The 72,089-nt window shown below is 46.1% G+C and overlaps 4 protein-coding genes across 5 annotated transcripts; 2 read left to right on the top strand and 2 right to left on the bottom strand.

Annotated features, from left to right (window-relative positions):
* Positions 1 to 2,495: 2,495 nt before the first annotated feature.
* On the top strand, positions 2,496 to 10,939 carry EMC8 (ER membrane protein complex subunit 8). Its single transcript, XM_078856803.1, has 7 exons — positions 2,496 to 2,638; positions 3,410 to 3,556; positions 4,681 to 4,884; positions 4,985 to 5,061; positions 6,022 to 6,091; positions 6,686 to 6,780; positions 7,272 to 10,939. Exons 2-7 carry the CDS (start codon positions 3,479 to 3,481, stop codon positions 7,423 to 7,425), a joined length of 678 nt encoding a protein of 225 aa, XP_078712929.1. The 5' UTR covers positions 2,496 to 2,638; positions 3,410 to 3,478; the 3' UTR covers positions 7,426 to 10,939.
* A 7,863-nt stretch (positions 10,940 to 18,802) lies between these two features.
* On the bottom strand, positions 18,803 to 30,326 carry LOC144932243 (uncharacterized). Its single transcript, XM_078856187.1, has 7 exons — positions 30,191 to 30,326; positions 27,473 to 27,799; positions 26,520 to 26,591; positions 24,516 to 24,614; positions 24,135 to 24,233; positions 21,995 to 22,078; positions 18,803 to 20,963 (listed from the first exon to the last, which is right to left on the bottom strand). Exons 1-7 carry the CDS (start codon positions 30,242 to 30,244, stop codon positions 20,853 to 20,855), a joined length of 846 nt encoding a protein of 281 aa, XP_078712313.1. The 5' UTR covers positions 30,245 to 30,326; the 3' UTR covers positions 18,803 to 20,852.
* An 18,445-nt stretch (positions 30,327 to 48,771) lies between these two features.
* Positions 48,772 to 64,286, top strand: LOC144932584 (uncharacterized). Of its 2 annotated transcripts, none has more exons than XM_078856801.1 (12): positions 48,772 to 49,811; positions 50,897 to 51,015; positions 51,157 to 51,279; positions 54,243 to 54,350; positions 55,272 to 55,371; positions 56,989 to 57,061; positions 57,517 to 57,631; positions 58,333 to 58,454; positions 58,768 to 58,917; positions 59,485 to 59,647; positions 60,675 to 60,818; positions 61,328 to 64,286. In XM_078856801.1, exons 1-12 carry the CDS (start codon positions 48,887 to 48,889, stop codon positions 63,140 to 63,142), a joined length of 3,957 nt encoding a protein of 1,318 aa, XP_078712927.1. In that variant the 5' UTR covers positions 48,772 to 48,886; the 3' UTR covers positions 63,143 to 64,286. The 2 variants fall into 2 exon arrangements, with proteins under 2 accessions (XP_078712927.1, XP_078712926.1); XM_078856800.1 differs by having other exon boundaries at positions 60,669 to 60,818.
* A 627-nt stretch (positions 64,287 to 64,913) lies between these two features.
* TMEM223 (transmembrane protein 223) lies at positions 64,914 to 69,048 on the bottom strand. The gene is made up of 3 exons (XM_078856802.1): positions 68,600 to 69,048; positions 66,915 to 67,092; positions 64,914 to 66,550 (listed from the first exon to the last, which is right to left on the bottom strand). The coding sequence occupies exons 1-3, from the start codon at positions 68,891 to 68,893 to the stop codon at positions 66,246 to 66,248; spliced, it is 777 nt and encodes a 258-aa protein (XP_078712928.1). The 5' UTR covers positions 68,894 to 69,048; the 3' UTR covers positions 64,914 to 66,245.
* Positions 69,049 to 72,089: the final 3,041 nt, after the last annotated feature.

The raw sequence follows: 72,089 nt of genomic DNA, 5'->3' as shown, positions 1-72,089 counted from the left end.
CACTAATCACCTCTCACAACCGTCACTCACCCTCACCACTCACTCTTACCACTCACCCTCACCACGCACCCTCACAACAACCACTCACCCTCACAACAACCACTCACCCTCACTACTCACCCTCACCACTCATCCTCACCAATCACCACTCACCCTCACTGCTCACCACTCAACCTCACCACTCACGCTCACCCTCACCACTTACCCCTCACTAATCACCACTAACAACCGCCAATCACCCTCCCCACTCACCCTCACCAATCACCACTCACCCTCACAACTCACCCTCACCACTCTCCCTCACCACTCTCCCTCACCACTCTCCCTCACCACTCTCCCTCACCACGCTCCCTCACCAGTCACGCTCACCACTCACGCTCACCACTCACCCTCACTACTCACCCTAACCACTCACCACTCACCCTCAACACTCACCCTCACCGCTCACCACTCACCCTCACCACTCACCCTGACCACTCACCCTCACCAATCACACCCTCACCAATCACCACTCACCCTCACTGCTCACCCTCACCACTCACCCTAACCACTCACGCTCACCCTCAACACTCACCCCTCACTAATCACCACTCACAACCGCCACTCACCCTCACCACTCACCCTCACCACTCACCCTCACTACTCACCACTCATCCTCACCAATCACACCCTCAACAATCACCACTCACCCTCACCACTCACGCTCAACACTCACCCTCACCACTCATGCTCACCACTAACCCTCACCACTCACCCCTCACTAATCACCACTAACAACCGCCACTCACCCTCCCCACTCACCCTCACCAATCACCACTCACCCTCACCACTCAACCTCACCCTCACCACTCACCCACACCACCACCACTCTCCCCCTCACCACTCTCCCCCTCACCACTCTCCCCCTCACCACTCTCCCCCTCACCACTCTCCCCCTCACCACATGTTAAGGGCGATCCTAAAGGAATCTACAACCTTCGATGATTCCTTTGCGCGATTCAAAGAATCGATTCCTGGCGCATAGGAGGTTTCCATTTTTAATTACAGAGTTTTATTTTAATTGTTATGTATGTTTTAAAGTTTTCAGGAGTTTTTAATCATATTTTAGCCCCGGTCAACGCCGGATATTTCCCATTCGTAGCAGTTTATATCAACTCTATAACCAACTAATATTAAACGGAAATAAGGCGATTCTAAATGAATCTACACCCTTAGATTCCTTTTCGCGATTTTCAGAAGAGACCCGGCCACAAATGACAGCTCAACGAAGTGGCTATTCGTGTGGAAATGTACAGCAGCCAAATACTCTAAATGTGCAGGGAAAACCCGGAGAGACACCGCAAACTCCAGCTGCAGGCGTCAGGGTCTGGATCGCATCCACGACCTCCTGTATACCTGGCGAAGTAGTTAACATCTCCTAGTCACCGTGGCGCCCCGACCTGACGCTGGAAACTCAACCAGGACACTTTGTACCAGAGGTGTGGACTCGAGTCATGTGACTTGGACTCGAGTCAGACTCGAGTCATGAATTTGATGACTTGCGACTCGACTTGGACTTGCATAACAATGACTTTGTCCCACCTCTGCTTTGTACAGTTTGTTAAACTTCTTTCACACCACCCAGCCCCACCCCTCCCATTTTTGGATGCACGACGGACACAATAATCCCCTGTGGCTGGTGGAACCAGGAGGTTCCTACCAGTATTAAAGTTATCAGTCGAACTCTGTACTACAACAAACAAACATGGCTCAAACAATAAACGGCAACGTCAACAAAGTCGCCACGATAACGGCCCCGCTTTTATAGCCGATTAAAGTTGTTGATAAGTTGTTGATAAGTAAATAACAACAACAACAAACCCCGCAGCACCTTTCGACCCTCAGAACCGTGAGCTCGGGTCAATGTTTTATTTCTGTTTGCGTCATCAATACAAAGGGGGCGGGTCCAGGAGGAGACGGAGGCCATGTTGGGTGGGGAGTCGCGCCGTCCTCGCGAGGGGGGTGGAGGTGGGGGGGTGAGGGGGGGTTGGTGGAGGGAGGGGGTTAGGGGGATTGGTGGGGGGAGGGGGGTTTGAAAGGGGTTGGTGGGGGGAGGGGGGTTGGAGGGGGGGGTCGGTGGGGGTCGGTGGGGGGAGGGGGGGTCGGTGGGGGGAGGGGGGGGTCGGTGGGGGGAGGGGGTTGGAGGGGGGGGTCGGTGGGGGGAGGGGGTTGGAGGGGGGGGTCGGTGGGGGGAGGGGGTTGGAGGGGGGGGTCGGTGGGGGGAGGGGGGGGTCGGTGGGGGGAGGGGGTGGGGGGAGGGGGTTGGAGGGGGGGGTCGGTGGGGGGAGGGGGGGGTCGGTGGGGGGAGGGGGGGGTCGGTGGGGGGAGGGGGGGGTCGGTGGGGGGAGGGGGGGGTCGGTGGGGGGAGGGGGGGGGTCGGTGGGGGGAGGGGGGGGTCGGTGGGGGGAGGGGGGGGTCGGTGGGGGGAGGGGGGGGTTGGCGCTCCCCCACCCAACATGGCCGCCGCGTGCACCTCGCGTGCGCCGTGGGAGTCGGGGCCGCCGCGCGAGCTGCACGCGGAGCTGTGGAGGAGGCCGCGGGTCGACGCCTTCGCCCCGGTGCTGCTTGGAGGAAGAGGAGGCGGAGGGGCTGAGGGAGGGTGAGAGAGACACGGCGCGTGTGTGAGGGGGTGATACTGTGAACGTGCGACAGCGTGAGGGAGTGCGACTGGCTGCGAGGGTGACTCCGTGAGACTGCGAGAGCAATGAGATTGTGCGGGGTGAGACGGCGTGAGGGTGGTAGAGTGTCCCGTGGGCGAGGTGGTGTGTAGTCAACATCGCCACTGGGGAGACAAAGGCGGTCGGGCGTGGTGCTGGCCACCGACCCCCTCGTGTACTGTCCCGGCCTTTATAGGTGCTCGCTAACAGCACTTGCCCCATCAGTCTGTGAAGGCTACACGGGGGATCTTTGTCTTTGTTACCAGCGATCTCGCTTCACTACGAAGCCGGTAACCAAAGTTCGATTCCCCGCTCACGGCCAACGCGAAGTGACAATTTATCTGAACCGGTCCTGGGTCTCCCCAAGGTCTACTCAGCCTGGTTTGCACATTAACCAATCCCCCCTCGTGTGCCGTAGAAGGTTAGCGACACAGCATCGAGTTGAGAGGGTGATTGAATGAGGGTGCATGAGTGAGCGGGTTTGGTCTATTAAACGCTATACTGGAGTTAAGCTCTAAGGTTAAGCTGACTATCTTTGTTTTTTTTTTACATTCGAGTGTATATATGTGTTGGGGAGAATGTTTGTGCATGTGTTTACACACAGTATGCAAGTGTGTGTACTTGTCACTGCATGGATGTGTGTGGTGTATGTGCATAATTATATTGACTTGTCTTTATTGACCTGATATGACTTTGTATTGCTCATTCTCCAGGCAAGACAGAACGGACATTTCACTAAAACTCAACTTTTTTAATGTTAAGTTAATTACGCAAAAGGGAAAATGCAGAACAACATTGGTGAAGCGGAGGTTGAGATTTCTGTGCAAGCTTACAGCAAAATGATCCTTCATGCCGCCAAGGTGAATAATCTCCACACTTTTCACTCTGGCCAACATTTTCTGAAGTTTTTCTACAGGCAGATGCTATGCCGATTAATCATGTTCATATTTTACTACTACTTACAGGTTTTTTCAAGTATTTTCATGATAAGCATATTCTGACAGGCCACGTGATGTAATTTGTCAAACATTCCAGTGTATAGCATAAATATGACTACCAATATTTACCTCTTAACTCCAGGTCTCTCATCTCAAGGTTTATTTATTTCACTCATCTCATTAAACTCCATCTCTGGTCTACAGTTCCCTCACCTCTATCTCTTTCTTCTCATTAATGTTTCTATTTATTCCTCAGCAAGCCATATCTATTGCTGAGCTATTGCTTGGCGGGCCACTTCAAAAGCCTTCGTATGCCAGATATGGCCACCTTTAGAATATCCAGTACTACTCTTGTCACATGCAAATAGTTTTCTAACACTAAATTATGTCTGACGTATTATGCTTGCACTGTTAGTGCATTGTAGTGCCCATTTCCAAGATGCTTTTAAAGTTATTTAAAAGAGAGGAAAACGTTACGATGGTTTAGAATAGTCTCGCTGTGTGGTTCCAAATGCACAGCGTGTGAGCTGGAAACGCTGTGAACCACGGGTGGTGAATCAATACTTTAACAAGTGGTGTTTTACATACCATTGCCTCATGTGCTCTGCAGGCCTTAATAGGCACTTGCAAACAGCTCCTGCGCATACCCAAAGCCAGTAACAATGCATCGATTCATATATTACAATTAGTTATTACACTTAAGATGCAGACATGAAATAATGCAATAATTTTAATTTACGCATGCTATGCGAATACTACATTTAGACTAACGGAGCAAACGAGACTACACTCGAGAGAAAGTATTATATGTACAAACTAAACTAAAATGTATTATAGTAATAGGTTTTTACCCTTTCAACTGGTACAAAAACTGACACCTTTATACAAGGCATCATGTTTGCAATAACCACAACACAAGCAGTCAAAATGCAAACAAAAAGAAACAACTCTGATGATGATAATGATATGCACTGTCCTTGAAGTTGATTGGTCCACACCCAAGACTCTTGAATCAAATTGAGTGGCATGTATCTGTGTGGTCACAGTACCCGTCGCGCGCCATCAGTGGGCTGCTGCTGGCTGAGCAGAATCCAGGTCGGGGGAGCTGTCGGCGGGGGAGTGAAGCCGGAGGAGGCGATGGTGGTGGAGGTGGCCTGGCCGGGAGTCGACGCGTAGTGCTCACGGACTGCGTGCCGCTGTTTCACCTGGCGCTGCCTCTCGCTCCCATGCTTGAGGTGGCCTTTGCCCAGGTGAGGGCCCTGTTTTTCCATCGGCAATAGAAATGGTGGTGTTGAAGACCTCACTTGGGGATGTTGCTGATGTTGATTTTTTTTTTATTTTGGTTCACAGTTGGACATGTGGGCCAAAGAGAAAGATCTTGTAATTGCTGGGTACTACCAAGCTAATGAGAGCTACTCCGACGTCAGGTAAGAACCCCCCAGCTCAGCTCTGAGGTTGATATTCTATACAAAAGATAGGGTCGCGGTGTTGCAGTGGTTTGCTTATTGTGCTTGGAACCCAACTGAGTTTTGATTCCCAGCCATCGCTAACATCAGTGGTCATTGACATCTGAACTCATCCTGGATAGCTCTGGGTCACCTTTTCACCAAGCCGCACTCACCCCCATGACCGAAGTTTGTAAAAAACCACTACGATCCAGCAGCGAGAGGCAGCTCTGGTTCAGCAGTGGATGAACAAAAGGGTTGTACGTGTACGTTATGCATTAGTGCTGCACTGTATTTGAAGGTGTCACCAATTTATAAATCTACTAGCTTTACTACCCGGCTTCGCCCGGGACTTGGATTTTTGTCTTGGATTAATACACGGCCTACGCGGAGGGTGGGGGGGGGGGTGCGTGACGTCAGCAGGCACACCGCGTAATGCTGCCGCATGCGAGTGACATCACAGATGGGACGTCACCGCTCACTTGCCGTTTGCATTGTGTACATTCTAGAAGCTATCCACAAGCCAAATTCCAAGTTTGTTGCATGTCGGCAAGTATGCTAAACATTTCGAACAGACACATTCACAAATTTCCCTTTTATATGTATAGATATGCAGGTGAAAACACAATCACTATCACCCAAGCCTCACTTGCGAGTACTGGTGTATTGATCTCTCAATACGTCGGTCAGAATCTTTCCTTAGTTTGCGATACATGCATCGAATAGCATGTGTAATATTTTTTGTTCTTCGTATCATATATGCTGTGTCTAATGGGTTTGTCACTCCTGCGGCCACAAGATGCATTACCATTCATCACAATGTTAACAGATGGACTGAGTTTTAAATTGAATTGGGATCCTGAATCGCAGTAATTCATGGAATCTAATAATATCCATCTGTGTGTCTATATGTGTTCTTCTCCCTGTCTGCCTCTATATCAGCCCTAACCAGGTCGCATACAAAATCTCTGACCTCATATCAGAGAATTATAGTGATGCCGTTTTAATCATGGTGAGAGGATTTTTTCATTTACACACAGGCTCATACTCTCACGTACATTCACAGTAGTCTACCATTTCGCTTTATGTCAATGAGCATCTCTTAACGTCAGGATGATGTGACCAGCAGCATATACAGGGCCATCTTTGTTTCTGCAATGTATATGTTAACCCACCACAGCAGATACTGTGTTTTGGCTGAGTCAACCTAAGAGAGGCGCAGGCTATTTTAATCTCATTAACAACATCATTTAATAAAGCTAAAACGTCAACGAGATGGCAAAGATGATACAAATGAGAGTAAAAGGTTATTGAATTGAATGATGACCCAAAATCATGAATATTAATAAAAATAATTTGGGAATCGAATTAAAGTCCTAAAATAACTTGGGAATTGAACATGCCTAGTATGCACGTAATTGTGATATTTTGCACAATTGTGCAAGCCATTGCCTGCTTCAGTGTTTAATAAATCGGTATAGGCACAATACAGTATATTCGTACAGTGCATGAGTATGTATGCTTACTCTTTGGTTCTTTCGGTATGCTTGTGATATTGTATGAGTTAAAAGTTGATAGACGTCATGACCAATATCTTTGTGTGCAGATTGAAAATCGTCGAATGAGCCGCGACTGTGCCAAGTCGGCACTGCACGTGTACCACAACTCGGGTGGACAGTGGCATAACAAGCAGCCAGGCCTGTGCGTGACAACTCTCTGCTCGACAACACTGCCCATATTCCACTTCTGCATCTCATTCACCTCACCTCAGACATCTCATAGTCCCAGCTTCTACTTCATACGATCCACATCCCACAATCCACATCATACAACCCACATGCCACCACCCACATTGCACATCATATGACCCATGTCCCACATTCCACATCTCACGTTATATCTATCAACTTCCACCTCACACATCTCACAATCCCAGCTCTCGCCTCATACATACCACCTCCTACCCCCCATGATTCACATCTCATCTATATTTACAAAAAATGGATCGTCAGCATTATTACACTTGTTGTACTGTTGCCTATTGGCAGCAAAGCATAATATTGTTTTTATGATTATTCTCTTTTCACTCCATGTCCCCTACTTCCTGTATCACCTTTGTCCCCTACGTTAATTTGTACTCAATGTGTCTCATCTCTCTGTGCTCCCCCCATCACCATGCTCTTCATACGCAGCGTGTGTCTGGAGCCCGATTGCCTGGCTGTGGCGTCGGGGCTGCTGATACAAAGAGCGCACGTGCAGCTCATGGATTTTGACAACCACCTGGACAACCCAACCCTCGACTGGGCCAACCCAGTGCTCAACCGCCTCATCCTCGACTCTTGCTGACCAGAGCTAACCTGACTTGTCCATAAACCTTTGCTTCCTCTAATCCAATTAATCAACCCACACCTGACCCACACTGGACAGTTGTTGGTCTGGTCTGACTTGACCTTCAACAACCTGAACTCTTCATGAACTGATCTGACCTCACTCACAACCACCTCTTCCTACATTCCCGCTGACTGTACAAGATGCAACCTGTAGGCATCGTATCAATTTTTCCCCATCACGATCGTGGTCTTGATGCCGTTAAAGACTCCGTTCTTCTTTTCAAAACATATGTTTTGCGGTAAATGTAGCACTTTGTATGGCTGCAGGAATTACACTAACCCATTACATACAACATCCACAAATTGTGAAACAATTGTTTGTTACACGCATGATTCGGTGCATGTAGCTAAAGAGTACGAATTGATTTTAATTGAGGAATTGAGACATTGTCACATGCTGAATGACTTGGCCCACATCAGGAAGGTACCAACCAACGCCTCTGGTCTGAAGTGTCCTGACATGATGACCCCTCCTCCCTGGTCCATGATGGATCCCAACCTGGCTTGATGACATGAACAATTGTGACTATAATATAGTTTTTTTTGGGGTTGAAACGCGTAAATCTAAATGTGTCATTAAACCCGCCACCACCCGACACAGCCAATTAGTAAGGTTTGTCACGGAAACAGAACATGCCAATTCGTTACTAGTACCGCACACCGATGTGTTGGGGAGAAAATGTTGCGGATTCGTGAATTTGTTCTCCAACACACCGGTTTGCTGTACTAGTAACGAATTGGCCACGTTCTGTTTACGTGACAAACCTTACTAATTGGCTGTGCCGGGTGGTAGCGGGTTAAACGACACATTTATATTTACGCAATCTAACCCAAAAAAACCTCTTATGGATGATATTGGTCGCGAAAGCCCTCCATGTTAAATTGTGACCATTTGCCATCTAACCTGGGTTGAACTGCCTGTCCAAAAGACTGAACAGTTCTAATCTCATTGACAGTGGTGACAATAAAGATGATTGTGATTGAGCATGTAATGTGTCGCTGCCTCTGGTAAATTGAAGAACTGCCACGATTTTGGTTATGATTCAATCAAAGAGTTGATTATTTTGTATTGATATGTTAATTCTGTATGTGCTCTTTTGTCTTTTTCATACAAATTTCTGCTATCTGACTCCAATGTTCTGTCTGTCTCAATATCGCTTCTCCCTTCCATTAGTCTAAATGTACATGCGCATACAATTGCGTAAAAATTGCAATAAGCGTAAATATTCGATGCACACATTTGATTCGGTCCTGGCATCATGAGCAACATAATCAGTTTTAATCAATGCATCTTGACGCGCCTAATTGTGGTTGTGATGGAGATCTTTACAAGGGGCCTCAGGCATCTAGGCAGATTATTCTGTCATTAATATCTTTAGATTGAAAGAATTGTTTTATAATTTAGTGCTAGCTTGGGTGATAATTTGATGTTTTCTTTGATTCCGTTAATGTATGTGTTTTATTTAAGCCAGTGAGAGTTCATTCACGTTTTTCATCTCAAAAAAGACTTGGATAATCGTTGTGGAGGGACATTTCCTGTATACTTTTATTCAGTTGCTTAGCTAATCGAATGTGCGGTTGGTGCAACTGCACCAGGGCCCGCAAGCTTTAGTGGCCCAGTTGCCAGGTGATGAAAAGGAGGAAAGATTGGGCAGTGTTCCCAGACCCGTTCATTCATTGTACAGGGCCAATGCCAACCGTGTTATGCCACTGTTTCTATTCATGTTAAGCTCAGATACATCATAGAGGTTTCAAAACTCTTCATCAAATTCCTGCAGGAGTGATTTGCCGCTTTCTTTTTGATGTTTTTTTGTGAGCATATACATTGTAGTGCCTGGAGAAATTTCACACGGAGAGAATACTCGCTGCAATCCATTTGTCATTTTCAATCGCCATCTCAGGATGATCCGTCAACCCCTCTTCGTATAAGTGGTGGTTCAGGGGTGTCTCTTGCTCCACACCATCTTTTCACCCGGCAACCTGGGGGAGGTTACTGTGGGGCTTTCATCCCGAAATAGAAAACTCAGAGATTAAACGATTCACTCCCGACCTCCAATCGGTGAGTCAATGAATGGTCATGATTTTGATCAAATCATCTTTTCCTTTTATTAACATTGTAGTGAATGGTAGCACTAGTGGATGTACCTCTAGTGGATACACCAGTGGCGTGAACCCATTGAACACACCAACCTAAGCACATTGGCTGAATTCAATGTATGCATTATTACACCTATCGTAGTATAGGAGCCAGTGGACTTAATCTGAATGTAATATATACTTATTCTGTACTTTTTACTGATAAAATCAAAAGTTCACAATGTAAAGAACTATACATAGTTCATGTAACAAAAGCAGATGAGAGTTGGATTAGTCAAGGGGTGAAACACCAAGGGTCGCACTTGACATGCCAAGAATACGAGTTTGATACCTGGCAGGAATAATGATGCATGGATTAATTGATTAAAATCGATTCTTATGCTTACGATGCATGCATAAAATTATGCATATGAGATCTCTTATTTTAACTTCTATGTTATTATTGGATCACAAACCCTGAAGCTGCTAACGGTTATGCATGCAACTGAATGTGAACTCATAAGAGATAATTTAATTGGATAACAACCACCGAATTATGAAAGGTGTTTGGAATCCTGAGGAAGGAATATCCATACATACCTAGCACCGAGTTACGATCCATTATTTTTTCCAATAAACCACTTTAAAAAAAAATTATTGTGAGTAAATTACTAACGAAAAGCACATTCTAATCAGATTAAAGTTATTTAACCTTCTCCTTGGCATGCAAAGTGTAGCTATCGAGTGTCCCACCCCTGGGATACAGTGTCAGCTTAGCCACAAACTTTTTTATTCAGAACACTAAGCAACACGTTGCAGTGCCATCTATACCCCCTGCCCTGAACCACGATCAGTCAGCCCCCACTCCCCTTCATTAAACCAGGGGTGTGGACCATACTACCTGCTCCACAACTTCATATCATGTGGCCAGCGGCTATGTGGCCTACCACTTCTAAATAGCCTTCAAATTATATTTATGTCACTGCAAGCATCTTAGCCTCATCGAGTACTAAAGGGGAATATTTTCGTTCTCGCAACAGTTTCTAATTAATGCACATTCATTCACTTCTAAGAAGTGTCTCTCGCAGTGACAGAAGTGTCTCTTGCAGTGACAAGGTGTGGTAATGCGTGGCCTGCCAAAGATAGATGAAATTCCTACATGGTCATTAAATGAAAGGTTCCCACCCCTACGTTAAATAGTGTCACTGCCAAAATCTAGTCACTGTGTTCCAGGTGAATCTGCCAACACACCTGACCAACAAGTCCTGTGTAGGGTAATACAATTTGTTATTTTCTATTCCATATAATTATTCTGCAAATGTTTGTAAAGGTTTATTGTTTGTGAATTGCTTCAATCAAATCTAGACTAATAAACTTGATCTATTTTGACTTGTCGGCTGCGTATGGTGTGGATGTCATCGCAGAAAGATGCACTTGGTTATGCCCTAAGGGGGGCAAAAATAGTAATAAAAAAAAGCGATGTTCATTATTTCCCTTCCTTGGTTTGATGAGCTGTTTGTTGACTTAATCGGGATTTGAACTGGGACCCTTATAGTGGGAGTGGAGTACTATTAACCTACCGGGTTTCAACCTTCCACGCCACCAATGGTCGATCATCAACCAAATCAGGACCGAGCATGGCCAATGCCGCCGCCTGATGCACAAACAACACATCAAAGACTGGGTAGCCTGCGGGTGCAGCCATGAATCCCAAACCATTGACCACATTGTAAACTTCAGCTGTCCTCACTCCTTTCAAGGAGGAATGGATGAGAACCGCTCTGCTTATAAACAAATAACTGAGAGGATAAATATAAAGTTACATCTTTAATCTGCTGTTGTTCATTCATACGAATGAAGAGCACAACCACAGCATCACCCAGTGGAATGCAGTGCAATTAATGTTTAGCTTTATAAAATAATGTATTTGGATGCAGGAGGTTGGCAGGAATGACGTTAGGGGGTGAGCAATAGGGCCCTGGGGATGTTTGTCTTTTAGAGACGTTAACTAAACAGGTTACTATTAATGGCAAGCATAAACCTCGTAATAAAAGGCAGAATCCCAATCTCTTACAAGACCGAACTCTCATCTGATAGAGAATCTCATTGAGGGAAACCGAGCTTCGCTCTACATTTCATGTCCAAATCATGAATACTGCATTGTGGAAGTCAACAGTGGTTGTGCTCTGAAAAATATTTTTTTTCCTCTGCTAAAAGGAATGTGTAATTTACTGATATTTTATTTACGCTAAATTGGTTATATAAACATTAATTAATTAACCTGGCCAACACACTTTATTCAAGGTACATTGCTGTGTGGAGACTCAGAGTTGAGTGGCGACCGACTCTTAATGCCTCATCCCCGATGTTATTGTGGAGGCGCTGCCACTCACAGTACCATCACCACTGCTCTCCGACTCTGAACCCCACTCGGTGGAGAGCTCTGAATATGGAACCTTTTGTTGCCAGTATCAAAACATAATAATTTGTTTTACCTTTCTGGCAACATCTTAACACTTTTTTTTATTGCCAGAAAGGGTAAAACCAATTCTTGTAACTCCATGATTGTAGGAGTGGATTCCTCAGATGCCAGGTTATATTAGCAGTTCCAGACCCCACTCCGACGAAATCTGCTTGCTCCCAGTAGCTGCACCCACAGCATTCCGAGCACTGCAAGTAAGCTGAAAGTGAACTAGGCTTCACTAGGGACGTGACATTATTTCTGGCTAGAGCCTCAGGGATTAACAACAAACTTGATTTGAAGCTTTCGTGACTGCAGGAATTACTCTTTGGTTCTTTCGGTAAAGTCACGTAGAAAGAAAATAAATAAAGTAATAGAGTACGACGTTTCGATTGCAACACAAGCAACCGTCATCAGGTAGAACTAAATTTGAGAGAGAAACAAAACACAGACACGGAGACACACAGACAGACACACAAGCAGAGAGAGAAACAACACAGACACAGAGAGAGACACAACATAGACACACAAAGTTCCTATGGGTGTCGGTCTGGCGCTCCGAGTCTCTGTTATTGCCAATTAACCAAAGTCTGCAACGTATGCAAACGCTCTCCAGTCACAATAAATATTGTTCATTCTGCACTCTCAAGTACTGGCAGCTGAGCAACATTTTTTGCCAGTGATTGAGCCCAGAAGCTGACAGTTGTGCACAACAAACGCCATCACGCAGTAAATAACACAGCGGCTGGTATGCTGTTATCAGCCAATGGATCATCATGCACCATCAGCTATTAATAATATAGTGTCGATTATACTCTCCGTTGTTGGTTACAATTTGCATTCATCAGTGATGTGCTGATGTTACCTTCTGTGTCAGGTATCTGGATGGAATGGCCAATGTGATCATGCCAGTTTGTCATGAAAAGCAGGCGCCCGAGGCCAAGATGTCAGATCTGCACATGATTTGCAGGCTAAGCTCAGTAAGCTGCATTTTTGAGGCAATGTACATCGTGCCAAACGACTACATTCCTAGCCACATACACGTGTGACCAAGTACGTGGCACTTGCTTGTTTTTTTATTTGTAAATTTGAAGTACGCAAAATGTTTATCCATAAAAAAGGTTTTTTTGGGGGTTAGATCGCATAATGAAGCTGGTTGTAATGGCCAGCGAAACGTTGTGCTCGAAATGTAAATGTGGGTTTACTCTCCAACACACCGGTGTGCTGAAGGAGTAACTAATTGGCATGTTTTGTTTACGTGAAAAACCTTACTAATTGGCTGTGTCGGGTGGTGGCGGTTTTAATGGCATTAATATTTACGCGATATAAACTAAAAAAAGTATTTACGTACACAAAATATAAAATACTACATGCAGTCATGAACAATATAGAATTCAACATCACAAAAAAATCCCCATGTTAATTCGTATACCAGCTGGACAGCGCGGTGTTAAAAGTGTTCAACTCACAACTCGAGATCTTTAAGTATTTTTTGCGATACTGGTTACAGAATAAAAACCTCGGTAAAAACCGGTTAACTGATAATTGGTTCTTTACCCTTCTATCTGGCAACAAAACTGACACCTTTTTACAAGGAGTCATGTTTGCATAGACCGCAATACCTGCAGTCATAAATACAAACAAAAGACATAACTCTGATAATGTGCACTGTCCTTGAAGTTGATTGGTCCACACCCGAGACAGCTTTCCTTAGAGCCTAGTCTCACATGGGTTGGACCAGAAGACGCCAAAAGGCGCACAACTCAAAGACAATGCACCATCAGAGTATGAGAGCTCGGGGCAAACATCTACACTATGGGGACCTCATTTGCCAGTAAAAATATGATAATTGGTTCTTTACCCTTCTATCTGGCAACAAAACTGACACCTTTTTACAAGGAGTCATGTTTGCATAGACCGCAATACCTGCAGTCATAAATACAAACAAAAGACATAACTCTGATAATGTGCACTGTCCTTGAAGTTGATTGGTCCACACCCGAGACAGCTTTCCTTAGAGCCTAGTCTCACATGGGTTGGACCAGAAGACGCCAAAAGGCGCACAACTCAAAGACAATGCACCATCAGAGTATGAGAGCTCGGGGCAAACATCTACACTATGGGGACCTCATTTGCCAGTAAAAATATGATAATTGGTTCTTTACCCTTCTATCTGGCAACAAAACTGACACCTTTTTACAAGGAGTCATGTTTGCATAGACCGCAATACCTGCAGTCATAAATACAAACAAAAGACATAACTCTGATAATGTGCACTGTCCTTGAAGTTGATTGGTCCACACCCGAGACAGCTTTCCTTAGAGCCTAGTCTCACATGGGTTGGACCAGAAGACGCCAAAAGGCGCACAACTCAAAGACAATGCACCATCAGAGTATGAGAGCTCGGGGCAAACATCTACACTATGGGGACCTCATTTGCCAGTAAAAATATGATAATTGGTTCTTTACCCTTCTATCTGGCAACAAAACTGACACCTTTTTACAAGGAGTCATGTTTGCATAGACCGCAATACCTGCAGTCATAAATACAAACAAAAGACATAACTCTGATAATGTGCACTGTCCTTGAAGTTGATTGGTCCACACCCGAGACAGCTTTCCTTAGAGCCTAGTCTCACATGGGTTGGACCAGAAGACGCCAAAAGGCGCACAACTCAAAGACAATGCACCATCAGAGTATGAGAGCTCGGGGCAAACATCTACACTATGGGGACCTCATTTGCCAGTAAAAATATGATAATTGGTTCTTTACCCTTCTATCTGGCAACAAAACTGACACCTTTTTACAAGGAGTCATGTTTGCATAGACCGCAATACCTGCAGTCATAAATACAAACAAAAGACATAACTCTGATAATGTGCACTGTCCTTGAAGTTGATTGGTCCACACCCGAGACAGCTTTCCTTAGAGCCTAGTCTCACATGGGTTGGACCAGAAGACGCCAAAAGGCGCACAACTCAAAGACAATGCACCATCAGAGTATGAGAGCTCGGGGCAAACATCTACACTATGGGGACCTCATTTGCCAGTAAAAATATGATAATTGGTTCTTTACCCTTCTATCTGGCAACAAAACTGACACCTTTTTACAAGGAGTCATGTTTGCATAGACCGCAATACCTGCAGTCATAAATACAAACAAAAGACATAACTCTGATAATGTGCACTGTCCTTGAAGTTGATTGGTCCACACCCGAGACAGCTTTCCTTAGAGCCTAGTCTCACATGGGTTGGACCAGAAGACGCCAAAAGGCGCACAACTCAAAGACAATGCACCATCAGAGTATGAGAGCTCGGGGCAAACATCTACACTATGGGGACCTCATTTGCCAGTAAAAATATGATAATTGGTTCTTTACCCTTCTATCTGGCAACAAAACTGACACCTTTTTACAAGGAGTCATGTTTGCATAGACCGCAATACCTGCAGTCATAAATACAAACAAAAGACATAACTCTGATAATGTGCACTGTCCTTGAAGTTGATTGGTCCACACCCGAGACAGCTTTCCTTAGAGCCTAGTCTCACATGGGTTGGACCAGAAGACGCCAAAAGGCGCACAACTCAAAGACAATGCACCATCAGAGTATGAGAGCTCGGGGCAAACATCTACACTATGGGGACCTCATTTGCCAGTAAAAATATGATAATTGGTTCTTTACCCTTCTATCTGGCAACAAAACTGACACCTTTTTACAAGGAGTCATGTTTGCATAGACCGCAATACCTGCAGTCATAAATACAAACAAAAGACATAACTCTGATAATGTGCACTGTCCTTGAAGTTGATTGGTCCACACCCGAGACAGCTTTCCTTAGAGCCTAGTCTCACATGGGTTGGACCAGAAGACGCCAAAAGGCGCACAACTCAAAGACAATGCACCATCAGAGTATGAGAGCTCGGGGCAAACATCTACACTATGGGGACCTCATTTGCCAGTAAAAATATGATAATTGGTTCTTTACCCTTCTATCTGGCAACAAAACTGACACCTTTTTACAAGGAGTCATGTTTGCATAGACCGCAATACCTGCAGTCATAAATACAAACAAAAGACATAACTCTGATAATGTGCACTGTCCTTGAAGTTGATTGGTCCACACCCGAGACAGCTTTCCTTAGAGCCTAGTCTCACATGGGTTGGACCAGAAGACGCCAAAAGGCGCACAACTCAAAGACAATGCACCATCAGAGTATGAGAGCTCGGGGCAAACATCTACACTATGGGGACCTCATTTGCCAGTAAAAATATGATAATTGGTTCTTTACCCTTCTATCTGGCAACAAAACTGACACCTTTTTACAACCAATCAACTTCAAGGACAGTGCACATTATCAGAGTTATGTCTTTTGTTTGTATTTATGACTGCAGGTATTGCGGTCTATGCAAACATGACTCCTTGTAAAAAGGTGTCAGTTTTGTTGCCAGATAGAAGGGTAAAGAACCAATTATCATATTTTTACTGGCAAATGAGGTCCCCATAGTGTAGATGTTTGCCCCGAGCTCTCATACTCTGATGGTGCATTGTCTTTGAGTTGTGCGCCTTTTGGCGTCTTCTGGTCCAACCCATGTGAGACTAGGCTCTAAGGAAAGCTGTCTCGGGTGTGGACCAATCAACTTCAAGGACAGTGCACATTATCAGAGTTATGTCTTTTGTTTGTATTTATGACTGCAGGTATTGCGGTCTATGCAAACATGACTCCTTGTAAAAAGGTGTCAGTTTTGTTGCCAGATAGAAGGGTAAAGAACCAATTATCATATTTTTACTGGCAAATGAGGTCCCCATAGTGTAGATGTTTGCCCCGAGCTCTCATACTCTGATGGTGCATTGTCTTTGAGTTGTGCGCCTTTTGGCGTCTTCTGGTCCAACCCATGTGAGACTAGGCTCTAAGGAAAGCTGTCTCGGGTGTGGACCAATCAACTTCAAGGACAGTGCACATTATCAGAGTTATGTCTTTTGTTTGTATTTATGACTGCAGGTATTGCGGTCTATGCAAACATGACTCCTTGTAAAAAGGTGTCAGTTTTGTTGCCAGATAGAAGGGTAAAGAACCAATTATCATATTTTTACTGGCAAATGAGGTCCCCATAGTGTAGATGTTTGCCCCGAGCTCTCATACTCTGATGGTGCATTGTCTTTGAGTTGTGCGCCTTTTGGCGTCTTCTGGTCCAACCCATGTGAGACTAGGCTCTAAGGAAAGCTGTCTCGGGTGTGGACCAATCAACTTCAAGGACAGTGCACATTATCAGAGTTATGTCTTTTGTTTGTATTTATGACTGCAGGTATTGCGGTCTATGCAAACATGACTCCTTGTAAAAAGGTGTCAGTTTTGTTGCCAGATAGAAGGGTAAAGAACCAATTATCATATTTTTACTGGCAAATGAGGTCCCCATAGTGTAGATGTTTGCCCCGAGCTCTCATACTCTGATGGTGCATTGTCTTTGAGTTGTGCGCCTTTTGGCGTCTTCTGGTCCAACCCATGTGAGACTAGGCTCTAAGGAAAGCTGTCTCGGGTGTGGACCAATCAACTTCAAGGACAGTGCACATTATCAGAGTTATGTCTTTTGTTTGTATTTATGACTGCAGGTATTGCGGTCTATGCAAACATGACTCCTTGTAAAAAGGTGTCAGTTTTGTTGCCAGATAGAAGGGTAAAGAACCAATTATCATATTTTTACTGGCAAATGAGGTCCCCATAGTGTAGATGTTTGCCCCGAGCTCTCATACTCTGATGGTGCATTGTCTTTGAGTTGTGCGCCTTTTGGCGTCTTCTGGTCCAACCCATGTGAGACTAGGCTCTAAGGAAAGCTGTCTCGGGTGTGGACCAATCAACTTCAAGGACAGTGCACATTATCAGAGTTATGTCTTTTGTTTGTATTTATGACTGCAGGTATTGCGGTCTATGCAAACATGACTCCTTGTAAAAAGGTGTCAGTTTTGTTGCCAGATAGAAGGGTAAAGAACCAATTATCATATTTTTACTGGCAAATGAGGTCCCCATAGTGTGAACCGGTTAACTGTTTGCTGCACGCATATGTCTGATTTGTTCTCTTGATGAAAATACCCCCGCATCTGTCCACTCGGCAGTAGAAATGAGTACACCACAGTAAGGCATTCGGGAGGTCACGTGTAGTGGAACAAAGTATTTGGACATTCCACTTCTTCCAAGACATCTTGTGGAAGAGCAGACAAAATACCACCTAAATCTTGACTTAAAACTTTCGTGACTGCAGGAATTCATATTCTTGGGTCTTTCGGTAAAGTCACGTAGATAGGTTCAAATAAAATAACAAAACATAACAAAAAACTACGACATTGCGATCGCAACACAAGCGGTCGTCTTCAGGAAAAGGGAACTTAGCTTCCAAAGCAAATTGTTTATAAGGGTTTGAAATGGGTGTAGCCCAAATGTCAACAGCCAATGATAATGTAAGTGGCGGGCAGCCACCCCGACGGTGGTTGGTTTTCCACGAATCAAAGAGCTGCCAGGTGAAAATTAGCATGTTAAAGATAAATTAGCATTATATGTTAATAACAGCTGATGGGGTGAGAATATCACAACATGACCTATTGATAAGGTATTGGTAATAATGAGATAAGGAGATGCACTGATGAGATTGAGTTTGAGAATACATTTTTTGATCATCAGTTATATAGAACGGACATAACACAACCCCTCGCCATGAGATGAGACGATGAATGAGATAGGATAATGTGTCGATGTGATGTGATCTGAAACAAAGACTCTCTTCGAAAGTAAATTTTCGGTAAGAAACCATATATTTGAAGTCGTTTCATCACGGTAAAAAAAATATATCAAAAATTGCCAAGTCATAATACACACTCGTGATTATTTTCAACATAAATACAGTTCATATGCAAAACAATCAAAGGAATAAAAAAAACACATCCTGAAAGGTAGAGCTCTGATTCAGGCTTTCCTGAATAAAAAGGGCATCGTGGTTTAACATTTGTTTAAAGTTAACATTACAAATGTTACAAAATACACGTTTTAAGAACACTTTTACATGTTTGCATTTCTAGGCAATTAAAACATATACAAGGACTGCATTCATATTTACAAAGAGGAACTAAGCAGCTCTATTGTTCAGTAATACTCCGGTTTACTTCGGGAATGTTCGTGAAAGGTACGAGGACGAATATCAAAACGACATCAATCAAAGTAATGTACAGGGTAGGTGCAAGCGAAGGCCGAGGCGACGGATACAAGGACGGATGCTGTCAGCGACGTAAGTGTGGGTTGAGGCGACGCAAATCAGGTAGTGGTATTAAGGTAAAAAGGGGAAGACGGTAAAGTCACGTAGATAGAAACTTAATAGTAACAAACACAGAAGGAGAACTGATGACGTAGCAGTTCTCCTGCTGTGTTTGTTTCACCTGATGACGGTTGCTTGTGTTGCGGTCGAAACGTCGTGATCTATTAAATTTCTATCTACGTGACTTTACCGAAAGAACCAAAGAGTATGGATTCCTGCAGTCACGAAAGCTTCAAATCAAGATCGGGGTATTATTGTACATACACGCAAATATATTACAGTCCTATTAGGCTGAGGACATTGTCAAATTCATCTCAATACACTGATGATTAAACTACACCTCCTGGAGACAGAGCCTCAGGATAGTAATTCCAAAACCTCGTGTCGTGGAATCAACGTTAAGTTAAATAGTCTTGACTGCTTCTTGCAGTCGAGTCTCTGGACACGAATCATAACACAGTGACCCACGCACCACAGGCAGCATCACGGGAGGTGGAGGCCGAAGTGCTATCAACCTCCCCCCACGAACTTGGCAGAACAGGGTGGGGGCATGATTGTTGTGGATAGTCCCAATTGAGTAGTTTGCGGCGTCAATTTTTAATTGTTGGTAAATGTTTACCCTTATGTCGGCACACAAGCGCCTCGTCTTTATGTTGCCGCTCCTCACTTTTGGAATAAGCTCACTTTGTGGTTTCAGCTTAAATCCCTCCCTTCTCTAACCTTTAAAAATTCTTTCCTTGATTTAAGATTTCCCTTTTCCTGTAAATTTGGGTAGCGAACCCCGTGCGTGTTGGTGTTATTTTTAGGTGTTGGCCGTGTTTCTTGAGTGTGTTTGCTACTCACTGTGTGCAATGTTATGCTTTATACACTGCTGTAACTTAATTTTTCACCAAGCTACTCTGCGGGACATTATTGTAGAATAGTTAGTTTTTTACCCGCGTAAACAAATACAAATCAATCAATTCACTTGCAAATTACATCAGGGGTTCTTTAACATCCACTGTGAAGTAGATGGAGCATACTTTTGGTTAATAGACCTGCAGTATTAATCAGGGTGGCCACTGGATTAGAACTGTGAACATCTGCAACAAGCCAACGCGCTACTACTAGCCCATGTCACCGGCCCATATCGCCCTTAATAGAGCGTACAAACCAAATGGCATGTTTTAACTGTCTGTGTATGTTTTAGGAAACAACTTGTGTATTATCGAAATAAAAAAAATCGAACTCAAGTTGCCGGGTTCATATCACAGTATACTAACCACTGTGCAACATAGGGAACGTAAAACTATTGATTGTTACAAACAATATTCGATTCACTATATCATGATTACCACTACAGTCACGCACTCAGATAATGCATTTCAGTGGACACATTGTTAATCGGTGATTTTGGGAAACAATTGATTAGAAATAAATTATGTTTCAATCATATAATACGACACATATCTAATTGCGAAAAACCTTAAATGGTCTTTGACCATGACATACAAACAATCGCCATCTAAAACTGTTTTTGTGAGCGTAGGGACAGGCAATCCCGTTAGAGCAATGGAGCTACGTCTTCTGAGGACACATAAACGTCTCGCGTAGACTTCGTCATCTCCTTGCTGAGTTTGTAGAGTTGAAGGCTGCACATTACCACTGCAACAGCCTGCAGGAACAACATCATAGACATCAATAGTGGATAATGGGCATTGTGTTAAAGTATAGAGCGCAGGGTTATGATCATTTAAGGTGATGTTTTAAAGTTACCAAATGTCTTGGCAACCATAGTCACGGTTTCAGAAAGGCTGCTGCAACATCCTTAAGAATTTCTGAAAATAAGAATGTTTTCCAAGGTTGCTTGACTCATAATACAAAGGACAGAGCAACCTGTGTAGTGGGTGGGGTTGGCAGAAAAGTGGGCAGTGCCTGTGACCAGTAGGTGGCTCAATCTCAGAAAGAGTGAGGCCACTGACTGTGTGGGCGGGACTAGCGGTGCAGTGGGCGTGGTTATTGAAAAGTGGATGGGGCTTACATCGGGAGGAGCTGCCAGTTCACCATGTCCCTGGTGAACCTCCAAAAAGTAAAAGCTTTCAGAGTTGGTGATGAGGGTTTGAGATGTTTGTGAAGTGAGAGAGATGTTTGTGACATGGATGGAGTATTTGTCATGACAACGATAATGCCGTGTATTTATTTAGAAAAGCCTCATTGACTCTGAAGACTATTTTTCAAGAAGGTCCTGTATTGGATTGTTTGGCCAATTCCATTAGTGAGTGTTTTGCATGTGGGAAGACACCAGCATGACCGGAGAAAACCCACCACACAAACAATGGAATAAACCTCAAAGTTCCAAACAGAAGGATTTAAGAACTCATCTACCCCGCTTCCATCTGCTGGCCACCTCGCAGGGCAGCAGATTTTAGAGTTTCACAAATTCCTACATGATCCACCAACCCTTTCTTCCAAAGCACTGGATCACAGACCTGTACCATCACGCCTGCCCCATGATGTATGTGTTCAGCAGTGGCCCAGCTATCGAGTGTGCAGGCAGTAGAACTGCACAGAGATGCCCATGGGTCGGATGGCCATTGGTACTGGGTTAGAAAGACAGGGGTTCGCATTTCTTTCCTTTTACCAGGGCCCATGCCAGCCATGCCACACCCCGGGGAGGCAAGTGTGCGTCATCGTATCTGTGCCCACCAGCATGAGTGTAGAGATTATTGCGACTTGGATGAAGACTCTTTTGTGGTCCTGCAGGATGTCAATGTATTTGTCCAGGCAGCCCTAGTAGAGTTGAAACAAGATACATGCCAGGGGGGGATGGGTGAGGGGGGGGGGGAAAGATTAGGCATTGAAATGAGACTTCACCCTAAACTTGTACATGCATATTGACCATACTTGACCACGCTGATTAGTACAGGTTGGTGAAGACGGAGCATAGACGTGGGGGCATAGAAGTACAGTGCAATAATTGATTTTGCTGCACTGCCCTAATCTTCCCAACGCAACCAAGTTTTATGCAAGGTGGTCACCTATCCAAGAACTCAATCCAGCTTAACGTCTGAGCTTTGACAAGGTCGGGCACATTCCGGGTAATTTGGGCAATATGCATGAACAGTAGCGATGGTGGTGGACACTGGCTATCATGACCCCACACACCTGAGAACTTTGTGGCCCCCTCCCCCCCCCCCCGTTCAGACAGGCATGGCACACAAAGGCATGGCATGGCGACCATATCCATCTGCCTTTGTCTCCCTAGTTCTGATGTTTACACATCACATTAGGATGCCACTCAATGTCACTTTTCCTGGTTGTAACCAGTTGCCTATTAAGCTGAAGCCCTGTAAGTTTAAAGACAATCCTCAATATTTACAAGTTGCTCAACCCGAAGTTGCTCAACCGAAAGACCCAAATAATATGAATTTGCTCAATGGAGTTGAAAAACGCATTAGTCAGTGCTGCAAAGAAGACGAGGGGATTCTAAGCAACCTGTAAATGTGAACAAATTAAAATGACATTTTCAGCACTTAACATCAACACCGAAACATTGAGAGGGTTTGATCCAATAGACTGAAACGTCGCTCTTTCATATGCATATTGGATGACACTCTAAAACACCACATACATATTTCAGACTCAATCAACAAGCGATATAAAGACTCTACAGTGGTGGTATTGGAATATGTAAATATAGATATAAATTGTATCGTTGATTCCCGTGGAGTGTAATAGCGCCGTCTGGTGGACAGCAGCGGCAACTGTGGTGGACAGATAGACATTTATTCTCGATTTGAAGCTTTCGTGACTGCAAGGATTCATATTCTTAGGTTTTTTCGGTAAAGTCACGTAGGTAAAAAAATTCAAATTAATAAAAGTAAAATAAAATAAAAATCACGACGTTTCGGAGGCAACACAAGCTTCCGTCTTCAGGTGGAACCGTCACAGCACGATAGCTGTATCTCTCACTTGATACAGCTATCGTGCTGTGACGGTTCCACCTGAAGACGGAAGCTTGTGTTGCCTCCGAAACGTCGTGATTTTATTTTTATTTTAATAATTTGAATGTTTTACCTACGTGACTTTACCGAAAAAACCTAAGAATATAGATAGTAGACACGCAGGTGAGGGTGTGCACGGTGGGTTGGCAGAGGGAAGGAACCAGGGTAAGGCTCACGGACGACACTGTCTGGATGCCCCTGAAACCTGCTAGGAAGGCATGGTCAGGGCGGACCCAGGCTGTGCTGGTTCTGAGAATGGACTCGTCTCGTCGTTGCTGTCGTCTCATCGCCGACGTCACTAAATGTCTCCGCTAGATATTGCGCTACGAAGGATATAGTTGGCTTCAGCGCCGTCGGTGTTAGACGGCTGGTGTTGTGTGCAGGCTAAGCTGAGCTACTGTGGAGAGTGTGCAGACAAGACCGTGGAAGTTGTTAATAAAGAAAGTGCCTCCTATAAACTCTGTCTCTGAATCGTTGACACTACACTAGTATCAATGCATCGGCATCAAAACTGAAGGCAGTAGTATCACATGCCTCTCGATGCACAGGTACTGCCTCCAAGGCATCAATAGCCAATAACAATGATCCCACATATGTCTCCACCCTAACATGAGGTCGACACACATTAAGGTAAATCTATGACACAGGCAATTATATTCGACATCAAAGTATTTTTTGTATGTTTATGTTAATAAATAGAGCACTATTGAACATGCAAATAAGATAACCATATTTCAAACAATAACACGAAAATGATCCCTGACGATCACCCATTGACATGATCCAAATTAACCTAATCCTGGCACCAACCCGAATCCGACCATCACCGCTGCCCCTCTCACCTGTGGGTATGGCTGACAGGTTGAGTTGAGATGCGGCCCACAGCAGGCCTTAGGGATGGTGTCGAAATCTAAGGCACTGCTGACCCCACAGCACTGAAACTGCAGAGAGGAGAAAACACAATCACAATGGTTAACTCTTTACATCGTTCCAGGACGAGTGAGGTCAGTGCCTTTTCGGGCTGACATGAATTAGGATGGTAATTGGGGTTGAATGATCACTAAATCGGAGGCAATTGTCTCATGTATTACCATGTGCATAATGGGTGTGTGGATATGCAGGAACGGTTGTGTCTGTTTGCACGTGTGTATTTTGTGCATGTGTCTATGTTCGTGAGTGTCTGTATATGGACACGTGTCTGGATAGATAGGTGCGTGCTGTACCTCTGACATTGCATGGTTCCATGCCGACGCGAGCACGAGGTTGGATTCAAACTCGTGCCGAAGAAGCTTTGAGCCCCGCGCCCGAATCCAGGCAATCAGCTGCACACACGAATCACAGGAACCCCTGTTAGCCTGGCAGATGATTTGGGCAAGTGCTGTTTGTGACCACCTATTCTGGCACGCACATTTAGTTGCAGGTATTGTTAGCGGTATAATCTATTTTAATGACAAAATACTTACATGCTGACGCATTAAACTCACTCTACATTTATCAGCTATCGCCATCCAGCACTGACCACTACTGTGTGTTTAAAACATCACCAAAAAAATGTCTCTCCCCCCCACCCCGCCATACCGAAGTTGCTAAACCCGGTTTGATGCCAGGTTCTCGATATACGCACTCTGTGCTCTAGTTAGCTGCCCACATGGCCATTAGCCAAATTCCCTTCTTGCTCTTTCAAACCCCCATGACCACAAACAGCCATGACACATTTCTGACGCGAGATATCATCCATGGCTTCCTCTAATTAAAAAAACCCAGTGTTGTCGTTTCAAAACCGGAAACAGAAGCCCAGGTGCGATACATTTTTCATATTTGAGCCCTCGAGACGTAACACATTATTTCCACGTCGCGTGGAAAGTCATGAACACATTCATACTCTTGGTTCTTTCGGTAAAGTCATGTAGGTAAAGAAAATAAGAAATAAAAATAAAATTAAATATAAAAATGTATAAAATTAAATCACGACGTTTCGATTGCAACACAAGCAATCATTGATGATCATTAAATCACGACGTTTCGATTGCAACACAAGCAATCATTGATGATCATTAAATCACGACGTTTCGATTGCAACACAAGCAATCATTGATGATCATTAATGATTGCTTGTGTTGCAATCGAAACGTCGTGATTTAATTTTATTCATCAATGATTGCTTGTGTTGCAATCGATGAATTAATTTAATTTATTTGTATTTTTTTTTCTTTACCTACGTGACTTTACCGAAAGAACCAAGAGTATGGATCCTTGCAGTCACGAAAACTTCAAATCTAGAATTAACACATTCATGCACAATGGGATAGTGCTTCTTGGTGGGACAGCGGTGGAAATTTTACATTTCTTTGGCAGTGCCAGTCTCTCCATTTGAAAAATCCAACCACTCCTGACCTCAAAGTGGTAATTATTTGATCAACCCCAGAGGAATTATGCGCAAAGTCCACCCTCACAATTGGGATTTGCAACCTTCAGATTGTGAGTCGAGCGCTCTTACTGGATTGATAGTACATTGTCTGAGTTTGGGTTTACAGCCTTGTCCCTACACTCATGGATGAAGGCCTCCCCATCTATGTCAGTCACTGTGGGTTTGTTTGACCAATCTTCACTACACTGGTCAGTGTGGGTTGGTAAAAGAAGGGGGGTGGCAGGAATGGTTCAGTAATTACTCACCACTGACGTTACCCTTGGCGAGAAATCAAACTTGGGACTCCCAATTATTTACTCAGATGCATTGCTCATTATCAAGTGTAATTTTCCAAAAGCACTGTTACTTGACATCAATCACCTAATTATTTAATTATTTGTTTTATCAATCTGCCTTCAACTATTGCCCTATGTATACCTACTGTTGTGTTTTAAAGGTGTGTCCCTCCGTCACTAATTTGCTGTGTTCATTGTGATGCAATATCTGACAAAATTAAACAGTGAGTGCCAGTTTGGCAGAGGCGTACAATTATGAAGGCAAAAGGTTGATCCTCGTAAAGTCATGACGTCAAGTTTGCCATATATAACACGTCAAAGTAACTGTGGGCCTGTGTTTGTGTGGTTACACTTTTATTAAGTGCTTCCATAATCATTCTCCTGCAGTGTAAATTATATGGTATTTGTGTATATGTATCCTTTGCGTCTGTCTGCATGTTTGCTTATCTGGTGTTCATGTAGATAAAAAAAAATCATGATCATGGCAGTGATTGTTGTTATAATTGTTATTGTAATGAACTTACCTCGGTATCTGGGATGAAATATTGAGCAGCGACGATTGCAGACAGACTCAGGATCACAGCAATCGCCATGAACTACACACACAATTACACAGGCATTACCAGGTGTCATCAGTGATATCACCGGCTCCCATTGGTAACACATGATTCATGCTCTGTCCATGAGCATTGTAGAGCAGATCCGAGGCATGCTAGGCCATACTGCATCATTCCGAGAATCAGAGCTAAATATTAGTCCATTTTGATTTGTCTTTCTGATCATATTTTTTCATGACATCTATTCAGAAGGACCTTACTTTTGGATGTTTGGCTAATTCCCTGAAACATATTTTAGTTGTGAATGAAAACAGCATTTACCTTAAAAAGAACCCCACACGAAAATGAGATCACTCCAACTTCACTATACAGTTTTGACTCCCGTGAACCCACATGCTGCATTGCCCTGAAATGACCACCCGTGCTCTGTATCTTTGCAATCCACCAACCCCCACCTCCAAGTTGCCAAATCACTTCCAAGTTGCGAAATCACTCCTACACCCAGCAATGCTGATATTGACTATGATGATGACTAGAATAGATGACGACTATGACGATGCTGACGACGATCGTGATGTTGATGACGAACATAGCTGGAAACATATTCTTAGGTTTTTTCGGTAAAGTCACGTAGGTAAAAAATTAAAATTAAATTAATTTAAATTTTAATTTTTTACCTACGTGACTTTACTGATTAAAATTAAAATTACATTAATTTAAATTAATATTTTTTTTACCTACGTGACTTTACCGATTAAAATTAAAATTACATTAATTTAATTTTTTTACCTACGTGACTTTACCGAAAAAACCTAAGAATATGAATCCTTGCAGTCACGAAAGCTTCAAATCTACAATTAATAGCCGGAAACGTCTGCACGTGTTTTATTAATGTCCTATCTCCGCATAGGTGCACTCACCAGGAGCAGGAGGGGCCACAGCTGATACCAGGCGGCCACCACGAGAAGCAGGGCGATGAGGCTGAGAAGAGCAGCACCTCCAAGGCAGGCGACCCGGGCCCCCAGTCCCAGAGACTCCGACGTCAGCCATCCTGAGCCCAACGATCCTGACGCCCGTAACTTTGATATTGGAAAATCTGACTCCAGAGTTTCTGACCCCACCGAGGTTGACCCCAGAATGTCAGAACTATTACCCGCCATGAGGATCTTTGACCCCAACAGAGTCTCCAGTACTGAGCCATGCACGGGCAGACAGGCGCCCACGCCCACCAGCGCACACGCGCATACCTACCCACACACGCACACACACGTACACACACGCACGTTATTATCTGTTCAAATTACTGACCCTTGCAGCATCCTTAATAGGTGCTTGCAAGCAACACTTAACTCAACAGCTTATGTAATGTATATAGGGGATTTTTTTTATGATACGTGTAGATTGGCTATGATGTTAGATGGGGAAGCCCCTTTATACACAAGGGCCTTTATCAGCCCACTTGGCCCCGCTCACGCTGTTTCAATATGAGAGCTGTGTATACACCAGTGACTAATTCAGTGTCACATGCACATTCACGCACGATTAGATAATACTCTGTGGAAATTTTACGTTTCTATAGCATGGCCAGTCTCGAATAAAAAAAAACCCACCGTTGACCTGGAATGAAATGGCATTAGTGCTTTCATAAACCCCAGAGGAATGGTGCGCTAAGTTCGCTCTCACACTCGGGATTTGAAATCGCCACCTTCAGATTGTGAGTCCCATAGATATAACTTCTCAACTCGAGCTATTAATGATTTGATATTTGCGTTGTCTTTGTGCTGTTCGCCTTTTGGCGTTCTCTGGTCGAGCACTGGTGAGACAAGGTCACATAGAAGGCTGGCTCTGGTGTGGGCTAATTAGTTTAAAAGAAAACGCATATATTATAATCAGAGCATGTTTGTTTGCATGTTTTGCCACAAGCGTGTGTGGTTAACGAAAACTTGATGCCTTGCAATGGGTGTCTATTTGAGGTTTTAACATTGGGGCGTCAGAGTGACGAGATGTTAATTCCCTCGCCAGGTTTGTAGGAGGTCGTCGGTCCGATCCCAACCCTGACGCCTGTATATTTGGAGTCTGCATGTTCTCCCTGTGGTCGTGTGGATTTATACCCGGGCCCTCCGGGGTTTCCCTCCACATTTAGAAACATGCGATTAGAGTATTTGGCTGCTATACATTTCCACGTGATCAGCCACTTCGTTGAGCTATAATTTGTGGCCAAGTCTCTTCTGAAAAATTGCTACATTGCTCAGCGGGCCTTACCTGGAAAATAAAAAAATAGTTTTAGTTTAGTTTATAGTATTATTTCCGGAAAGTGTGAAGCCTATTCGTTTGTTTCATTATTTTGAAACTGCCATTTTTTTCCCCCATACAATCAATGATGTAACTATTGTTGTACTCTATGCTCCTACGCAGTGATCAGCGTTGAGAAGTTTGGTCAAATAATCCCCAAGACCCTCCCTGCGCGGGGGGTGAGGACCTTCATTCAGCAGCGGATGATTAATGTGACTGGAAACTATGATTGTCAATTACGCAAGACATTTATTCACAGACCACACATTGATTCACATACAAAATGAAATGTCAAACATAGGCAAATATTCATAATAGAGGTTTTTTGTTTGGGTTAGATCGCGTAAATATATAAATGTGTCGTTAAAACCCGCCACCACCCGACACAGCCAACTAGTAAGGGTTGTCACGTAAACAGAACGTGCCAATTCGTCACTAGTACAGCACTAACCGGTGTGTTGGAGAGCCAAGCCACAACATTTACAATCTGAGTACGACGTTTCGCCAGTAATTACAACTAGCTTCTAACCCAAAAAAACTCTATTATGGATGCTATTAGTCGCGAAAGCCCACGTGTTAAATATGCATCTATTGTTGAATATTATGTGGCTGTAGAGATGTACACATACAGTACTATATAGTGCACACACAATCACATTCACGCGCCACATGCACGCATCGAGACACGTCTCCATTCAATACTCGCACGTCGTCGTTACAGCGAATTGTTCCTGAAAACAATGGTTATTCGGACGAGACGTCGACATTCCTCAGCCAAGTTAGAATCCACAAAGATTCGACCAAATGAATTAATATTCGAAATACAATGTACGGTCTAAGCACAGTTTAAACGACATGCCTCTATTTTATCTCGAGATATACTGAATGGCTGAGCGATGCTCGCTCGCGAGCGCTTATTATTACCTATTATTATCATTATCACATTTTCACGAACAAAACATTTTAAACGATCCAGCAACGGCGTCGGAAAATCTCGAGCAGGCAACATTATTTTACCAATCTGATTCCATCGCCTAGTTAATTATACAATGAGATCTGTATGAAACGAATTAGTGGTGGACATTCCTTATTTAAATTGATCGAAATGAGCCAGTCCATTAAACAAAAACCGCTGCTATTTCCTTCCCAACAAATTGCCACTTATTTTAACGGCTCTGAAGAATGTTTTTTTTTCAAATCCACCACGTTCCTAATGTTATGATCAGAGCGTGTTCTAACCGGCAAGCCACCCGGGCGCATTTTTAGATAATTGGTGTTAATTGAGCAGGCACAGTTAGAGTGTCCAATTATGTCGAGGAGCGGTGTGTAGTAGTGGAGTCGCTTACCGCTAAACCCAGTCCGAGCAACAGCGTGGCTATCGTGAGCTTGGACACCCCCATCGCTTCTTGTCTCTCCTCGAGTCTCTCCGAGCGCGAATAGTGAAGTTAGCTCGGATCGGCGATTAATATAGGGAGGGTCGTGGGTGCCTAAACAGCTCCCTCCCTCACCTCGTGATGAAACACTTCTCCCCCTCCCTCCTACCCTCCTCCCATTCGCACGGTTGGCTACGCACGAAAGAAGTTCAACATACATACTACTACACCCTCTCACTCCGCCTTCCCTCTCTACCCACCGTCTTTGTAACCCCGAGGTGATAAGTCCCTCTATTCCTGTGGTCTTAACTGAAATTTGGAATTCTAATAAGTGTAATTTATTGGGCTCAAGGTTTTCAAAGTGGATACGACGGATAAAAATGTATCATCAACATCGTCAACGATGATCAATCCGTTGCTGGAAAAACGTCCCCTCGATGCGTCTGACTTCTGCTTCTCAGCGCTTTTAATCTTTGACGTAAATCAATGGTGTGCACTGCAAGGAATAGCGCAGGGGAAGTAACACGTCAATTGTTCTGTATGAGTCATGAACATGTCACTAAGAGTCAACTAAGGGTCAATGGGTAGTTTACGGGGGTAGAAATACATTTTTTAAAACCCCCCTACAATCTTTGATACTGTACTTTGAAGCGATAACAAATATATATTCGGAGATTAAAACAAAAAGAGGTCCACTTGGTGAGTCACAGAAAAAAGAGAAGGCGGGTCACAAGATAGCGCGTGTGAGAACCTGCGTGGGTGGATGTCTGTGTCTGCGTGTCTAGGGGAGGATGTGGCTACGTGGTTTGGTTTGCGTGCGTCTGGGTGAGCTTGGAGGAGGCTCGTGTAGGACGCCACTGGGCAGATGGAGGCAGTCACCCTTCAACAACAACGGAGGGCATATGAGGCCACGCTCACCACAACGAGCGTTGTGCCGGGCAGCTAAAACGCAGCAAGTTGGCACAATAGAGGGCACAGCTGGTGCATCTGCCAGTTATCTCAGCGAGTCAACCCATGGTACCTGCTGGGCCTGTCTCGTGATCTGTTGGCGAGCCTTCGACACTTCACGTGGCGTCAAAGTGCACCTGGCCTGGCACAGGCGCCGTGGTGACGTCACCGCCACTTAGTGGTGAACGGCGAGTGTTGATTGTTGTTGCTGGCGAATGTGTTTGTGTGGGACTCGGCATTGTAGTAATGAGCGCACTCTGCTGCGAACCCAGCGTCCTGAGTTCGACCACCTGTGAACCGGTCCTGCCCACCCCCCCCCCTGCTCTGACTCGGCCTCAATTGAGTACCTGATGCAGTGTGTAAACATCAGAGGTGTGGACTCGAGTCATGTGACTTGGACTCGAGTCAGACTCGAGTCATGAATTTGATGACTTGCGACTCGACTTGGACTTGCATAACAATGACTTTGTCCCACCTATGAGATGTGGACTCGAGTCATGTGACTTGGACTCGAGTCAGACTCGAGTCATGAATTTGATGACTTGCGACTCGACTTGGACTTGCATAACAATGACTTTGTCCCACCTCTGGTAAACATCAGCATTGGGGATGTAAAGGCGCATGAGTGTGTAGTGCTAGCCAATTACGCTTGCCACTACAGCCTGCGAAGACTATACGGGTGGATCTTTGGCTTCATGCAATGTTTATAATTAATTACCCAAGTGTGCGTGACTGTATTGACAGCTGAGGGTGTGCTCTGAACTGTCAAGAATGCTGCCAGTGCATTTCCCATTAACATATGTATCAATATAACAGCACTGCCACTCACTGCAGAGCGTTTGGTAAACATTACAGGTGCAACGATTACGCGATCCAGAGTCGTGATTACGAAGTAAACTTGAGTAAATATGACCAACTCACAGGCAGTAGTGGTACAGAAATGGAAATTTTATGGAAATTTACTCACATGTAATTTGATGGCGACCTGGAATTGATGTTTTTGCATAATGCACAAATATATTTTTACACGTGGATTTGTTGGCACAGGTTAAACATTTGACAGTCATCTCGGTCAGTAAACCCATAACACCTGGGTTTTATCCCATGACCTGACTTCAAACTGCACCTAGCCTGGTACAAGCGCAGAGGTGACGTCACCACCTTCGTGGAGATTGGCGATGGTTGTTGTTGTTTGAGGAAAGCAGTGTCGCAGTGGTTCCTGGCCTCGGGTGAACGTCATTGGCACATGGTATTTGAATCTGCTCTGGGAGCATTAAATGAGTACCTCGTGCAGTGTAAATATCACCACGTGAGAGACAAAGTCGCCTGGGTGTGGCGCAACCCCCCCCCCCTTAATACTGTATACAGTATATGAATGTAGAGTACAGCATATATGAATGTACGTCTGAATGTGAACATATACCTACGACCAAATGACTCTGAATGTTAGATCTCGCCATGTCTTGTTAAGCAGTATGAGCCTGGTTAGAACTTGCATGATTGTTTTTCTGGTCTTATCGTGTGGTATAGGCGTGGGTTGTAATGCACGATAATCCCGATGTGGATCATAGAGAGCATTGAATTCTTGAATCCATCTGTGTGGCGCGTTGATTGTTAATATTTCGTACGTGTGGTGGATTTTCTCCACGTGCTCTGGTATGCTCGCGCATGAAGCCAAACACTTATTAAAAGGAATGGCCAACATGGCAATGCAGGACCCTCATGGAAATACATTCTGCAAGCTAAGTGAGTATTTCTTCTGTAAATATAGGGAACTAGCGGAAGTACCCGGCTTTGCCCGAGTGAAAAATATATTTCTTAAAAACCTTACATATATATACACAGATACTAAGGTATTGTCAAAGCCCGGTGGGCTGTTTGTACATTTCTCCACCAACAAATATATAAGAGGCTTTCACAAGTCCAAAAAGTTGTAGAAAGTGTGGGGTAAATAGTTGATGTCAAAAGGTTTCCGAAAATTGCGGTCTCCCCCCCCCCCCCCTCAAAAAATATCTTTACCCCTCGTAGGTATATATACTAACAACACCTTACATACAACAGAGGAAGTGGTATCTATTGACTCTGTAGTAGTATCTAGTATCTACTGACTGTACCGTAGTATCTACTGAGCCAGTAGTAGCTACTGACTGTGTAGTAGTATTTATTGACTGTAATAACTACTGACCATAGTAGTATTTACTGGGCCTACAGTAGTATCTACCGACTATATACTCGTAACGACTAACTGTATAGTATCTGCTGACTCTATAGTCGTATCCACTGACTATAGTAGTAACTACAAAATCTATAGCAGTATCTACTCACTCTATAATAGTATCTACTGACTCTAGTAGCTACTCACCGTGGTAGTATGTACTGACTGTATAGTAGTATATACTGACTGTAGCAGTATTGACTGACTGTAGCGGTATATACTGACTGTTTTAGTATTTACTATAGAGGTATCTACCAACTCGATAGCAGTATCTACTATCGCTACAGCAGTGTATACCGACTGAGGTCGTACCTGCTATCACTACAGCAGTGCATACTGCTGTGTTGGTACCTGTTATGATGACAGCAGTGCATATTGTAGTGGAACCTGCTATGATTACAGCAGTGCATACTGCTGTGGTGGTATCTGCTATGATGAGAGGAGTACATATTGTGGTGGTGGTACCTGGTATGATAACAGCAGTGCATATTGACTGTACTCATCATTCACCCTCACCATTCACCAGAGGTGTGGACTCGAGTCATGTGACTTGGACTCGAGTCAGACTCGAGTCATGAATTTGATGACTTGCGACTCGACTTGGACTTGCATAACAATGACTTTGTCCCACCTATGAGATGTGGACTCGAGTCATGTGACTTGGACTCGAGTCAGACTCGAGTCATGAATTTGATGACTTGCGACTCGACTTGGACTTGCATAACAATGACTTTGTCCCACCTCTGCCATTCACCACTCACAACTCACCCTTACCACTCATCCTCACCACTCACCACTCCCACTCACTATTCACCATTCACCCTCACAACTCACCACTCACCAACCTCCCTCACCAATCTCCCTCACCACTCACCCTCACCACTCACCCTCACCACTCACCCTCACCACTCACCAATCACCACTCACCCTCACCACTCACTCTCACCACTAACCCTCACCACTAACCCTCACCACTCTCACTCACCACTCTCCATCACCACTCACCACTCACTCTCACCATTCACCCTCACCATTCAGCCTCACCACTCACCCTCACCACTCACCCTCACCACTCACCGTCACAACCACCACTCACCCTCACCACTCAACTTCACCCTCACTACTCACCATTCATCCTCACCAATCACCACTGACCAATCACCACTCACCACTCTCCACTCACCCTCACCACTCACCGTCACAACCACCACTCACCCTCACCACTCAACTTCACCCTCACTACTCACCATTCATCCTCACCAATCACCACTGACCAATCACCACTCACCACTCTCCACTAACCCTCACCACTCAACCTCACCACTCACCCTCAAAACTAACCACTCTCTCACCACTCACCCTCACCACTCAGCACTCACCCTCACCACTCACCCTCACCACTCACCCTCACCACTCACCCCTCACCGCTCACCACTCACCCATCACCACTCACAACCGCCACTCAACCTCACCACTCATCCTCACCACTCACCCTCACAACAACCACTCACCCTCACCACTCACCCTGACCACTCACCACTCATCCTCACCAATCACACCCTCACCAATCACCACTCACCCGCACTGCTCACCCTCACCACTCACGCTCACCCTCACCACTCACCCCTCACTAATCACCACTCATAACCGCCACTCACCCTCACCACTCACCACTCACCCTCAACACTCACCCTCACCACTCACCGTCACCACTCACCCTCACTACTCACCACTCATCCTCACCAATCACACCCTCAACAATCACCACTCACCCTCACAACTCACCCTCACCACTCACTCTCACCACTCACCACTCACCCTCACAACAACCACTCACCCTCACCGCTCAGCACTCACCATCACTACTCACCCTCACCACTCACCACTAATCCTCACTAATCACACCCTCACCAATCACCACTCACCCTCACCACTTGCCACTCACCCTTACCACTCACCCTCACCATTCACCCTCACCACTCTCCCTCACCACTCTCCCTCACCACTCACCAGTCACGCTCACCACTCACCCTCACTACTCACCACTCACCCTCAACACTCACCCTCACCTCTCACCACTCACCCTCACCACTCACCCTCACCACTCACCCTGACCACTCACCACTCATCCTCACCAATCACACCCTCAACAATCACCACTCACCCTCACCACTCACGCTCAACACTCACCCTCACCACTCATGCTCACCACTAACCCTCACCACTCACCCTCACCACTCACTAATCACCTCTCACAACCGTCACTCACCCTCACCACTCACTCTTACCACTCACCCTCATCACTCACCCTCACCACTCACCCTCACCACTCACCCTGACCACTCACCACTCATCCTCACCAATCACACCCTCAACAATCACCACTCACCCTCACCACTCACGCTCAACACTCACCCTCACCACTCATGCTCACCACTCACCCTCACCACTCATGCTCACCACTAACCCTCACCACTCACCCTCACCACTCACTAATCACCTCTCACAACCGTCACTCACCCTCACCACTCACTCTTACCACTCACCCTCACTACTCATCCTCACCAATCGCACCCTCACCAATCACCACTCACCCTCACTGCTCACCCTCACCGCTCACCACTCAACCTCACCCTCACCACTCACGCTCACCACTCACCTCTCACTAATCACCACTCACAACTGCCACTCACCCTCCCCACTCACCCTCACCACTCACCCTCACCAATCACCACTCACCCTCACCACTCACCCTCACCATTCACCCTCACCACTTTCCCTCACCACTCTCCCTCACCACTCACCAGTCACGCTCACCACTCACCCTCACTACTCACCACTCACCCTCAACACTCACCCTCACCGCTCACCACTCACCCTGACCACTCACCACTCATCCTCACCAATCACATCCTCACCAATCACCACTCACCCTCACTGCTCACCCTCACCGCTCACCCTCACCACTCACCCTCACCACTCACGCTCACCCTCACCACTCACCCCTCACTAATCACCACTCACAACCGCCACTCACCCTCCCCACTCACCCTCACCACTCACCCTCACCAATCACCACTCACCCTCACCACTTACCACTCACCCTCACCACTCACTACTCACCCTCACCACTCTCCCTCACCACTCTCCCTCACCACTCTCCCTCACCACTCTCCCTCACCACTCACCCTCACCACTTACCACTCACCCTCACCACTCATTACTCTCCCTCACCACTCTCCCTCACCACTCACCACTCATCCTCACCAATCACACCCTCACCAATCACCACTCACCCTCACCGCTCACCCTCACCGCTCACCCTCACCACTCACCCTAACCACTCACGCTCACCCTCACCACTCACCCCTCACTAATCACCACTCACAACCGCCACTCACCCTCACCACTCACCCTCACCACTCACCCTCACTACTCACCACTCATCCTCACCAATCACACCCTCAACAATCACCACTCACCCTCACCACTCACGCTCAACACTCACCACTCATGCTCACCACTAACCCTCACCACTCACCCTCACCACTCACTAATCACCTCTCACAACCGTCACTCACCCTCACCACTCACTCTTACCACTCACCCTCACCACTCACCCTCACAACAACCACTCACCCTCACAACAACCACTCACCCTCACCACTCATCCTCACCAATTACACCCTCACCAATCACCACTCACCCTCACTGCTCACCACTCAAACTCACCCTCACCACTCACGCTCACCCTCACCACTCACCCCTCACTAATCACCACTAACAACCGCCACTCACCCTCCCCACTCAACCTCACCCTCACCAATCACCACTCACCCTCACCACTCAACCTCACCCTCACCCTCACCACTCACCCTCACCACTCACCCTCACCACTCACCCTCACCACTCACCCTCACCACTCACCCTCACCACTCACCCTCACCACTCACCCTCACCACTCACCCCTCACTAATCACCACTAACAACCGCCACTCACCCTCCCCACTCAACCTCACCCTCACCAATCACCACTCACCCTCACCACTCAACCTCACCCTCACCCTCACCACTCACCCTCACCACTCACCCTCACCACTCACCCTCACCACTCACCCTCACCACTCACCCTCACCACTCACCCTCACCACTCACCCTCACCACTCTCCCTCACTCACCACTCTCCCTCACTCACCACTCTCCCTCACTCACCACTCTCCCTCACTCACCACTCTCCCTCACTCACCACTCTCCCTCACTCACCACTCTCCCTCACTCACCACTCTCCCTCACTCACCACTCTCCCTCACTCACCACTCTCCCTCACTCACCACTCTCCCTCACTCACCACTCTCCCTCACTCACCACTCTCCCTCACTCACCACTCTCCCTCACTCACCACTCTCCCTCACTCACCACTCTCCCTCACTCACCACTCTCCCTCACTCACCACTCTCCCTCACTCACCACTCTCCCTCACTCACCACTCTCCCTCACTCACCACTCTCCCTCACTCACCACTCTCCCTCACTCACCACTCTCCCTCACTCACCACTCTCCCTCACTCACCACTCTCCCTCACTCACCACTCTCCCTCACTCACCACTCTCCCTCACTCACCACTCTCCCTCACTCACCACTCTCCCTCACTCACCACTCTCCCTCACTCACCACTCTCCCTCACTCACCACTCTCCCTCACTCACCACTCTCCCTCACTCACCACTCTCCCTCACTCACCACTCTCCCTCACTCACCACTCTCCCTCACTCACCACTCTCCCTCACTCACCACTCTCCCTCACTCACCACTCTCCCTCACTCACCACTCTCCCTCACTCACCACTCTCCCTCACTCACCACTCTCCCTCACTCACCACTCTCCCTCACTCACCACTCTCCCTCACTCACCACTCTCCCTCACTCACCACTCTCCCTCACTCACCACTCTCCCTCACTCACCACTCTCCCTCACTCACCACTCTCCCTCACTCACCACTCTCCCTCACTCACCACTCTCCCTCACTCACCACTCTCCCTCACTCACCACTCTCCCTCACTCACCACTCTCCCTCACTCACCACTCTCCCTCACTCACCACTCTCCCTCACTCACCACTCTCCCTCACTCACCACTCTCCCTCACTCACCACTCTCCCTCACTCACCACTCTCCCTCACTCACCACTCTCCCTCACTCACCACTCTCCCTCACTCACCACTCTCCCTCACCACATGTTAAGGGCGATCCTAAAGGAATCTACAACCTTCGATGATTCCTTTGCGCGATTCAAAGAATCGATTCCTGGCGCATAGGAGGTTTCCATTTTTAATTACAGAGTTTTATTTTCATTCGTATGTTATTTTTTAAAGTTTGCAGGAGTTTTTAATTATATTTTAGCCCCGGTCAACGCCGGATATTTCCCATTCGTAGCAGTTTATATATAAACGGAAATAAGGCGATTCTAAATGAATCTACAACCGTCGATTCCTTTTCGCGATTCAGAGAATCGATTCTTGGCGCGGTCGGGTTTATAATTTTAATTACACAGTTGTATTTTCATTGTAATGTTATGTTTTAAAGTTTTAAGAAGATTTAAATGTATTTTTCCCCCGGGCAACGCTGGGTATATCGAGTTTATACCACAAATTCGTCGCCTGACAGAGTTGCGTGTCGAGGCCTAGTACCGTGCAGAGCCTCCGGCCTCGCCTAGATTGCCCACCCGGCTGAGGCTGGGTGCTGGGGCCGTTACCCCCCCCCCCCCCCGCGCTAGTGAAGAGGACGTGAAACTTTGATGAATTTACCTCAGAGTCGCGTGTTAATGCGTGCACATATTTTTAATGGTAATTCAAAATGGCGTCCACCCGCAGCGAACGCGTTGCTATCCGTTGCCAGCGGCAACCGCCGTGGTCCGCGCCTGCCAGCAAGAGTAAATAAATAAATAAAGCGTTAAATAACTAAATAAAGATAAATCGCACTAAATCGATAATCGGTCCGATTTAAAGTTTAGAGACGAAAAATCGGAAATGCCTAAGTTTACCGCGGGGCCGGGGGCGTGCCCACCTGCAAAATTTTATCTCGCCGAACCCCACGGTCCGAGAGCTAAATCCCCCGGTAGGGAGCGTACACAGACGGATGGACGGACGGACAGACAAAAAATTAATTATATAGGTTAGATTGATAAATCTGTGTATTTGAATGCCGGTACATGTCGAGTAGATGTGAATATATGTGTGCACGTGTTTGTCGATTAGCACAAATTTAGTTTTTAGGACGGACTGAAACATGAAATTTAGACGGTGTATCCTCGTTGTCATCAGCCTTGATCCATCTACTGCTGGATGAAGGCCTCGCCAAGCCGTCTACATCATTCGCAGTCGTGCGACCCAGCAACTCGTACAGCTGCTGCATGCGAGCTGACGTCAGGGCTCCATCTCTTCGGTGTGCGCACTCTTGGGCGTGTTCCCACGTACGGCTGCCACTGCGTCATTCGTCTCAGATAACAGCCTCAAGGGAGAAATATGGCCCTGCAATACACAATAAACATGTATTTTAAAAAATGAGCGGAGCCATTGTATGCAGATCTATATTGAAAGCAATGATTTGCGTATAATGTACATGGGCATAGAACATCGCCTTTTACGCAAGCAAACACGTGCATGGGTAGAGCACTTTTATTTAGAATGGAGATTATTCCATTAATTTATGCCTTAAATCGCTAATGTGCGTGGCGGTGTATTGTGGGATCAAATCGAGACCATAATTCACGATAACTCATTCAATCGCGAGGGAGGAGCGAATAATTCCAGCCCATGTGCGCAAATGAAGACAAAGATCCATAAAAAAATTACTTCGCAGACGATCGGTCTCCTTCACGTATCCATCACGCCATATAAACAGAAACAAGTATTTCACAACCCATCGGCCCAGTGATCTTCTCTAATTTTGAGAGGGGAGCCACTTTTGCCAACAAGACATCAATTTGAGGGCCGCCACACCGCTTGCAAGGGGTGTTTTCACATTTGTGTATTGTCGGCAGGCGAACGTCAGGGGCCGCACTAAAGGCCACGAGGGACCACCAGTGGCCCGCGGGCCTTGCAATGAAGAGCACTGCATCAGCCGTACGGCCTTTTGGGAGTGCGTCATTTCAGCAGCATTGTTTCGAGTCAAGCAAACTCGAGACCTGTTTCGACACGCGGTATCTCATCAGCAGTCAGACTTGCCTAAATCAGTGCTGGTGACCTGTCGGTCTTATAGGCAAGGACTATATATAAGCTGTTGGGGAACCTACTGTTAGGGAACACCTATCAAGTCCGCAGGGTTGATGCTTATAGATGGCACCAGTTATTCATTTTAAGGATGAGTCCACCTAGGGGAGGTCCCAGGACGGATACGATATCAGTCTCAAACGTTGTTGTGATCGGGAATCGAACTCAGGTCACCGGGTTCGTAACACATGTGCATAATCACACGCTCTTTCTCACCTGGGTGGGATTAAGTCTCACACGCGATCGTCGCGAACACAATGCACACTGACACACGCGTGTGTGTGTCCTCATGCCCATAACAAGCTCGCTGCTATACTTAGGATACGGGTGACGTGAGTCAGGCGTGTAATCATAAGTACAAATGAAAACACTTTTCATTTCTCTGCAACACCAAAAAAATCACACAATCGTGCCGGTTATAGAATTACAAAAAGAGTAATACAGTAGTGCACATTCAAGTGTCACGCGTGTGACCCAGGTAAGGATTGGTGAATCACGCAAACTTGTAAGACTCCCGAATCCGCTGGGTTAGGCTCGTCAAGCGGTATGAGCGGACCTTTGAGTGCAAATATTCCTCTCTTGTGGACATTCTCATGACTTCGGCGACCTGTGTTTGGTTCACAACCATGGCTGACATGAATGCTAGCTGATTGGGCCCTATGCATAACCATTCATTAACTCACATTGACCAGCATGGTGAAGTATGGTCAAGCAACCCCTTAATCGACACGGTATGGGGAGAACTTCATCCAGCAATGGATTGACAATAGGCTATACGTTTATGTGTTGTAAGTTTCCTCCTACATGCCTACACTCATTCATGGCCTTGGCCAGCCATCCCCATTCATTTAAATCTTGTGACTCAGGATTTCCTGAATAAATAATTACGTGATTATTTATTATGACTACCATCGCCACCATCGCATGCTTTCCCGATTATTTGGTAAGTGGTTATGGCTCATCTGTGGGCTCTAAGACTCATAAAGCTAGCCTAAGTCCACCGGGTTACACAAGTGTGTGTCAAACATTACATGTCGCTCTCTGGTCGCTAAGAGCACAAAGCAAGAACAAATCTCTTGCGTTGTTACACGAATGCCATGCAATCACCATAGCCAACAATGTAATTATGATGAGCTCCAAAAGGCACACGGAACTTTTGTGAAAGTCTATTGTATTGTTATTACACAAATGCACGAGTCGCTAAGTACTGGGCAATTTTCAGAGGATCTGGACAACTTCTAATCAGTGTGTTTTTTTTAAAAATACAAATCTAGTCCAAGGGCCTGCAGAACAGAAATGACAACCACTTTATGCGGAAAAACTTTAGTGGCACCTATTTCTCTATGGAATAACAAATGTATACTCTACAACCACTTTGTCAACCCACTGTTGCACGAATGACTCTCAGACTGTCAGTCATGCAGGTTTTTCTTTAATAATACTTCACCATGCTTGTCAGTATAGTTGTTATGGCTGGAAATTGAAATTAAGTCGCCGGGTTCCAAGCGCAGGACACTAATATCTGGCCAAAACAAGTACACTGTGTGAAAATACACTCAATGTAAACAAACAAATAATTACATAATTTACTTGGACTTCAAAAAGAAAGCAAGGCCGTTGTTCGAACAACCCACCACGGCGCTGGCCTGCTTCCCAAATGGTAGTGAAAACACAGCATGTGATTTCGATTTAAAGCTTTCGTGACTGCAGGGATTCATCTTCTTTGTTCTGTCGGTAAAGTCACGTAGAAGGGAAGTAATAAAATAATAAAATAATAAAAATAAAACATAATAAAATAATTCTCACGACGTTTCGGCTACAACGCAAGCAGCCGAAAGAACCAAGAAGACAGCATGTGATGTTGTATGGTTGAGATACGTAGCCCTAGAGTGGGGGACTGATGAGGGCTTTATTTTTGCAGCCTGTAGTCATGACTCGCTCGTCGGCCTAATCCCTGACCTCTTGCCAAATAGTTTAGTCCATTTCACGTGGTATCAAAGTGCACTTCACTTGGTACAAACGCCGTGGTTACGGCCCCGCCCGCCACTTATTGGCGAATAACAGCTGATTATGTCTGTTTGCTGCAATACGATCCCGGTTATTTATGTTTAATCCGAGTGCAGGGGAAAATGGCAAGTGGTTATCTGAACTTGTCTTCCCCCTAGGTCAACTCGGCCAAGAATGCCTGGTGCCGGTGTGTAAAGTGGTTAACATAAGTCGTAGGGAGACACAAAGGCCGCCATACCCCACGCTTACCAGGTGATCGCTAAAAGCACCTGCCCCGACAGTCTACAGAGGTACACGAGGAATGTTCGCGTGCGAGTATGCGTGACGTGACCAGGTTTGTCTCGACTGTCTGCCCGCCTTCCTGCGGACATAAACATTCCAGTCTCATCAACAGCCGAGTTTAGCAGCGTAATTCGCTTAGGTGGATATACTTACGCGCACACAAAAAACATTACGTATGAGCAAGAGTTGCCAAGTGAATTAAAACAGACGCAGAAAAACATCTACGTCAGATGTTAGTCATTGCCAAGGTAGGGCTTGGCAGCAGATGACGATGTGTGGTGTAAAACAGGGCAATGAACCCACCAGTGCATTAGCTAATCAACAGACTTTTTAATTAGGTAATGAACGTTATTATACGCTCATGAAGAACATTGAGTCGAATGCACATATAAATAGAGAGACAGACAAAAGTCAGAAATACTTTTTTTAAGTCCATCGGTCTCTGGGCCTTACAGATATAAAGGTCATAAACAGCATCCGTTTAAACAGGCAACATCTGGATGAGTCAATGTTAGCTTATTCTACTTCAGCCTCAGGAAACTTCACTATCGGTCTGCAGACTTTCAAAGTCAGAGTTCAGATAGTGCATATTTAAGATTTGTCAGATTCGGTGAAAATCCCCCAAAACTCAACGATCCCAGATGATAAAGACGCGAGGGGCTGTTTTGAACGGCACCACGGTGGGGATTCCAAAACGGCTGTGTCCTGTAGGGCGACAGCCACCCGCCAGGTATTTGCTTTAAGACTTTAAGTAGTCACACCCTTCTCATGAGGCCCATTCGAAACCGAACCAGGGTTTTTTTTTATGCGTAAACAAGGCCATTGATTGATTGACTTAAATATGACTGTACCTAGTTGTCCATGAATCTGACCCTTCCCATGTTGATTAATTTTTTACGCGTAAAAATAACAGACAATCCACCGTCAGTTGACAAATCATTTCACGCGTATATTTTTTAATACATTTTCCATAATTAGTGGCCTTCAACAACGCAGGCATTCCGTCACCATGTAATTATAAGCTACTTTAACCTTAGCTAACCATAGGCACTGACGCTTGCCTGCTGAGTTTTGAGTGGTAGTTTGAGCTCGTTGGTAAAGATGAAATGCGACTAATAACATTACATCACAACTGCTAAACCTATGCGAATTTAGCTCGTGATCCAACAGGGATTGGGACCGTGCATACATTTATAAATGTCCATCTTAATATTGAGCCTTAAGGTCAAGGTGCAATCCCGTGTGTAAGAACAGACGTTTTAAAATTGATATATTGCAAGTCGTTTGTTAACGGCACCTCTGCAGTCACTAGAGGCGCTACCATTCACCACAGTGATATCGAATCGCGGATAACATCAGTCAGCAATCAATATCTGAAACGTTCCTGGGTGCGCCCTTCATCAAGCCGCACTGACCAACGTGGTGAAGTCTGGGTTAATAAATAATCGCCGGCTCCTACTGCACAGGAATATTCACTACGGACCTACACGACGGCCACAGCAGGAACTGCAACCGACTCTCACGTTTTACAAAGGATGATCCATTTATAGAGACCCTCTTGAAATAATAGGGATACTGTCCATTGAGAAAATAACATTCTTGCATTTCACAGCCTCGACACCTCCCACCAAGTCCATACTGTGCACGCATTACATATTTAACACTTGCGGGATACACCTTGTTCAGCATTTGAAGATGAGTCGGCCATCGTGTGGTGGCGTTCATGGCCCAAATTTGATCAATAACATCGCAAATTACTTCATTGGAAAACACAAAGTAATTGTCGCCCTCTATTGAGACAACTTGGTATGACCCTCCTATAAAAGAGTTGAGACTCGGTGAGGATTGCCTGGGTAAACAAGCGTAATAATATATTTGTGGCATCAACGGATTTAACTGATGTCATCTTGAATAATTGACATCTCAGTTGGGTATCTATACACGGCTCATCCTGTCTGTATTACGAAACAGGATAATTAACGTCATTGTGGATAATTGTCCACAGCGACGCTAATGATTGGCACTTTTGTCATGCATTATATAAGCTTGTGTCAAACCAGAACCCCCTATCTTTAAATTAGGTCATTTGCCTATCGCATCTGGCAGTTCAACCATCATTGATGCCTTCCCTCACACCTTCGATTAGCATGGTTTGCTATGTTCAGTGCGAAATAAGGTCAACATGCGTACAAGCAAGCTTGACTCTGCTGATGAGACACTTTATGTGTAGATGTTATCAAATAACTCAACATATTTGTCAATAGAAACTGCTTTAGAAGGAAGGTAAAATATACAATAGGCGATGTTTCGTGCCATGGCCCTGTCAACTCACCATTACCAATTAATTTGTGCGTGCAAACATGTCCAGATTTGGGTTGTATTTAATCAATGCCGCTAACATTATTTTTTTTATTTGTATTATTTGCATTATTTCCCTTCTACGTGACTTTACCGAAAGAACCAATAATATGAATCCCTGCAGTCACGAAAGTTTTAAATAAAAATTATTTACTTCTGTAGAAGGCCGTGGGGCTGATGGACTGTGTAACAAATCCTTTTTACGTGTGAAGAAACAAAAATATATAAAGGAGACGCATTTGCTTGTCAATTCTTTAGGTTCGAAATGTATATAATCTCACGCCCCTGTTGGCCACTCTCACGTATTACCCTCCTCTCCACTCAGCCCATCGACTACCGCCGTTCGCCACTCAGCGGCGGTGACATTTGCCAGGCCGGGTGCAGTAGGTCACGGGACAGACACTGGTAATGTGGTTTGGCTGATGTGCCAGGCTAGGTGCAGTAGGTCACGGGACAGACACTGGTAATGTGGTTTGGCTGATGTGCCAGGCTAGGTGCAGTAGGTCACGGGACAGACACTGGTAATGTGGTTTGGCTGATGTGCCAGGCTAGGTGCAGTAGGTCACGGGACAGACACTGGTAATGTGGTTTGGCTGATGTGCCAGGCTAGGTGCAGTAGGTCACGGGACAGACACTGGTAATGTGGTTTGGCTGATGTGCCAGGCTAGGTGCAGTAGCTCACGGGACAGACACTGGTAATGTGGGTTGGCTGATGTGCCAGGCTAGGTGCACCCTGATGCCACGTGAAGTGGTGGAAAGCTCGCTGCTGATGTACCAGGCCGGGTGCAGTAGGTCACAGGACAGACACTGGTAATGTGGTTTGGCTGATGTGCCAGGCTAGGTGCAGGAGGTCACGGGACAGACACTGGTAATGTGGTTTGGCTGATGTGCCAGGCTAGGTGCAGGAGGTCACGGGACAGACCCAGGTGTTAAGGGTTGATTAATGTGTCCAGCGAAGTGCAGGTCACGGGATAGACGCCGGCATTGCATACCTGTCAACCCATTATCAGCGCCTACCTTGTTACAGACCAATTCAGACCTTATTGATCACCCCGTGCCCCTTATAAATCTCAACGTTCATCCGACAAAGTCCCATTACAAGGGAGAAACACAAACAAATAACACAATTGTTTTGTCCGTATTGAAACGGCTGTACGCCCGTATGGACCCGATAGCTTAATTTTTACCGTACAAGAATACGGGTAAACAGTATGGGTTTACACGGTATATGTTACTGTGGTTTGACTGACGTGCCAGGCTAGGTGCAGGAGGTCACGCTCGCTGACGTCATCACGTTGTGTAACGTTTCTTGGGTTCGCTTTACATAACGCGGTTGTGTAACTCGCGACGCCGTGACGACTCGACTCGATTCCAACGGCCGCTGAGGATCGCGAGAATCGATCGTTTCATTTATTTGGTAATAGCCCTGTGAGCCATTGAGCTATTGAATTGGGTGCAACCGCAACAAACAAAACATGAACAAAAAACATATTAAAGTGACTACGCGCAGATCCAGGAAAATCCAGGAAAAAACAGCAAAGTCTTCCACGGGTTTGTCAACACAGAGTCACGGACGGAAACCCTTGCTGGAGCCAAGAAATGCCAAGCTGATATGAATACAACATACATATTCTTGGGTCTTTCGGTAAAGTCACGTAGATAGGTTCAAATAAAATATTTGTTGTTATTTTATTCATTTATTCCTACTCTGGTAATGTGGTTTGGGTGATGTGCCTGCAGTCTCGAAAGCTTTAAGTCAAAATACAACACACCCATACGGTTAATACCCCGTATTCTTGCACAGGGAAATTTAGTTTTCAGGTCCGTACAGCGATTTCAATACGGGCAAAAAAAAGTTAATTGTCTGTTTGTTCGTCTTTCTCCCTTATGATGGGGCTTTGTAGGATGAACGTTGAGATGTATAAGGGCACGGGGTGACCAATTAGGTCTGTAATAATGTATGCACTGATAAGGGGTTGACACGTATGAGCTATGGACCCACACCGTAAATAAACCACTGCGCTCCTTGAACACAGAAGGAACAAACTACATGGAAACTTTCTCATGAAGCCCTCTCGTCACGGCTCGCAGACCTCGGCATTGGAATTTAGCTCCTGGACAAATTTGCATACGCAGCAATACATAAAAATTGCACGATGGATTCTACAAATGACAGCCCAGTAAAACATGGCAAGGTTGGGCGTGCAATGTTGTTGGCATGTGGTTGGAACCGTTGGGAGTGACGTTGGCCTAATGTTAAGCCAAAATTAAATGCTTACTGGCAACACTGTAAAAGTACGTCACTATAGTTTGTATATTCAGGCAGTGGTTCGGCAACTGGCCACGACTTATATGAGTGGCGAGCGATATCTGAACTATATTCTTAGGTTTTTTCGGTAAAGTCACGTAGGTAAAACATCTAAATTAATGAAAATAAAATAAAATAAAACAAAAAATCACGACGTTTCGGAGGCAACACAAGTCTCCGTCATCAGGTGGGACCGTCACAGCCGAATTAGCTGCAGCTAATTCGGCTGTGACGGTGTTTTACCTACGTGACTTTACCGAAAAAACCTAAGAATATGATTCCTTGCAGTCACGAAAGCTTCAAATCTAGAATATCTGAACTAATTCTGTCCCCCGCCACAGCCGAATTAGCTGCAGCTAATTCGGCTGTGACGGTCCCACCTGATGACGGAGACTTGTGTTGCCTCCGAAACGTCGTGATTTTTTGTATTATTTTATTTTATTTTCATTAATTTTGATGTTTTACCTACGTGACTTTACCGAAAAAACCTAAGAATATGATTCCTTGCAGTCACGAAAGCTTCAAATCTAGAATATCTGAACTAATTCTGTCCCCCGCCAACCCACTCCACTAACCCGCAATTGACCAGCATGGTGAAGTCTGGTCAAATAAACCCCCCCACGACCAATAGCGGTGGGATGCCTTCATCCAGCAGTGGATTGACAAAGTGCTGTTTAAAGTGTTACTAATTACACATGCCATATGCTCATACACCCATCCCAAATTATATAGAGTCGCATATGAAGGGCGAGACATGCATACCTGGCAACCCCTTATCAGTGCCCTACCTTATTACAGACCAATTCAGACCTTATTGGTCACCCCGTGCCCTTATAAATCTCAACGTTCATCCTACAGTCCCATCACAAGGGAGAAACACAAACAAAGAAATAGACAAAAAAACATTTTGTTGCCCGTTTTGAAACGGCTGGACACCGTATGGACCTGAAAACTAAATTCCCCTGTGCAAGAATACGCGTAAACCGTATGGGTTGACATCTATGTGAGGTCATTATAATCACGAGGGGTCAAGATACATCTATGGTGGTGTGGTGTGTGGTGTGTGGGTCTCTTTAATTGGATCACCGTCGAGATTTCGCGTTCCAAAAACCCACAGCGCAATCAATCCCCCCTCGTCTCGTCGATTCCACCTCCGGTGACCGCTCGCGATTCCCCGCGAATCGATTCTCGTCTCCACACTCGGGGCAAGATGAGTGATTGTCACCGCTGCGTGACCGCGTCTCCTCGCGACCACCAACATCACCATCCAACAACGAATAGACGCGATGTTTAAACAAGTTCCTGCCGCCATGTCCACCACGCCGAGCGCAGAGGCGTTGGACGCGGACGAGACCGAGGCGTGGACCGCTCTGCCCGACGCGGATTTGCGGCGAGGCGACGCGCTGACCAGGCAGGGCCGTCTCGACGAGGCCCTGGACGCGTACGCAGCGGCGCGCCGCTTGGGTCTTGCGCTGAGCGGCGAGCGCCTGTTCGCCCTGGCAAGGCTCATGGCCGTGCGCCTTCGTGTCAACATCAACAACAACAACAGCAGCAACCACAGCGGGGAGGCAAGTCGGAGAACGAATCTTGCGCCATCCGGGAAACGAGGAGAGGCGGGCACGGCAGGGGCGGTGGGGTCGGCGTTCGCAGGGTCTGCGTCTCTTGTGAGATCTGGGTCGGGGTCTGCGGGCTTTGCTGGGTGCCCGGGCTCTGCGTCAGTGGGATCGGGGTCTGCGTCTCTTGTGGGATCTGGGTCGGGATCTGCGTCTCTTGTGAGACCCGGTGGCTTGGGGGGAGCTGCGCGGTCTGGGTTGGGGTCAGAAATGTCTGCAGGAGGAGCAGCGGCCGCCTCTGTGTCGGGCCTTTTCGAATGCTGCTTGTGTCGCTTCTGGCTGTCGGAGCCCGTGACCCTGAGCTGCGGCCACAGCTGCTGCAGGAGCTGCGCCGAGCTGCGGGTACCCGGGGCCGCGTTTGACGAAGCCGCCTCATCCCGAGCCGCTGCAGTGGAGGCGTGCGGGACATGCGGGGCCGTGTCCACCTGTGCCCCTGGGACGCCGGTCCGTGTGGACGTGCTGCTGGGCGGTCTGCTCGCCAAGTGGTTCCCACGGAGGGCAGAGGCGGCGCAGGTCCGCGTGGAGGCTGCGCGGCTCTTCGCCGTGGGCAATGAGCTGCGAACGACGCTGGAGATGTGTGAGCGGGCACTCGCACTCGGTACGGTCTTCCCAGAAGGTTCACTTAGGGCCGTGGCAAGAGACATTGAGGTTCAAACGGGGAGGGCCGTGTCCATCGCAGGAGGTTGTGAATGGCCGTGGCTTTTCGAGAACGTTCAGAGGCCACTAACGGAGGTTGTCTTCATAATGAAGGGGTTTGGGTTAGATCGCGGAAGTATAAATGTGTCGTAAGCCTCCACCACCCGACACAGCCAGTAAGGTTTGTCACTTAAACAACGCGACAATTTAGTTACTACTTCAGTCCACCGGTGTGTTGGAGAGTAAATCCACGACATTTACAATTTGAGTACGACGTTTAGCTGGTAATTACATCCCGAAATTATACTTACGCGATCTAACCCAAAAACACCTTTATGAATATTGGTCGCGAAAGCCAACGTGTTAAACGGACGCTCTCTTTACTGGACACCGTTGGATTCCTCCAGTCGAAATACAAATTATGATGATCATGTGAAAGAGCTCGCATCCCATGTTCTTGGTTCAAACCGTAGGCATTTCTGTGCGTTTCTCTCTGGTGATTCTTAATGGCCTCGTCAGAGGCACTTTGTTTTAATCACGAGAGGCTCATGATGGTCAAATCAGAGACACCGGACCGTGAGATAATGAGTTGATGGGTAAAGGAGGCCGACAGGTTGGCCACAGGCCTTGTGGCTCCATCATATGTACTGTTACTGTCAATACTTTTATTTTTAATATTTGTATTAAATTGCTGCTGTACACAAGAACAAAGGTCCGTTGCAGAACGTTGGACGACAAAAAACGCACCGAATATCTTCCAGGCGCATGTACCCGACGTGTCCTGGTTGATGAAAGGGGGTGGGGACAGATCACCCGGGGATGCTCTCAATACTTAGGGATTGACAGAAGGGACCCTAGAATTTGGCGTCAGAGGGTGGGTGCTATGTCCTATCTGGGCTCCCATACTGGACTTGATCCTCCAGTAACTCAAACTTGACTCGCGACAGAAGAACACTCGTTGTTTTCTCGCTTGGTTAAATACAAAAGAGGGTTTGGCTGTTGCTGATGGTGCTGCTTTGTTATTTGCTTGGGTCACAATTGTCTCAGTTCCAGGTGACGTGGGAGCGCTGGTCATGGGGTCGAGGGTTCGCTTGGAGATGGGAGACCCAACTGGCGCTCTCCGTGACGCAGAGCAGGCTTGCCGAGCACAACCACACAATGCACAGGTACTTTCACCGGACATCAAATAATGGATTCTTGAATTACAACCTCGAATTATGACAATTTATCTAAATTCTTGTTGGTGAACAATTACATGGCTAATATTCTGTGCCTGTGGATGCTTATGCGCGTGTACGAATACAAAGGCCGTGGTGGCGAGGGGCTGGAGTCTACTGGCACTGGGACGGCAGGAGGAGGCAGTGGGGGCGCTTCTAAGAGGCCTCGCTCTCGATGCTACCCAGGAGTCAGCCGCTCGTGCCATCGGCGAGGTCAGAGGTCGTGCAATCCTCGCTGCTTTTTTTGCCCCTGTCTGAGGTGGTGGGGAGTTAGGCCGTGAGCATTCTGAGGGACGATATACGATCAATATGAATTGTTGATAACTAAAGTCAGTTAGAGCTCTTTGTCAATACACAGTACTTCAACACCCCAGTTGAGATATCACTCTCCATTAATGTTTGCCATCGCTGAGAATTGAATTCAGGTTGCTTGGTTCATAGCACTGTCAATTTCTGGTCTAATAGCCCAGCAGGTTTTGAGAGTTTCACAAATAGAGTGCAATACAATTTGGGTTTATATAGCATCTGAATGCAGTCATGTCAATACGCTGTACAGTAAGGTCTCAGAGTACGCGGACCCGCTCATATGCGACTGACCCCGATTCATACTTACACTTGTAATTCGTACTTTTACTACACGCACGGGGCGGGAAGTGAGTCAAATTACCCCCGCCATGACGTGAACATGTATTTGAGGGCGTGTAACTATATCACCTGTGCTACAAATGATTAGTGAATAGTTAACTGTACAGTACTGTACTTTATTAAACATTTATGTACATTTATATACATTTTATGTACACTATACACGTAGGTAGAAACATAAAATAATAATATAAATAAGAAAACATTTTTTATTAGATTTTTCTACCTACGTGACTTTACCAAAAGAACCAAAGAGTATGGATTCCTGCAGTCACGAAAGCTTAAAATCTAAATGTATGTACACTCTTACATTTTATATACACTCGTGTAGGCGAATCCCAACGTATGCAAATTCTCACTTCTGCGGGGTTACACGAAAACCTAACCCCCGGCGTACTCTGAGACCTTACTGTACAAAGGTTCAAGAACCTTTGGATTACAGGTTTCTGCCACGTCACCCAGTACAAACCTTTGCTGTCATCTGGCGATATAATGTTTTTTGTTTCTTATTTCATAAAAAAAAAAATCCTTCATGCCTGACAGATATGACTTCATTCAAGTTAAATACCTAATGAGTCAAGTTATGCATTACCAGGTATTAATGTGAAGGCTAAAAGTCTACTTAGCACCTCTTAGCCTCTCTTATGGGTGGATTTTCCTAAAGACACCCATTCAGACGCTGTCTTTCCGACAGACCTGTTCTTCACCTGAGGACGGCTGCTTGCATTGTGGCCGAAACGTCATGAGAATTGTATTTTATTATGTTTTATTTTTATTATTTTATTATTTCCCTTCTACGTGACTTTACCGAAAGATCCAAGAAGATGAATTCCTGCAGTCACGAAAGCTTTAAATCGAAATTTCTTCTCCCATGTCAAACACAAAAAAATTGCTACGTTCCCAACAGGAAACTTCTAATATTCAACATACATTTCCTGGTTAAAGGGACAAGAGTCTGTGCACTGTATATATTTTTTAGGACTTCAACAATAAATTATATTTCATTTGGGTTATTACTTGAGTGGGATTACTTTGACAAACGATCCATTTCTGGCAGCAGAACAACATTTTTACCTGGTAACAATATCGAGTGATAATGGTGATGCCACCATTGGTCACTTGCCTGATCATCGGATGGCATATCATTTTGTTGAGGCCATCATTCCCATCATCATGTTAGGGCTATCACAGAATGTGCTGAATCAATGAAACACTACACGCTCGAATCCTATTATGGTAAGGCCTCGATATCCACGAGGGTTATGTTCTTGCAAATCTGCACGAAAGTACAATTTGCGAATGTAGATACTGTGTTGATTTGAAGCTTTCGTGACTGCAGGAATCCATACGCTTTGGTTCTTTCGGTAAAGTCACGTAGGTATAAAATAAAAATAAATCACGACGTTTAGATCGCAACACAAGTGGTCGTTCTCAGGCGGAAAAAATATAATCCAGCAGTGGAACTACTGAACTAGCGAAAGAGCAGCTACAACAAGGTTATATATGTGGCGATGGGCAAGCAAGCGGGGTCTGAGCTAGAAAGGAATTCCACCCCAGGACGCAAGTACCTCAGTTGTGTTAATGGGGGATTAGGGAGAGAGGGATTAGAGAGAGAGGGATTAGGGAGGGAGATGAGCATGATTGAGCTTCCCTCTCTCCCTAATCTCCCATTAACACAACTGAGCAGCAGCTGTACTATCACCACGAGCAAGTCAACCCAACAACTCTTCTTTCTGAGCTAAACCTTTCACTTTTTTCTGCCTTTTTCTCTCACTTCCTCCACTCACTAGACGCTTATACCCAATGATCGAAATAAAAGACCACTACCGTACTGCACAAGTACCCCACCCCCATGATGCGATGTTGCCAAATCGCGAATAGTCGAAGGGGAAAAAAAGGCACGAAACTTAAACTGGTGTACAAATATTAAATTGCGAATAACCGCATTTCGCGAAGGAAAAATCCGCGAATTAAGAGGTTTTACTGTAATTGTACCCTCTCCAATCAAGACTAGGGCAAATAAAATATTCAAATTGGCACCCATAGAACACGTTGGCTCTAATGTGGGACAAGTCGACTTTTTAGGAGATATGGGCCCCATTTATTACACCCCCCCCACCGACCTCGCACGTAATACTCCAGGATCCAAATCGCTGCATCATGTTCTTTCATATTTTAATTCCATTCTGCTACTTTAATTTAAATCGATGTTTAACTTTGTTTAGGATTCAAATACCCTCTACACCCAATCCCTTCCCTTTTCTCTTTGACTAATTTAATGATACTTAAATAGAATGGGAACATATCGACTGGTTTAAGGTGTTCAGCATCATTATTGTGCACACGTGTATTGTGCTCGATTCTTTTGTTGATTAAATAAATAAAGTGTGTGTGGGTAATCGTGTGAGCAAAATGTGTTGACCTGTCATTATAAGTCTCATTGGAAACTATGCCTCGGCACTGAATTTTGACTTGTCAACATTGGGTGGCCCATGCTGGTATGCTGTTGTTTGGATCATGTGACTCCACAGATCCTCTCTGAATGGCTAAGCCCGGTTCCGGAGCAGGTTGGCGTGGCAAGCAGGAGCCTCAAGAGTGGGACCTTCCTTCAGTCACTAGGCAACCAGCCAGCCAATCACGTAACGTAAAATACATTACTTTGTATACTTAAGATAATTATTGCACAGCGTCTATTGTGGATGAAAAGGGTGTGTTTGCCACAAGGTGGATTGTGGGAGTATGCTACTTTGTGCATTGTAAGACTGTGTACATATGTATTATTGGGAGACAACGGCGGCTGGATTTGGTGATGGCCACACCACCTCCTCGTATGCCATACCGGCCTTCATATGTGCTTGCTAAAACCACGTGCCCCAACAGTTTGTATGGCCATAAGGGGGTCTTTTTGTTTTCAGTTGCATGCTAAAGGTTTGTGTGAATGTGCGTGCTGCAAGGGTTGATGACAACTCATGTGTGTTGATATGGATGGTGAGAAATTGTGTATCTCAGGGTGGATGATGAGGAAGCATGTGCACTGCATTGAGGATGTTGCAGGGTGGATGTTGATGGAGTGCATCTATTTCTGTGTGTGTCAGTGTGGATGCTGAGGGATTGTATGTCAGTATGGATGGTGAAAGTTTGTGTTGGCGTGTGTGTGGGGAGCGAGCCTTCAACCTTCGCGTGGCCTTAAAGTGCACCTGGCCTGGCATAGGCCCCGTGGTGATGTCACCGTCACTTGGTGGCAGGTATTGGTGTGGGGAGCGGTAGTGTGGCGGTTAGCATGCTGCGCTATGAACCCGGCGACCTAAGTTCGATTTCCGCTCACGGCCAAGACCAGTGACGATTATTTGAACCGGTCCTGGGTCTCCCCTACGTCGACTCGGCCTCAAATGAGTACCTAGTGCAGTGTGCAAACATCGCAACTAGGGAGAGAAAGTTGGTCGGGCATGGTGCTGGCCACCCACCCCCTCTTGTGCCATGCTGGCCTTCATAGGTGCTCGCTAACGGTACTTGCCCCAATAGTTGTTGATGGGGGATCTTTGTCTTTTGTGTGGCTGCAGTGTACAGAGGGTCAGGTAGAAGTTCATAAGAAGCGGAAGCACTCGGCCTCTGACTCGGACTGCGATGGAGAGGGTCAGCCACCACATCCAGACTCAGCTGGTGAGGCCTGGGAGCGTGCGGGTTGGTGCGAGTGATTGTGAATATAAGAGCATTTTAAGCAAGTGAGTGTGATGAAGCGTTTAAGCACATGCAGAAATTTTTGCATGTATGTGCAACTGCTTGTGAGCTTATGAGTATTTCAGATTGATCATGTTGGTGTTGCATGCGTAGTTGAGTCTTAATAAGTGTGCAACTGAATTTATTAAGTGCATATGCATGTCAGAAGTGCTTGTGTAGTGGTTCACACCAGGGAGGCAGAGACTTCTTAGAAGCAACACGTTTATTTCGAGCCTTCGAGAGGGACTTGGTTATGGTCCTGTGGTCCCCCAGCCCCCTCTTTGGGGCCCCCGAACCGGTACCTCCGGTCACCAGGCCTCCAGGTTCACATGGAGTGCCATGGCCCCCTGTGTACCCCTGCAACGTCCCTGGCACTCTCGCCCCCTAACCTCCAGAGGCTGGCACTGCACGTGTAGTGCAGTGCCGTCCATGCTTGATCGGCGATCTTAGCCGGCCCCCGCTAGGGCCGGTACTGCATTCCCACTGCAGTGCTGTAGGTGGTGTGAGCGGCGTGTGTCGTGCCTCACACAGGCTGGCTTCACACAACATGCAGTGGCATCCGCCGATGCCACTACACTTGGATGAGCGGCCACCGTGCATAACACAGTTGTTGTAAACTGTTGTAGCCCTACATTATCAGGGCAGTGCAGAAAAATCCTAGGCTACCCATGACCAACCCGCAGTGACCAGCATGGCGAAGTATGGTCAGATATCCTGTACATGTGTAATGAAATGATGACACCTGCTGGTTAGAAAAGGGAAGCAGGCACCGCTAAAACAACATCCAATCCGATAGGGAGAGGTATCTGGGCAAAGGTAATAGGTGGGGCTCGCCGGGATGCTCCAGGAACCCGCTCGAAGGTTCCACGATGGGGCGTGGCCAGAGGCAGAGCCTAGCCGCGCCTGCGGTGATATAAGTGGGGGCGGAGGAGGACTCGGGGTTCGTGTGTGGAGTCTTGGGTCCGGACTGCGTCGCTGCTAGCCGTCATCTCTCTCCGTCGTCCGGCCACGTGGAAGATCTCTTGTGGGGTTCCATCGCCCTTCCCGGCACGCCGCCAGCCAGCGCCGCCAGCCAGCGGCGAAGCCGAGAGTGAACGGGTGGAACCACGCCGTGTGATCGCCGTGTGTGAAGCCAGTAGAGACGCTAACATCTAAGTGTTGTACTCAGAATGAGAAGATTAGGTTGGCCTGTGTTGTGCCCGTGTGTGAATAAAGAAGAAGTACCCTCTACACGACGTCTCACGGAAGTCGCTCATTACACATATATAAATAGCCAATAGGCTGATATACTATAAAAATATTTCAATTTGCTTTTACAAATAGCAGTGCACAGCAGTCTGTGTTAGTATCTGAAAATGGCCTGAGCCTCCAGTAGATTTACTCTGCCTTAAAATGAGTACCTGGTGCTGTGTGGGCATTGGATAGACAAGGTCAGTAAGGCGTGTTTAATGTTGGCCTTGCCACTTTCCCCTTCATGTGCCTTGCAAATGCCCCATGTGCTTGAATGTGTGTGATGTATGAAGCCTTTTGATCAACCCTCATCGCATTTTCCTGTTTTAGAATGTGATTATATCAGCGAGGTACCCAGGCATCGTATCGACCCATCGGACCTGGAATGCTCTCTTTGTATGAGGTACGATCACCACCATAATAATTTTAATCATCACTGTCATTATTGATATTAATTATACTGCTGTGTTTTTTGTGAAGAAAGTGTGTAGAGTTATGAGTGTGTGTATATGAGCACACATGTCAAGTGTGCATATGTGAGTTTGTATGTGCATGTGCATAATTGTGTGTTTGCACTGCGCTACAACTCGCATAGCTCAGGTTTAATTCCTTACCATTGAAAATGTGCATGTTACCTGATCTACCCCCACCCCTTTTTATTGATTCATCCTTAAATTAGTATCTGCTATAATGTCACCATCATAGCAAGGGTTACAAAGATGACCAATTGTTTATCAACTTTAATAAGTGCTTGCTAACAGCATTGCTCAAATAATTTAATAGGATAACGTGAGTCTTATTTGTGTGTGCACATAAGTTTGTGAACTTATCTGTACACGTGTGTATGTGTAAACACAGGCTGCTGTGGGAGCCCGTGACGACACCGTGCGGCCACACGTTCTGCACCGCCTGCCTTGAGCGTAGCCTCGACCACCGGCATCAGTGCCCACTCTGCAAGGAGGGGCTCGTGGAGGTGGGCATGGGGGACACGGAGACGTCGGGAACATGGGGACCCGGGACAGTGGGGGACACGGACATGATCGGGAGTGATCGGCGGACACGGGGCAGGGGGAATATGAGTAACAAAGAGTTCATGGGGCAAGACGGACACAGGGACATGGGGAATATAAGGGGGACATGGTCAGTGGGACACTGGAAAACAAAGGGGAGCACATGGGAATGATTGTGTGAAACCGGGGACATGAGAGGGTTTGTAGAGGAATTCATACTCTTTGGGTCTTCCGGTAAAGCCACGTAGATAGATAGTCCTCACCTGAGGACCTCACCTGAGGACCTCACCTGAGGACGATTGCTTGTGTTGCGATCGAAACGTGATTTTTTATTATTTGTCTATCTATGTGACTTTACCGAAAGACCCAAAGAGTATGAATTCTTGCAGTCACGAAAGCTTTAAGTCAAGATTTGTAGAGGGATGTTTGGATATGAGGACAATGAAACATGGAAACTCACAGGAACACAAGGAGGGACACAAGGGGACATACAGGCTCAGGGCAAACGTGGAGACAGAGGGACATATATGACTTGGGGACATAGGACAAGGACATTTTCAGGGAGCATGGGGGATATGGGGAGGCTGTTGGCTATATGGGGGAATGACACAAATTTACAGTTACGGTCAGTGTGTAAATGTCGTGTGTGTGTTCGTGTGTGCAGTTTTTGGCGCGTGCCGTGTTCACCCGCAACTCATGCCTGGAAGGGGTGATGGTTCACTTCCTGGCCGAGGAGAGGCGAGAGAGAGAGCGACAGAATGCGGAGGAGCGGAAGGAGATGGCCGGGTGCGTTGCACAGACTGGGACACATGGGGATACAGGAATGAATGTGGCATCCCCCCTGAGTGTCTTGCGGTGTGTGGTGTGCGTGCTGCGTTGATGTGGGGGTTTTGCCGTGCGGTGCGAGCAGTGAGGTGCTGGTGTGTGCGTGCACCATCACCTTCCTCTGGGTGCAGTGTTGATGTCGTGTGTGGTGCAGTGTGTACGTCGTGTTGAGGGGGTGTGTGTATATTGCGGTGCAGCGAGGTGCCGGTTTTTGTGTTTGCCGTGGTTGTTCCCTTGCATGCCGTGTTGACAAGGTGTGTGTGGTACTGTGCAGTGAGGTGCCGATATTTGTGTGCACCGTGGCATTCCCGTGGGTGCCGTGCCCTCTGCACGTGTTTGAGGCGCGCTACCGCCTCATGCTGCGCCGCTGCATCCGTGATGGAACTCGCTCATTCGGCATGTGCGCCTGGGACCAGCAGCACGGGTGAGCGAGCCGCACCATGCTCTACAACAACTACACCGAAATCTGGCAAACACCGCAAAAGGCCATAATTGCCGATTTGGGGAGGGGCAAACAGGTAAATGTGCATTCGCCAAACAAACACGGGGTCTATCTTGACCAAAGAACGCAGCCAGTCAGCCTCCAGCACGAATCTGACCACTCACGCTAACCCTAACCTCGCTTATTCATGCCCCCTTTTAATTACTTTATTAACTTTTCATTGTTGCTGTTCACAGTGCTTATTCTGTCCTTATCATCATTCGCACCATCTTGTCTGTCTTTGTTGTCCATCTGCGACCCCATGTCTCTTAGTTTATTTGTGCTTTGGTTGTTGTGTATGCTCTTAGAGTGTGTGTTAGTGTTATGTGTGTGCCCCCTGTATATAATATTTTATAATGTATTTCGTTTTTGTGCTTTTTAAGTTCAAGCAATAAAGATTTAGGTTCAGTTATATTCAGATTTTGAAGCTCAGATGAAATTGAGATTCGATTTTATTTGGCTGATTCGTCTCATTCGAAATGTGTGCCCCCCATGTGTGCTGTGGGTCAGGTTCGCGGATGTGGGCTGCATGCTGGAGGTGCGGGGTGTGCACCTGTACCCAGACGGCCGCTCCCTCGTGAGCGCCGTGGGCGGACGTCGCTTCCAGGTCACGGAGAGGTCAGCCCGGGATGGCTACAGCACGGCACGCGTGGCTCTGCTGCATGATACGCCGGTACGGGGAACACAGCAGCAAGACACGGGACTTGAGACAAAGGAAGACACTGGGCATGGAAAACATTAGACACAGAACATAAGGACATGCTGGACAAGGTGACACGGAGACGCAGGACTTGAGAAGCAGGAAGATGGGTGTTTGAAACATGACACACTGAACAAGGGGATACAGGGAGGCACGGGACTAGCGTTGATTACGGTGTTTTTTTCTGGAAGACTTTGCTGTTTTTTCCTGGATTTTTCTGTTGCGTGTAGTCACTTTAAGATGTTCTTTGTTCATGTTTTTGTTTGTTGCGGTTGCACCTGAGTCAAGAGCCGCATGGCTCACAGGGCTATACCTAATAAATGAAACTGAAACTGAAGAGGGACACGAGACATCGGACCTGGGGAGATATGGATTAGGCACAGGGAAACAAGGAGCATGAGATGAGGACATATGATACATGACACGTCACATGAGAGGCAAGGTTATGATGCTGTGGTGACACTCAATGTTAATGTAAATGTTGGTTCTTGATGCTGAAGATGTTGATGGTGTATTGGAAATTTGGTGTGTATCGTGCTGGTGCCACGTTTATGTGATTGTTGATGGTGGTGTCTTTATTGAAGTTGATGGTGTAGGCATGAGGTGGATGCAGTAGAGGATGTGAGCTGACTTCATAATGTGGTGGTGCTGATTATGTTATTGATCGTGTTGAGTGTAAGTGGTATTGATGATGATGCTGTTGATTGTGATGTTGATAGTGTAGGTGGTATTTATGATGGTGTGAGATGGTGATGTTGATGGTATCGGTCCATTGTGATGAGGTGTGAGAGTTGCGTGAGCCCAGTGATCTGATTATGGGGATGTTGATGTTTCTGATGGTGTTGTTACATTGATGGTATCGATTTTGATGTTGCAGATGCTGGGGGAGGCCGGATGTGATCTGTGCTTCCTCTGTAAAATGTTGATAATTTTGTTCATGGTGTTGATGGTGATATTGATAATGATGATGATGGTATTGTTGATGATTGCGTAGGTGCAGGGTGATGCAGTGCGGGAGCTGTGCCGCCTCCATGAAGTGGTTCGCACCTGTGCCGAGCGCTGGTTCTCAAAGTTGGAGCCCCGATACCACGGACGCATCAGCCAGCACTTCGGGGACATACCGCAGACAGAGCCAGACATCCAGGTGAGACCCAGGGTGCTCATGGTGGTAATTGTGGTGGTGGCCAACACCAGTGGCGATTATTTCAACCGATCCTGGGCCTCCCCTGGGTCGACTCGGCCTCAAATGAGTCCTGTGCCTGGAGCCATGTGTAAACATCACCACTGCAGACAAAGGAAGGGTGGGCGTGGTGCTGGCCACCCACTTTCTTGTGTGGTGTTTGATAACAGCACTTACCCCAATAGTCTGTTAAGGCTATACAGGGGATGTTTGTCTTGGTGGTGGTTATAGGAGTGATAGTGTGGCAATGATCTTTGAGGTAGTTGTGATTTTTGTGGTGGTTGTGCTGATGGTGATGGTGATGGTTATAGTTATGGTGGTTTGCAATTGTCATGGTGCTGGTGGTTGATGATGATGTTGGTGGTGATGCTGCTGGCGATGATGGTGATGATGCTGGTGGCGATGATGGTGATGATGCTGGTGTTGGGTCTGATGGTAGATGGTGGTGGTGTCGGTGGTGTTGTTGTGTGTAGACTAGGCCAGATGGGCCAGCTTGGCTATGGTGGCTCATTGCGGTGCTGCCGCTGGAGCCGCGTGTGCAGCTGGGGCTGCTAGGCCTCACGTCCCTGCCGGCGCGCCTCGCGGCCGTTGCACAGCTCTTGGCGTATACGGTGCGCACGCACGCACCGCAATCGCTACAGCCATCGCTACCACAACGACAGCCACGAGAGCAGCAGCAACAACCAAGCCATCAGCAACAACTGCAGCAGCAACCAAGCCAGCAACAACCAGAGCAGCTGCAGCAACAAGCGTTGCAGCAACAGCCAAACCATCATCAGCCAAGTGGACAACCGCTACAAATGCTAGAGCCACTGAGCCAGCTTCCATTTAGTCCGCAACGGCACCAGCAGGAGCACCATAATCGGCAACAACCGTGTCCATCACAGCAGCAGCAACACCAACACCGGTCACAGCCGCAGGGACAGCAGCACCCACAGAAGCAACAACCACACACAGAACCGCATCACCAGCAGCAGGCGCAGGCAGATGTTATGGGAACACTAAGGCTCCAAGGGGAACCCAGCATTGCTATGGAGGAGCAACCAACAGCATCACCATGGGTGGCAGCCACACAGCAAACACACGTACAGCCGTGGGGCCGGCCCGGTAAACAGCTGCAGGGGATACAGCCAAATTCTCCGGCACGGTCTGATAGTCACCCACAGCAACAGGCAAAGCCTCGTGTGTGCATGCCACCTGAACTGTCAGAGCAACTGACAAAGCGACTGCACACACAACAGCACCCCCTGGACGCCATGATGTGCACAACTGCACACGCAACCAAACTCTCCTCAAAAACAGCCGCACAGTCAAATACACTCACAACCTCATGCACGGCCGCACACCTGACCATGCAAATGGTCGCACACTCAACCCCACACATGACCTCACAGTCTACTGTACAGGCAATAAGCGATGTAAATCTGCATGCGACTGCAACTGCCTGTGCAGTCGCGCGTTCAACTAGTAATGCAGCTGCACGCGCAACTGCTTATGCAACGGCACACACAACAGTGCACGCGGAAACCTATGCAGCTGCTTACACAAAAGTACAAACAGCAGAAGCAATGGCACACACAGCAGAGAGTGCACGTTCGACATCGCACTCAGATGCAAACTCAGTTGGACACACAGTGATGCGCGCAGAGGGGCAGGCGATGGCGTGCTCAGCAACACAAGTAGTTGAACACAAAAGCAGACATGTGGCAAGTCTGACAGATGTGTCCACACGCCACACAACCAAACACACAGTGACACACAGACCTACACCAACAGCCGAGAACACACAAACCATGAGACACAAAGCCACACATACGATGGCACACATGGATACAACCGCCATCAACAACCACCAAGTGGATACACACACAATTGGACACGCAACTTCTCATCCATCATCCCACCCAACGGTCCACATGTACGCGACATCGCATACAGACACGCCCACAGATGCCCACACAGTTGGGCACACATTTGTGCACACAGCCACAAACACAACACACACAACGGCACACACAATTGGAATCCCAGCCACACACCCAACAGCTGGTACATGCGGACAAACGACTGCGCACGCAACATCCAAATGCACAACAGCCGCCAGCCACACTCATGGAGCAGAAAGAGGTGGTTGTACAGGCGGACATGAAAAAAGTGGGAATCGCAAACCCTCAGGGTCCTATGGGGTCACATGCTCCCGCGGAGGACGTGGGGCTGCAGGTGGACGTGGGGCTACAGGTGGACACAGGGCTAGGAGACCGGGACGTGTAGGATCAGTACGGAGGTGACGTGGAGCCTCCCCTTGGGCAACGCTCAATTTGATATTTCATTAGACCTCATTCAGAGTTCTGCGAGATTATGCCATTGATCATGAACGACCTCTGAACTCCGAGAGAATAGTTTATTACACTTTTACACTAAGTAGTTGTGGCCTTGCAGGTAATTTTTAAAGTTGGTATTTTAAAATTGCATACAATAGCCTAATCTGTTTGTGAGTGCTGTCACAGGATCTTTAAAGTCCGATTAACAGCAGGTGGCATGTTTCGGTCGATACCACCCAATGGAAATTACTGACCGGGCAGCTGTAGGGGAAGTCGAACAGTGATGCCGCATTGACTGACACACTGCTATGGACAAACCAGTCGCCCGATGTGTGTTTGCAGACTTGCAGCACATCCAGCTGCTTTATTACACCATTGTTGCTGCATTTGTTGCCGAGGTAAGATAAGGCAGTTTGCTGCACAAATTACTGATGTAGTTATTGTCATTATACCTTTGGTGTTATTTTTACTTTGAGTATGCATTGGCGTCAATACCGCCCTTTTGTGCACAGCTCTAAGGAGCCTCCTGTAAAAAAAGTATTATTTATTGTTGAAATTAATTGATGCATATCTTGTTATTTTTGCAGCAAGTAACCATAATTTCTAACCTGCCTGCCTTTTCCACTCTAAACATCCAAGACACTTGTCCAGAGCCTTGGGTTTAGATGCTGGTTTAAGGTACAGGTCATGTCCCTTAAGCCAGTTTAGTGCACAAATATCAGTTTAAACAGTTGTCTTAATATAACATTTAAAATCAAATGGACAGTAACAATGAGAGGAAGCATTCCCTGAGTAAAATCGGATATAATCGATAAATGACAGCCAGAGTTTAACCAGTCGAGTTTTTCAGTTCATCTCATACCTCCCCTACTTCCAAACCACCTGAGATGGTCAAGTGGCTCGCAGAGCTCATTTGGCCATATCACCCATGGGCTGGGCATGGCTGAATTAGCTCGATGGCTATTTTGGATTACTGGGCTCTAAGATACCTGATTGCAATCCCAGACACCCTGCTGATATAAAACAGGGTTCGTGTGTGTACGAGTTTTCATGGTGTCAGTCCAGTTACTAATGACTGCGCAAAATAAAATACATTGTATTATGAATTTCATTTTGAACTTGACTTCAGACTCTTGAGGAAAACTAAGGCACCGTAATGTTTCTTCATATGGGTTATCCAAGGTTAAATACTGCCATATGTCCTGAACAGACCATTGGGACAGGTGCCGTTAGTGAGCACCTATGAAGGCTGGCACGTTGCACGAGACGGTGGTGTGGGCCAGCCTGTCTTTCCAGTGCCGATGTTTACACAGCACACGAGGTACTCATTAAGGCTGACTTGTGTGACCCAAAAAAAGGCCTTGGACTAGTTCAGATGTACGCCAACGATGTAAGCTGTGGCCAGGAATCAAACTTGGGTCACAGGGTTTGTAGCGCAACGTGCTAACCACTGCACCACCACTCTACGATATCGGTAATTCCATATTTCTACACATGCATACAAAGGGACACAGGTACTGCTGTCACAAGTTTCCTACTCCATTTTTTTTATCCCCTATTCTTCCAAACCTTAACTTTACTCTTTTTCCATTGCAAATTTATGTAACAATGATGCAACATTCATCCAAGTATTTGGTTCAGCTAAATATGCATTGTCATTCATGCAATCGTCACGAATGCACAAACGGGATGCAATTGCAATTTTAATAAAACCTATATTAAACATTGCTTTTTTTACATATATTTCCCATATTTTGGAGACAAAGCGGAAGAACGCACCAAATGCCCTTATATTACAATAATACAAAATAAAACAAACTTCAGTTATGTGTAAAGCGTTTGACAGCAAAACTTGCATCAGTGCAACAATACTTTACTTTCTTATTCATATTATTAAACAGGAAAACCTCCAACCGAGTCTTCAGGCTTTTGCAGGTCTTCCTTGGGATACTTTGTCACATATTTTTGGGTGTAGGCTTGACATTGTTCGCTGGGATGCTCCCCGATTACATGCTTTGCCTATTATGTGTTTGCGGTATTCACCAAGTGACTCGGTCGCCTTAGCAACATGGCGGCTCCTCTCATATCCTCTTGCTACCATAACTTTAACCTCTTAAATTTACTATCTTTTGCTTTATTTGAGTCGGCAATATTTTTCAATCTATCCAGATTTTTAATATCCGTTTTCAATAGTTGTATCTGTGCACCCCATTAGAAATGTTAAAGCTTTTATACTTTTTTACCTATTTTCCAGTAACCCTGTTTAATTAAACAACCTTCCACTGGGTGATATCAAGAAAAACATTTTTCCAGAGGTTTGTTGTAATATAATCACGTACACCAGTATCCTGGTGACAACACGCGTAATGAAAGCACTATCTGGTGCCATTGTGGCACACTTCCAATGTCAACGTTTTACACAAATTTATTTCCTCGGTAACATCTTCAAGCCTCATTCTGGGAGCCTTAGATAAACATCTATACATTAATAAGCAGTTGTATTTTTAGGTTGAGTGTTTCTGGATATGATAAAGTTAAAGTTACATGTTAGGGTTAAGATTAGTGCTTGGGTTAAGAGTTCGGGCAGTTTCCTGAACTCGTTTTTTTGTGCCCCACCATAGTGTGCATTTCCATCTTTACCAGTTTTCTCCGATCAAGTCAATATATGGTGCAAGTGCTTTGTCTTGCATTAGCAGTCCTGTATTTACTTCACAAAGGACAAACACGTACAATATCTTAATATGAATCAGTACTCCACGTTTCATGAGATGTTTTTACTCATCAGGCATATGAAGTGTGTAAAATCGATTTGTTTGTGAACAGGGAAGACTGGTAAACATGTAAAGGTATACTTTGGTAGGATGCGAGGACTTAAGTTTGAAAAGCGCTGAGCTATCAATATGTTTTAGAGTACGAGTTAGGTCAGCACTAGGGATAGGATAAGTTAGGATTATATCTAAAATTATGATTAGGATGAGGCCGACAGAAAGGATTCAGACGAGTTGGACCCAGAACTGATTCTCCAATTGGGTGTCATTGCTTCCTCTCGTAAAACTCCCCAGGGCGGCCATCAGAAAGAGCGGAATGTGCCAAGAGTGGCATTAAAGAGTGACCGGTTTGGCACGGAGCCGTGTTTATCGATGAGGTAATAGAATCGACGTCCACGCACGCGCACAGGCAGGAGTGCAGTGGCGCTGGAGACGGCGATGGGGCATGATACAGAGTCTACTGCCACCTCGAAGGCACGCGCAGGCCCCAGCGGTCCTAAAAGTGGCGCCGCGGTGCGGAACGTGAGTGCCCGGCCGCCCCGAAGTAGGACCACGCGCTGCACGTAGCGTGAGGAGAAGAGGACGCTGCCCAACACGATCATCACGCCTGAGGGCACAGACAATTATGAAGAGGGTAAGGCAATGGTATCCAGTGATAGGGTGGGAGGAATATTCAGGAGGGCTGAATAGAGAATGCAAAGTCGAGAATAATACAAAGGGGAAGACCACAGTGGAGGGAAGGAGCATGAGAAATGAAGGGAGACCAAGTGAAATGAAGGGAGACCAAGTGAAATGTAGGGATGCTGGGGGGGATGTAGTGAGACTAGGAGAGATGAAGAAACACCAGGGTGGATAGAGGGAGACCAATCTCAATGGAGGGAGGACCAGAGAAGATGAAGGAGGACCAGGTAAGATGAAGGGAGACTGCGTGACACTAGATGGGGATAGTGGAATATGGAGTTGATACTCACCCACGGTGAGGCAGAACATAGAGAATCCGTAGCGCCACAACTCGGAGCTGCTGGTCAGTGCCCCGAAGGAGAAGTGTGCAAGGTAGACCCAGAAGACCGCCTGGCCACATGCGAACAGCGCCAGCAGCCGAGGCAAGCGGCCGTCGTTGCGCTCGAAGATCACCACATCACGCGGAACCTGCGCACCACAGCCGCAGAACCAGCCTGTGCTGACGACTACAGCACACTGATGATGCCCAATGACGGTAAAACTGTTTTATCAAGTTACGTACACTTGCACAACTAAAGTCAGTAAAACGAGTTAAGCTGATTTTACCATATTCTACAGAAGATATGCTCTGGAAAGATGCACCCAAAACGCGTGTTTGATAGCAATGTTATACAAATGTGGTCAGATACAAATATAAATCGAATTATAAGATGCACAACCAACCTTTTGCATTCATCTAGTAAGATTTTAGGAGGCATTCATCTGCTACGAATTTTTTTCGTGGTAGAAATTTCACATTTGGGGGGAGTTGTGATGTAAGTTTCAATTATGCGATGTGTGGTATTACATGACATGCTGATCTTGTTTAGATGTAATCAAGACTAAGTGTGAAGACGCTGCCTCTGACCATTGATACAGAATTGATGCACACACGTACAAGCAATCTTAAGGCAATATCCAATACTTAACGATTGCATACAATTCAGTGCACACTTGCTCTTGAAGGCTGTGCCCATCCACGTGCTTTGATATGGGTCTTTCTCTCGATCTCCCATTCTCGAGCTTACATTTAATTTGCAAAACAGACTTCCACCTGCTTTTATGGTGATGACGGTCAGTACATCGAATTTAACTACGGTACACGTAGTGGTTTTTGAAGTGGTATTAAAGAGTGAATACTGTATTAATTTGTATATATTTAGTTACGTGATACATATATTACATGGTGGTTAAATGTGTTACGTGTTAGTTACGTATAAACGTAATCTAATAGTACGTCGGACACCCACCCATAACTAGATAGGCTCTTCCCACACTTATTCCGGCTTCGTGAGGTTCACTGGATCATTGCAGGAAAGTAACGAGAGGTAAGACATGGCTGTTATTTTTAAATGTATTTTTGTATTGAAAAAAGGGAATACCGTATACAATTACAGCCGTTAATCAATCCGACACTAAATGTGGGCCTCTCCACGTATTTGGGTTACCCATGCTTCACTGTTATGGTTGATTAATGCACCGCTAACTGCAATGAAAGGCGGAGCGGTGGCGCAGAGGTTCGTGCATTATTTTGTACTCAAGATTCCCGGCCACGGTTCACATCAATGGCGAGTGATAAAACGTTTTATTTTACCAAGACCCATTTTGCTATAATGTATAGCTCTTGTTCAGATGCGACCTGGCCGCAAATGATAGCGGCAAAATACTCTTAAACGCATGTGGAGGGAAAAACCAGAGGGCCCACGCTACTCCAAGAACATGCAAACTCCAAATATACAGGGGGTCAGGGTCATAATCAAACCCACGACCTCCTCCATACCAGGCGAGGGAGCTAACATCTCGGCACCGCGGGGTGACCCGACATGCCTCCCATCCCGCGCCCTCCTACAACAACCCAGGCTGCGTGGAGAAGAAGCCTTCATCCAGCAGTGGACTGACATGCGGCTGAAAAATCCCAACAACTTTAAGTACGAACATTCAAGTTCACGCTCCTCCACAGCGACGCCTCCAAGTTCTTTCCGCGCCAGGTGGAACCCGCGTCGGGGCGGGGCTTCTGATGGACGGGGCGGGGCCTCTGATGAAAGGGGCGGGGTGACTGCAGAAGTGGGCGTGCCCGCTGGTGTAGTGGGCGGGGCCACGAATTGAAGGGGCGGGGCCGATGGAGGAGGGGGCGGCCCCAGCAGGCGAGGCCGAGACGCCATCCGCGGCCCAACCCCGAAGCGGCTCCGCTCGGGCAAATGAACGCAGCAGCAGCCGCTTGCAAGAGCATGTTTCTCCTGCAAGTATAGCTGCCCGGCTCGCCGACTTGAAAGGGGTCCGCCTGTCTTATTCGGTTTCTTTTTTTGGATTGAAAAAAAACAACTTCGTCCCGATGTCAGGAATGAGGTTAAGCGCTGCGCTCGCTCCTCCTGGGCGCTGCCATCTTGCTTTTACCTACAATGCTGCGCGGCCTCCGCTATGGCGTCATTACCGGTTGATTTAAATGACGTCACCTAGCAAGTTGAAGTGATGTCACTGTCAGTTGTGATGACGTCAGTTTTCACCTGTGATGACGTCGGTCATCAGTTGTGCATGATGTGCAATGGAAACTTTAGTGACCCCACAGGGCACGCTGTTTGAAGGCAGAATAACTAATGATTTGCAATAAAGATCACAGGGCAAAACAAAACATGTTAACTTCAGTCAACACGTTATTGTACATATGCCCTAATATAACAACTTTATATCCTGCAAGAGGGCAGCAAACCTAGTTTGCAAAGTTTGGTCAAGCGCGTTGACTGATAATTAATGAACTGGCTACCCAGAAACTACTGTGGCTCTGTTGCCATGGCTCCTTAAGGCTGCCTATGTCAGAAGGTCCTTGTCAACATAGCTATAACCTTCGAATTGTGTTGTTTATGCAGTAGAATCCAAGTTTCAACAGTTTGCAGCTTTGTCCGGTGTTTTTCTGAGAATGCCTCTATTATTGCTGTTTAGCACATCCTGTTTTCATGTCGGGTTATATACAGTAATAAATAAAATGGAAAGCAATACTTCCTCTTTCAGGGATTTCCAGAATTCCAGCCACAAGGATACACATTGTGAATACAGTACAGTATTCTAATTTCTCCCAAGCTTCTCATGCAGTTTCGGTGTCGGAGTGCTTGATTCACTTGGGGATATGGAAACCTCCATCTCCGTAATCCACACCTCATCGTTGTCCACCAATAGTCAAATATGTAATTAATAGCCACATGAACTGGCACCACTGAGATCCTGAGATCCAATCAGAATCAGACTGTATTTCGACTGGAGGAATCCGATGAGCTATAAAGCTATTTTTCACACATGTCCAGTGGGGGCAGGTCAGCAAGTTATAACAATACGAAAATATCGATAGGAGTGCAAAATACAGAAAAGATGAGCAAGTCAATAAAGAAAAAAATATATAAATACTAATTTCACAAGTACATCAATCTCTACAGATTTTCAAACACATACAAGCTCGGGCAAGGCAGCAAAACAACAACAGCCCCAAACCCCACCAAGACAAAACACAGTCCCTCAAAATTGCAGATTAAAATTGAACTATTCATGCAGGAGAGCCTCGTCGACTGATTTTAAAGACGCTCTTCCAGCAGGGCCTTGCCTGGACAGGGATGTTTGGCAGCGTTAACTTTGTCAACGTGGGTTATTTAATTTTGCCGTGAATTGGTAGGGGGGTGCGTAGGTTGCCAGGTTTCACGGTGTGTCTCACGTCACATTCATGTCAGTCGCGTGGCCATGACTTGACCTCTCATTGCCAGTGTTCACGTGACCCAAGAGACAGATATCGGCCACTTGTAAATACACTGGGTTCTCAAATAAGTATGGTAAGTTGACGGTACAATAAACTCCATCACATTAAATTTGGTTCCGCACTTAATTTGCCAAAATTCCAGTTATGACAAAAAGTAACGGTCATCATGTGATGACAATCTCGATTTTCACAAATGCTTCAGGACAACTTTGCAGCCTGAAACTAGCCCCACCATCACCTTATTAATAATGTAATTTGAATGGGAGATCTGGACACTCGTGAATTTGGACAGGCGTTATTTAAAATAATAAGTTGTGGAAACTTAAACATTTTTGGAATTCTTTTAATTTGAGGTTTGGGCTGTGACAAGCAAAGGTAAAACATTATTTCTGTTGAAACAATAATTGAGTTGACACTTGTCTTGTTTGGCCACCGTAAACCAGTGGTGGAAATTACACATCCCCATGGAAGGGACCAGTCTCCCATCAGGTAACGGCTTTTGATGTTTCACTATTTGGTGCATATTTGACCAACCCTGGAGGAATTATGGTCAGTCGAGTGCTCTGCCACAAAAACACTTGTTCAAATAACCCCCACGACCCACATAGCATGAAGAGGCCCTAATTGAGCAGTGGATTGACAAATAGCATACGTCCCCATGTACATGTGTTCTTGTCACCAGATCTAATATTTTAAAAAATGCAGTAGGTGGCAGTAGAGTGCGTGAAGTCACTCAGCAAGTATCGTGTGACAGTGCCTCATGCGTTTAGAATTACATCTGGAAATATTGTGCAAATTTCTGATATACAGTACATTGAACATTAGTCAAAGATGTTACAGAGGATGACGTGGTTTTGATGTTATGACTACGGTAATCTTGATAGTAAAGATTATTATGGCACTAGCTTGTTTGCCCATCCTAGGACGGAAGCTGTAATATTTACGAGAAAATTGAGCAGTGTATAATTGTATCTTGTGTACATTTAATGGCAGTCAATCTTGCACAAAACTATGTCATCAAACACTTCACCGCAGTTCACTGTATCACTGTATTAATGGCAGTGAATCTGGCACAAAACGAAGTCATAAAACACCTCACTTCATGTCACTGTACCACTATATAACTGACCTTCAATTTGTTCAAATTCACTGCTCTGATACTTTATTCTCTTTTGCTTTCGGTCGCTGGGGTTGAAATAAATTGGAATTCGATACAATACATGGAAAATCACGGAGAAATGTCTATTTTACCATAATGTATAAGCATAAATTAGACTTTCCTTTTGTCTCAAGTGAATAAATAAATAAAGACACCAAATACACTTTGTTGCTGCGGATAATAATTTATTAGATTCACTTTCAATAAAGAAACTTAAAGCGAATTTGCGAAAAAAAAGATTTCCGCTCGACCTTCTGCGTGAGTGTAAAAATCCACCCGTTCATGAATATTAATGACGGGAGGGGGGTGCGGCATGTGGAGTGACGTCACGCGCGTTACAAACATACATTCTTGGCCCATTATAGTAGTAATGCCTTTTCACGCAGATTCAAGCAAGGGGAAAAAGAATGACTGGCTGCATAACGGTGGCGAATGCCTTTGTAGTATTTATAATGCTTACAATTGTTTGTGGAACGAGAAGGATATGTTCGAGAGAGTAAATGGTTGTTTAAATATATTATCGGGTTG

This window comes from Lampetra fluviatilis, chromosome 5 (assembly GCF_964198595.1).
Source record: "Lampetra fluviatilis chromosome 5, kcLamFluv1.1, whole genome shotgun sequence".
Lineage (NCBI taxonomy): Eukaryota > Metazoa > Chordata > Hyperoartia > Petromyzontiformes > Petromyzontidae > Lampetra > Lampetra fluviatilis.
The sequence above is the reverse complement of the archived record's forward strand: the minus strand, read 5'-3'. Positions and strand labels throughout refer to the sequence as shown.

Excerpts from the sequence above, each read along its gene's own strand:
- EMC8 (XM_078856803.1), top strand. The coding sequence starts at position 3,479 with ATGCAGAACAACATTGGTGAAGCGGAGGTTGAGATTTCTGTGCAAGCT. Across the intron at positions 6,092-6,685 it reads GTGATGCCGTTTTAATCATG|ATTGAAAATCGTCGAATGAG; the intron begins GTGAGAGGATTT and ends CTTTGTGTGCAG. Across the intron at positions 6,781-7,271 it reads CATAACAAGCAGCCAGGCCT|CGTGTGTCTGGAGCCCGATT; the intron begins GTGCGTGACAAC and ends CTTCATACGCAG.
- LOC144932243 (XM_078856187.1), bottom strand. The coding sequence starts at position 30,244 with ATGGGGGTGTCCAAGCTCACGATAGCCACGCTGTTGCTCGGACTGGGT. Across the intron at positions 27,800-30,190 it reads TGCTCGGACTGGGTTTAGCG|GTATGCGCGTGTGCGCTGGT; the intron begins GTAAGCGACTCC and ends GTGTGTGGGTAG. Across the intron at positions 22,079-24,134 it reads CCTGTCAGCCATACCCACAG|GGCTGCCTGGACAAATACAT; the intron begins GTGAGAGGGGCA and ends CAACTCTACTAG.
- LOC144932584 (XM_078856800.1), top strand. The coding sequence starts at position 48,887 with ATGTTTAAACAAGTTCCTGCCGCCATGTCCACCACGCCGAGCGCAGAG. Across the intron at positions 49,812-50,896 it reads TGAGCGGGCACTCGCACTCG|TTCCAGGTGACGTGGGAGCG; the intron begins GTACGGTCTTCC and ends CAATTGTCTCAG. Across the intron at positions 58,455-58,767 it reads GAGCGGAAGGAGATGGCCGG|TGAGGTGCCGATATTTGTGT; the intron begins GTGCGTTGCACA and ends GGTACTGTGCAG.
- TMEM223 (XM_078856802.1), bottom strand. The coding sequence starts at position 68,893 with ATGCTCTTGCAAGCGGCTGCTGCTGCGTTCATTTGCCCGAGCGGAGCC. Across the intron at positions 67,093-68,599 it reads GGAGGAGCGTGAACTTGAAT|GTTCCGCGTGATGTGGTGAT; the intron begins GTTCGTACTTAA and ends TGTGGTGCGCAG. Across the intron at positions 66,551-66,914 it reads TATGTTCTGCCTCACCGTGG|GCGTGATGATCGTGTTGGGC; the intron begins GTGAGTATCAAC and ends CTGTGCCCTCAG.